General features: G+C 40.9%; 1 protein-coding gene across 2 annotated transcripts; it reads right to left on the minus strand.

The window, feature by feature from the left end:
- Nucleotides 1-28,305: 28,305 nt before the first annotated feature.
- Nucleotides 28,306-60,153, minus strand: tspan15 (tetraspanin 15). Of its 2 annotated transcripts, none has more exons than XM_079997215.1 (8): nt 60,014-60,153; nt 52,694-52,879; nt 51,937-52,011; nt 47,919-48,014; nt 37,109-37,225; nt 32,837-32,887; nt 31,835-31,951; nt 28,306-30,259 (listed from the first exon to the last, which is right to left on the minus strand). In XM_079997215.1, exons 1-8 carry the CDS (start codon nt 60,101-60,103, stop codon nt 30,092-30,094), a joined length of 900 nt encoding a protein of 299 aa, XP_079853341.1. In that variant the 5' UTR covers nt 60,104-60,153; the 3' UTR covers nt 28,306-30,091. The 2 variants fall into 2 exon arrangements, with proteins under 2 accessions (XP_079853341.1, XP_079853342.1); XM_079997216.1 differs by having other exon boundaries at nt 60,018-60,086.
- Nucleotides 60,154-62,326: the final 2,173 nt, after the last annotated feature.

Here is a 62,326-nt window from a genome sequence, read left to right on the forward strand (position 1 = left end):
AGCTTTTTCTTACTAAAAACCTCTTGCTATGTCAATAGAGAGGGGCACCCATGGCACTGCTTACTGTGGCATTTTTATCAAGGTACTTTGTCAATTGTTCCCCCTCTCTTGCCTGGATTGAAGCGTTTCTTCATATTTCCTGTGTGCAGCATTCCTGCGTGTAATAATGCACAGTGCATTGAAGCGCTTCTTCTTATTTCTTGTGTGCATCATTCCTGCGTGAAATAATGCACAGTGCATTTAGTAGTGTGCAAACAACATGAATGAAGGGCTCTGATGTTGGCAAAAAGTTCCTGTCAAAAAGGAAAACACTGTACTGTAGTTATGGGCTGCTATGTGTATATAATGCAAAGTTGCGGCTGCAACAATTGCTTACGGCCATACCACGCTGAATACGCCCGATCTCGGAAGCTAAGCAGGGTCGGGCCTGGTTAGTACTTGGATGGGAGACCGCCTGGGAATACCAGGTGCTGTAAGCTTTTTCTTACTAAAAACCTCTTGCTATGTCAATAGAGAGGGGCACCCATGGCGCTGCTTGCTGTGGCATTTTTATCAAGGTACTTTGTCAATTGTTCCCCCTCTCTTGCCTGGATTGAAGCGTTTCTTCATATTTCTTGTGTGCAGCATTCCTGTGTGTAATAATGCACAGTGCATTGAAGCGCTTCTTCTTATTTCTTGTGTGCAGCATTCCCGCGTGAAATAATGCACAGTGCATTTAGTAGTGTGCAAACAACATGAATGAAGGGCTCTGATGTTGGTAAAAAGTTCCTGTCAAAAATGAAAACACTGTACTGTAGTTATGGGCTGCTATGTGTATATAATGCAAAGTTGCGGCTGCAACAATTGCTTATGGCCATACCACGCTGAATACGCCCGATCTCGTCCGATCTCGGAAGCTAAGCAGGGTCGGGCCTGGTTAGTACTTGGATGGGAGACCGCCTGGGAATACCAGGTGCTGTAAGCTTTTTCTAACTAAAAACCTCTTGCTATGTCATTAGAGAGGGCTTTATCTTTTTAAGCGGGAGAACTTGCACAATTGGTGGCTAAATACTTTTTTGCCCCACTGTGTGTGTGTGATCTATCTATCTATCTATCTATCTACATATACTATTTCCATTGAACTGTGATGTGTCCACAGACATTATTTCTGTTTTACCTCTCTTCCTTCAGAATCACCTGAACTGTCTCAGTCATTGCTGTGGACACCTGGCACATCATCACCACTGTGGACACCTCGCAAACAGTCACCGCTGTGGACACCTGGCACATCATGCGCTCGTGCATTCCTTACGGCCTCCACCCCTTGAATGGTTGCGGAAGCTCCTTCACCTGCCCCATCAACTGCAGCAGGAAGGTGCAAGCGCAGTCAGGTGCAAAGGGAGTGAAACGCAAGGGAAGATCCTCTTAATTTGATATCAAGCTACAGAAGCTTGCTGTTCTAACAAAAATGGCAACGAAAGTTGAAGCTGACGAAGCTGACCCAACCCCTGATGCATTCACTACATTTGGAAAACAGGTAGCATCTGAACCAAGGCAAACACAGTCAGTCCAGCTAGATTGAAAAGGAACATCAGGAATATGATGTATGATTCTCAAGACGCTTGACACATGCACCACCAACACCATCCTCATTCCAAACAATCATTACACCTCTGCCACCAATACAGTCCTATCCTCAGTACATGCCACGACATGGTTATCAACCTGAAAGCTTTTGCACTGCAAAGAAAGAAAAAAGAGAAAAGCTGTTATTTTTCCATTGTAGTGAAATTGCTACGCTTACTTTTTGGATTTTTACCTTTTCAATAAATGTGTGAAATAAAACTTACAAAAACAGTTTGTGTGAACATGCAATTGAAACAATTACAAAGTATATGCAACCTGTATTTCCATTTGATGCTACTTCCCTACTTCCACTACATTTCAGAGGGAACTATTGTAGTTGCTAGTACTACTCCACTACATTAATTTGACAGCTTTAGTTACTTTTCAGATGAAGATTTGACACAATGGCTAATATAACAAGCGTTTATGTCATATATAAAAATATATCAGTCGGAGGGACCAAACCAGTACTTTTACGGAGTAAAAATGCAGTAAAAACATGAAAAAATCTTTAAAATAAGCAAAAAAAAAATTCCTACAATACTTAATGTGTTCCTCCTGCCAAGGAACATAACCTACAAGTGAGACAAAATAATCCCACACAAGGTTTAGTCGCATTTTTGCAGTAACTGTTGGGTTGTGCTCTCTTCTATTATCTACCGGCTGTAAAGCCCCCATCTCTTGATGCCTCCAGGCTCCCTTGTGGCACTCGTGAAGGAAGTTATGGATGCATAGGGAGGCCTTAGTTATCTTAGCCACCTTGGCTAGCTCCAAGCATATGGACTTGAAAACCCTCAACCTGTCTGCAAGAATGCCAAATGCATGTTCTACAACTCTCAGTGCCTGAGATAGAGGGTAGTTCACTACCCTTTGCATCCACAACAGCCATCACTATCACAGAGAACCTTCCCTTGAAATTATGGTAAAGGCTGCCATTTCTTTCCTGGAGGTTGTATGTGAATGTGTTTTCCATCAAGCGCAATGTGGAAATAGCCATTTCAATTCAAAGTCCCAAGCTTTTTTCCACCATTCTGCCCCTGTTGATGGTGTCTAGCAACAGAAGAAAATAACAGTTCAGGCTAAGTTAACTAAGGCGTTAAAATTCATTTGGTACACTGATTCTTATATTTGCCACAGATGGTAAAAGTAATAAATGTCTGCAATACTGTGAATATCGATTCATGACTTAAGACTGTGACTGAAAGATTTTGGCCATATTGCTGAACAGAATATCTTTGTGTCTACATAATGTGTGGTGGAAATCAGAGCCTTCCTTCAGGAAGTCATTTTTCATGACCTTGTACAGAGCAGCAGAGGTCTCCATAACTATCTGTGGAAAAGGTGCTGGTCCCAATCCCGTACTGGAACCTGAGGGGCTTGAATGTTTCACATACATGAAATAAAATAGTTACAAAATATACGGAAACAGACATTTCAAATGAACAATAGCTAAATCAATGTTATATTATTTTAATATGGCCCTGGCAGACTCAGTCGGCAAAAGTCAAAGAGACGCTCTCAGGATATTGCCAGTCTCATTTGTGTTTTCCTGCTTGGTTATGAGGTGTTCGACCACCCCCAGCAGGAAATCAAACTCCTCTGCTGTCATCCGCAGTAACACTCTGAACCCAGTCTTATCATGCATCTATCTGTATGGGGGGGGGGCACAATAATATAGTTTGTCAGAATACATTGGCATACACACACAAGCCTTTCAGTATTTGTAATCTTGTCGTTCTTCCTTAACCACAATAGTGTGATGCCGGTATGAGTCCTAAAAGCCACAAATTAATTTGCATTTCTGCACTTCCGTCTCCCTCGTCCCGAAGTCAACAAGGTTTTTGAATGGGTTTTTGGTTAGATGCCTGAAATAAGGTCTGGTTTACACAAGCTTGTGTGGGGATGGGGGTTTTACCTGTTGCTCGTTGATAGTGGAACGAGTAACAGGTATATAGCCACACTGATCCTGGGCCCAATTACTTAGACCCAAGACCGGTGTGGCCGATCAAACCACCCCACCCCCACACCACAGTCATGTACTCACTAGCCTGCCTTTACAGCCTCTATTTGTGTTTATACCCGCGCTCTAACTATTCTAACTCAAACTTTCCAGACTTTTGTAGATGAGGTAAGCGCGCAAAATCAAGTTGGAAACATAGAAGTGGTGATGTGGATGTGACCGTGGTGTAGTTAGTTTATGGCACGCATGGTATCACGTAATTTCCTGGGTCACTTCTCGCGTTTGTTTCCGTGACAAAACGTTGCTTGGAGTCAAATTCGTCCGGGATTCCTCCTGGTGAAAGATCAGGCTTTTTCTTTTTTATTATACAAAGTATACATGTTATATCAGTTATACATCAGAACATTTCACATTTTTATATCTAAAAAATATCAGAGAATAATAGACCAAAGAAAAGTAAAACCAAAATGCCAATAGGCTACTGCCCAGAGGCTTTTAAACGAAATACTCAAATTCGCTCCAGATCAAAAATTAAACATAAGTTTCCCTGCCTTAGAAATAGAAATCATACATTTCCCTACAAATGCTTCAAAATTTGTTTCACTGTACTTCCATATTAAATAAACATTAAATGCGGCAAGTTCCTCCGTAACCATACTGCATACTTATCGACACTTAACACATAATTCAAAAGATTAATATTGATATTCTTTTTAACCTCCCGTATTCCAAATAAAAATGTTTTCCATTGTAGGCTTTGAACAAACTCTTTCCCCCAGTTTTTATACAGCAAGCCCTTTAATCTTTCGAAAAGTGTTCCCAACTCCATACAGTCAACATATAAATGCATTAAGGTTTCTGATGCTTGCCCACATACATCACAACAGTATTGGTTAGTTTAGAATCATATCTACTGTTTCACACTTAAATTTTATATTCTTCAATAATTCTGACCATACTTAAAACACCTCTTGGTATAAAACAAGTATGTTTGCCATCATTGTCATTTTCAAAGATACTAATAAATTGTATTCTCTACAACCTCCACACTTATGTAAATATTCTCTAAAGACATTTTTCCATACAAAAATTTCTGCACTGTTTTGACTCTTATTGCTTTCCATTTACTTCTCAAATCTACCAGTTCCAACCCACCTTCTTTGCTATCCCCTATCAAGGTTTGACCCCTTTTCCATCCCATATAAAATGTGAGATTACCATTCCTATTTCCTTAAATACCCAATCAGGCATATCTAAAACATTTAGAACGTACACGTTTTTTGACATTGGCACATTCACCACAATTACCTTACCCCTCAACTTAAGCCTTCTCTTTTTCCAGAAGTTTAGAACCTGCTTCATTTTATTAACTACTCCTGTCCATGTAAGACCTCTCGCTTCTTTTTCTTTCATTCCTATATAAATACCCAATATCTTTATGAAATCGTTGTCTATTTTAAACGATGTTTCACTATCTTCAGGGCCTCCATCTCCTATATACATTACTTCAGATTGAACAATATTTATTTTTGCGCCAGATGCTTTCCCATAATTTTCAAAATGTTCTATAACTAGGTTTAAGCTTTTATTATTTTTAACAGTTATAGCTATATCGTCAGCGTATTGGTTTATAACTCTAGTCTTACCTCCTGGAAACTATGCCTTGAATTTTTTTGTCACTCTTAATAAGTGTTGCTAAGGGTTCTATTGAAAATGTGTACAATATAGATGAGAATGGGATACGGAAGGTATCCGTTAATGCTCCATTACATTTAACACAACTTTTTGAATTATTATAAAGTAATTTTATCCAATTTATTAAAACTTTACCAAACCCGAATTCTTCCATTGTATTAAATAGAAACCCATGGTCTACTCTATCAAAAGCTTTATTAAGATCAACGCTCACTAAGATCCCACCATCCTCTTTCATATGATTTACGATATCTCTTACTGTGTGTAAAGTCTCAGAGATGTCTCTCCCAGGTACACTGTATGCCTCTGAGGGCCCTATGACTGTATTTAATGCTTGTTTTATTCTATTCGCTAGTATTTTAGCCAAAATCTTATTGTCTACATTTTGAACGGTTATCGGTCTATAGTTACTCAAATCCAGATTACTCCCTTTATTTTTATAAGCTAACGTGATTGCTCCTGTTGACATAGAGTCAGGCACATTATCCGTTTCTTGCATATTTTTGAAAACTATTAACAGCAACAGTTCAAGCATGTCTGCAAACGTGATATATAAATTAGCTTGTAATGCCATCTGAGCCGGTACTTTTTTTCCCTCTGCATACTGTTTATCGCATCCTTTATTTCTTGTGTTGTTACTTTATCGTCGCAAAGCTTTTTGTCCTCTTCAGATATCTTGGCCTGTAGTGTGTTTAAAACCATTCTTTCACTTTCTTCACTCGCCTTTTCTTTTGTATATAGATTCTTATAGAAATCATGTACTGCCTCCAATACTTCATCATAATCTGTAACTATTTCTCCTTTACTATTTTTTATTTCGTTAATGTTTTTCTGTTTTTTCTCCTCTAGTCCCAGGAAAAAAGATGTACATTTTTCTCCCTCCATGGCATATAACGCCCTACTCCGAATGATTGCCCCCCTACATTTCTCTTTCATGTTTTCTCTAATTCATTCTAAACCTTAACATACTCGTCCACATTATAATGTGGGTCATCTTCAATTTTCTTTAATTCCTTTATTCGTTTTTGATTTAATTCATTCAGCTCCCTATTCATCCCCCATTTTCTTTGTTTAGAATATCTGATACTTACTGCTTTTATTTTTGCTTTCAACAATTCCCACCCATTGTTACATGCATTCTTTTAATCATTTGTTGTTACGCCAACTTTGTAATAAGGCTATAATTTTCCGCACATAAACTCTCTCCTTTAGTAAGCTGGAATTGAGGCACCAAAACCCTCCACCCCTTCCTTCCATCCCTAGGTTTAAGTCAAACCTCATTATAGCGTGATCGCTCAGATTAGTAAACGGATACCTCGTGTTTTTATGTATCGCACACATTCCTGCCTCGCTACACACAAATCAATCCGACTTTGTTTCATTTCGGATAATACCACCTGTCTTCTGGAGTATTCTCTTTTTTTCTGTGTTTTCGCTCCTCCATACATCAATCATGTTTTTATCTTCAATAATTTGAAGTATAATAGTCCTAGATGTATCTGATCTGAAATGACTGGTTTTTGGAGCATCTAATCTACAATACCAAACGTTAAAATCTCCAACAATTATTGTGTTTGTAATTATGTGAGATTCAATGTTCTTAAAGAAAATCTCCTCTCTCGTTTTCCACATTGGGAGCATAAATGTTCACGAGTCTAAACCATATATTTTCTACTTCAAAGTCTTTGATTACAATCCTACCCTTGTTATTTACAGTTCATTTCTGTACATTAAACGCCCTTCTTTTACTAATGTTACATCACACGATTTTTGCGTCCCATTGTTTATGTATATGTCCCCATTCCATTTCTTTTTCATACCATCCACAAGTTCATCCGTCCGTCTTGTCTCTTGTATGCACACAATGCTTGTTTTACAAATACTCACCAATTCCTCGAATTTAATGTTGTTCCTTAGGCCATTTGCTTTAATCGAGGAAAAGTCAATCGCGGCACACATAAGAGAAGCAAAGATATAAAAGGCAACCGTTTTAATCATACCTTCTTCTTCTCAGTTTTCTTTGCTTCTCTCTATTTTCTCCCTTTCGCCTGGATCATTTCAGGGGACAAATCCATCCCCTCTCCATTTGAAGCCGCCACCATTTCGAGTTGAGAGTCAGTCCTGTGAAAAGTCTCCAGTCCTCCGTCGCTGGACTCATCGCTACCTCCGTTCAGCTCCCCGCTTGATGCAGCAGACAGTCCGACGCGGATGGGGAGCAAAGCAGTCGCCTTGGCGCTGCCTCGGTCCACCCCCTGCCCACGCCTTCTCCTCCCGGACCGCACCAGCCCAGGCAAGACGTCGTCGCCCTCGCATCCCTGGCCCTCCGACCCCTCCCGTCCAGAGTTTGACAAACCTTTTCCATCGCCCTCGCTCTGCTCCTCCACACGCCCCTGCTCTCCATCCTCACAAGAAAACAGGTTGTCTCCGTCCGCGTCTTCCATCGACTCTGGTATGTCACACTTGCAGAACATCCATTTTAAGTGGCACACCGCACACCCCGTGTCACCTGCCTTGCACTCTCTCCTATCGTGCCCCCGTTCGCCGCACCTGTGGCATTTGAAATCCGGGCATTCAACGCGGCGCATGTCCTGGCTGAATACACAAACGACAGCCCTTCACCTGGCGATCGTGTATAACTCTGAAATGTTCAGTTCCTTCAAGCGTTTTAAATTTAGTACAATATGGTAGCGATGTGACAGTCTCATTGAAATGTACTTTTAGAAACCGTGTTCCCTCTGCAATGTCTGTACCAGTCCACGTTTTTCCTTTGACAGGAGAGATCGGTTTCACTCCCCATTCCTCCGGTTTCTTGATTATGTCAATGTCTTCCGGGTAAATTGGCAGAGACCAACGATACAACGAGTTCACCCTTGGTTATTTCACTCACCATTAAACCCGGTGTTCTCGCTCTCCAGCCCGTCCGTCAGCTCATCTTTTCCTTCATCGTTCGTCATTGTCACTTCAGAGCTGGTAGGTGTTTTAAACCTACAACCAACCATTTTCGTTTGCCGTGTTGTCCGTCAAGCACGCGGCCCAAACGGACCCTGCACTGCGCACTCACTGCCTGGATCGTAGCAACGCGGGCGTAGTTAAAATTTGACGCAAAGTCGCAGCTGCGGTAATTGCTTCTCAAGCGTCTCTCAAATAGTGGGGCGCGCCCCCCTGGGAGGGCTCGGAGCGACGCCGTTGGGGTCGCGCTGTGACCCCGGGTTTTTTTTTTTGCACCGAACAAGAGCACAGCCGGAGAGCAGGAGATACGAAGTGCCGATAACAAACCCTGAAGAGACACCATGGAAAAATATTCAACGGCGATGAAAAGCAAGGCGGAGTAACTGCGACTAACGTAAGCCTCCCGAAAGCTAAGACGAGTGAATATGACGAAGCGTATGTAGCGCCTTGGCTTCACTGTGACTGCGGTGGGAGACGAGGAAAGAGCGGCATGTTTGCTGTGTCTAAAAACAAGTTGGCAGCGGACAGCATGAAGCCAAATAAATGAAGGCGTCACTTAAAGACGTTACACCCCAATCACGCTGATAAGCCGCTTGAGGTTTTTTCCGCGGAAACGTGCCGAATATTGCCAACAATCGTCCCGCTTTGTGGATGCTACTGTTGGCATCATATAAGGTGGCGTATCAAACTGCTCAGTGCAAAAAAAAAAGCTGGTACCGCCTGCAGCATTAGACATGGTCTCTGTCATGCTCATTGTAGCCATTAATCCTGACTTCCTCATTTTGATAAAAAAAAAAATCAGCACAAATTGTTTTATTAATTTGTTGTTTTATAGGTCAAGGTGTTTTATATATGGTGCTCCTGAGTTAATGTTGCGGATCAATTTGAATTAATTATTATTTATTGATTATATTTAGTTGTATTTTTCAGTCTCAGATGGTTCAAAGTCTTTCATATATTGTGCTCCTGAGTTAATGTTGCTGATCAATTTGAATTTATTATTATTTATTGATTATATTTAATCGTATTTTTCAGTATCAAATGGTCCAAAAATGTTTACAGTTAAAATAAGGATTGACTTTTTTTTTTTTTTTTTTTTTTTTATTTTAGGGAAATTGATGCACTTTAAGTCTTTTCTGTTACAGACTAAAAAACAATGTTAATAAAGTAATTCTTTGTTGTAAGTTGATCCATATTTATTTTTTTATTTTTTTGTTTTCTTTAATGTTAATAAGGATACAATGTTATGCAGAGGTGACGTAACAATTTTATAGACAAATGATACTAGAGAGTGGCAGAGAGTCTGGGGGGGGGGCGAAATGTTTACTTCTTCCGAGGGGGGGACGTAACAGAAAATAATTGAGAAGCTCTGCATTAAATACACATACGACCCCATAGCTATAACACAGTATTGTCATTTTTGACAGGAACTTTTTGCCAACACCAGAGCCCTTCATTCATGTTGTTTGCACGGTACTAAATGCAGTGTGCATTATTACACGCAGGTTTGCTGCACACAAGAAATAAGAAGCGCTTCAATCCAGGCAAGAGAGGGGGAACAATTGACAAAGTACCTTGATAAAAATGCCACAGCAAGCAGCGCCATGGGTGCCCCTCTCTATTGACATTGCAAGAGGTTTTTATTAAGAAAAAGCTTACAGCACCTGGTATTCCCAGGCGGTCTCCCATCCAAGTACTAACCAGGCCCGACCCTGCTTAGCTTCCGAGATCGGACGAGATCGGGCGTATTCAGCGTGGTATGGCCGTAAGCAATTATTGCAGCTGCAACTTTGCATTATATACACATAGCAGCCCATAACTACAGTACAAGTCTTTTCACTTTTGACAGGAACATTTTGCCAACATCAGAGCCCTTCATTCATGTTGTTTGCACACTACTAAATGCACTGTGCATTATTTCACGCAGGAATGCTGCACACAAGAAATAAGAAGAAGCACCTAAATCCAGGCAAGAAAGGGGGAACAATTGACAATGCCAAAGTAATTTGATAAAAATCACATAGCCAGCAGCGCGATGGGTGCCCCTCTCTATTGACATTGCAAGAAGTTTTTAGTAAGAAAAAGCTTACAGCACCTGGTATTCCCAGGCGGTCTCCCATCCAAGTACTAACCAGGCCCGACCCTGCTTAGCTTCCGAGATCGGACGAGATCGGGCGTATTCAGCGTGGTATGGCCGTAAGCAATTATTGTAGCCGCAACTTTGCATTATATACATGATACAGTCTGACAACTAGGTTGTTTTTTTTCCCTTTTGTAACAACGTTTTACCAACACTTGAATCTCATCATATGGAATCCCATAGGGGACTAACGTAAAATGAAAATTTAAACTTGAATCTGAAAATGTTATTCCACAATAGCATTATAACTTTTCACATACAGGTATGTATGTGTTATTAAGGACAAATTAAAAAGGAAATGCAGCAATCCAATTGCCATTATTATTTTCACATACTCGTATGGGCGTTCTTTGACTATATTCAAATAAAAATGGAAAAGCTGTTTGACATTACATTTTCAATATTCCCTGCTGTACAGTAAACAATATTCAACAGTTAATTGAAATTTGAAAAGGAAAATGCGATATGATCAACGTAACCTAATTTTCCATTTATGCAAGTAATATTTGAGTCACAATAAAAATTAAAATGCAATTTTCTAGCAATTTGAAAATGAAAATGATAACGGCATTTGACATTTCATTTTCAAAGGCTTCCACCGCTGTGCAGGGGACAATATTCAAATGCAATAAGTGAAACAGGGCCCCCGCATGTCATGCTCATTCTTTTACAGACAAAATGGAAACGAAAGCGCGATCGGTCCGTTCTCTCATCAAGGCGGGACTTCAGTTAGGACGTCACTTCCTTTTTCCTTGGCTTGGACTTGGACCCCTTAACCTCTTATCAAGCTCCAATATCGAAGGTGGAGAAGCTGGAGAGACTGATCAGCTCGTAGGCAAGGAAGGGGCTCGGTCTTCCCAGATGCCTCGACAGCACAGGGCTCTACAGCAAAGGAGTCCTAGGGCTTCCCATTTCCGCTCTCTCAGAGAAATGCAAGTGCGCAAAAGTAAGGCTAGAGACGATGCTAACACAGTCGGGTGATCCATTTGTAGATCATGCCGCCCCCATCCTGGGGGGTAAATAGCAGCGCGATGGGTGCCTCTCTCTAATGACGCCGTAGCAGTCGACAGCAGCGGTTCCCAACCTTTTCGGACTCACGGCCCACTTGAAAATCTCGAAAGTGTTCGCGGCCCACAGCCGACCAGAAGTAAAACGGGAGCCAAACAGTGCGTTCTCAGAGGGTGTTTATTTTAATAATCATACGCATTCTCATACATACAGTGCAGTAGTGGTAAAACAAAAAAAGAGCTGGGTTAAAAATAACCTTATATCCATGGAACTTTTGCGTAACGTTTGTAACGGCATCTAGTAAGCGCTGTCTGAAGGCTGCAGAGTTCTGAATGTAACGCCTCACGCCGGCACTGATAAAACTAACAATAACAGGAGCACGTTTATATGAACTCACCTCATGAGAAGGCTGATGTTGCATGGCAGACACCAAATGCTTGATGTCTGGCTTAAGGGACGACAGTCTCAGGCGAAGATCTGGCTCAACATTCAGTTTATTCCTGTATTTCGTCTTCAATGCCACAAGCGCCGAGAAGCCAGTCTCACCGAAATACGTCATCGGGAAAGGCATCAGAAATCCCACTGCTCTGTCGGACAGATAGGGATACTCAGAAGCAACATGAAGCCAAAAGTCTGTCAGGTACATCTGTGAGAAAGCCAGTTTCAATGCGCTGTCGCAGTAGAGATCCACAAGACTGTCCTTCTCTTTTGCGCTCAGGCCTGCGAGGGTTTCGTCACTGTGGCTGACGAAGGGGTTTTTGATCCAGCTGCGCTGCACATCTGGGATGGGGAAGTATTCGCGCAGCTTGGTCCTCAAACCGTGCAGGTCCTTTTTGACATGATTGATCACAGTGACGGGAAGCCGCATTTTTTCCTTTGTCAAAAAATCCGACAGATTCTCAAACGAGTCAAGGTTTGACTGGTCAACTCGCCTGGCCCACATCTCCATTTTTGTTATGGTTGCTTCTATTTTATTCTGGACATTGAACATGGTCACTGCTTTTCCTTGGGGACTGAGGTTGAGTCCATTTTTAGTGGCTTAAAATGTCAGCCAGGTATCCCAATTTAGCCAGCCACTCAAAATCACTGAAGCGATGTACGAGTTCAAACTTTGTTTCGAGAAAAAACACCCTCACCTCATCACGCAATTCAAAAAGTCGCATCAGTACCTTCCCCCTGGAAAGCCACCAGACTTTGATGTGTAACAGAAGCTGCTTATGGTCACTGCCCTTAAAACGGAAAATAAAGGTGATTGCAGTGGGCAGCTTTTGATGAAGTTGACTCTGCCGGCCTCATCCAGAACAGTCTTTAGATCTGCAGCATTTTCTTTACAGCCGGTGCTGCTCTGTGTATACTGCAGTGGACAGATGCAACGAGTGGAGCCACAGCTTTCACCTGGGTGATGCCTGCACTGTGCTGGCGCGTTCAGAATTTCAAAAATAGCCTCAGCAGTTGAACGCGTCGGCAAAGATTTGCAAAACAAGAACTCTTCTTTTATCTCTCCATTATTTTTATACCTTACATCGGCAAACAGGTTTGACAGATTTGTGATTTGTGATGTCTGTCCATTCATCCAATTGGAGAACATAAAAACAACCCTCTCATAAATCGTTGTTAGCTGTTCTGACATATTTTCTGCCATCTCGTCAATCCTGCGTCTGACTTAGTTATCAGACAATCAGATGAGGTGGATTGGCTTGCACGCCTTCTCTCCCAACATCACCCCCACTATACATATACATGTGGTCATACATTCAGTATACGCAGTGAAATGTCATGACACCCATGATAATAGTATGTATACTGGGGGGTGGGCCTTAAGATGGGTGTCCGAGTGGCCCAATCACAGCCTGTCAAGGCCAAGTTGAAACTTGGCTGGTTTAAAGGGCCTTTCAGCTTTATTCAGTGGAGCTGTCTGGAGACAGCTTAAGCCATAGTAATAATTCTCGTTCTTCACACCTAAAACCAGGGTTGTAGCACAACCCAAACATTTTCTGGCATGTTTTTCGGGACGGTAATGAGCCCTTCCTTCTGCGAGTAAATTCAAAGCTTGTGCAGACAAAAGAAGCCTCTTTTGGACATTCACCCTGAATCCCATTCAGCGTTCACAATCACATTAACGATGATCAAGATTATTTTTGTATTATTATTTTTATTCTTATTTGAATTATTATTCCCTGAATTCCATTTGTATTTCTTATGAGTTGTTTGTGAACCCCCCCTGGCATCAAGAATGTACCTTGTTCTTTTTTTATACTCAATAAAGTTTAAAAGAATGTTGCTTGTTAATAGTTTGCGGCAGAGGCTACGGCCATTTTGGTCATCATTAATGTGATTGTAAATGCTGTGAATTTCGAGGGCCGCTGTAACCTCGGTGTACATTATATCTGCGTTTCGAACATTAACTGTTATTGAAACGTGACTGGTAAGGTTCAAATTTATCTGGTAAAATAAATGACACTGGACCGAGCTCTACGACAGCGGCGTAAAAGTGCAGTTGCACTCAGAAACTGTAGGGCGCAAATACCAAAAGTGACATAGTGATTTAACATTAATTTACATTTGATTTCATTTTTAAAGATTTAATGTAATATATATATATATATATATAATTTTTTTTTAATACTTTCTTATCTGTAGTTTCTTGAATATCTGAAATGAAATAATTATCAATCAATCAAGCTTATTCCAAATGATTATTATTTATTTTTTATTTTTTTCATGATTAAAAAAGATTAAAAAGGCCAAAAATGCAGTTACTTTAGTTGTTCACTAGAGGGAGCAAGCTCTGCCACAGTCCACCAGGTAAAACCCTCAGCTTTTAGAGAATGCTCTGCATGTTGTGATCATTATAGCCAGAAGATGGGGAAAGAAACACTGGGAACTGCTCAACATAAGTTTACAGGCGCCAACAGAATTTTTACCTTAAATCCTTAAATCATCCAGAATGACAAAGGGGTTTAATAAAGGGGTTGGGTTTTTGTTGTGATTGGCCTGGTCTGAAGTAATGGAACAATACTGACATTACAAAAGTGTTCACAGCAGCACTTAACTATTCAAATGGACAAATAAAAAAAACCCGAACAGTTTGTTTTAGGCCTGGACAACGGACCTTGGCGGGATAAAAGTAATCGGTAAATTTCGAAGAGTGAGTGTAAAGAGGTTTAAATAGTGGTGATGTGGTCATGTTACCTGGCGCACGCAATATTTGAAAGGCTTTGCCCACTACCTTTGTTTACAAAGACTGCAAATGTCTCTTAATATTCCATTTCTAGGTTTGTTTGACGGAAAGCATCACCTTGTACCATTCAGATATGGCTCTATACTACCGCTTTCTCATTGTTGGTTCTTGGTCTTGGTGATACTGGGTCACCGAATTTAACTTGAACATGAAACTGCGATGAACATTTTCAATATACACCGTTTTCTGCAGCTCCACAGGAAGCCATAAACAGCTGTGGCCGAATTCTAGTCACACGTATACGTCTGCGGGCAGGGTTGAAATATCCGTATCGAAATGTGTGTGAATTCCCACAGCATTTTTAACAATAGCAAGCTGTGAATAGAAGTTGAAACTTGGGTCTCCCTCCATTTAAACAAGACCATCAATCTCTTTCTGTCTCTTACCTCCCTTTTTAACTTTTGCCCTCAAGTGTTCATGTTATCGCCAGTGAAAATATCTCCCATTCTGTTTGTCTCCGTTTCAGGGTGTGAGTGGGTGTGAGTGTGTGCGCATGTGTCTGTGTGTGTGTGTGTGTGTGTGTGTGTGTGTGTGTGTGTGTGTGTGTGTGTGTGTGTTCGTGCGTGGGTGTGAGAGTGATGATTGCCTCAGAGGACCGAAAAAAACGTCTGGGTCCTGCCGAAGCTAAACCTACTTTGTTTGAGGTGACAAACCTATTAGCCCCCTGTGTTTTATGCACCTTCACCGTTTTATTTACCAGTGGCGCTCATGGGCCACTCTCTGAGGCCTTATATGGAATTGTTGGTACAGAAACCGGGCTTCTGACAGCTGTGTTAATTGTTTCTTTAGGGACATCAAGTGGCATGCCATTGAGGGCCCCCCCCCCCCCCCCACACACACACACACACACACACACACACACATACACGCACTCACACGCACACACACGCACACAGAATGGAGCAGAGAACAGATCACTGCCGTCATGTTAACCTAAACCTCGCTCACCATCATGACACTGTAACAGCGTCGTCACACACACTTCTGTGCCAATAAATTGGGTTTCACATACGCAATAAAAATCTCAGCACCGTGCTCAAAATGGATTTGAGCGCGGTGCTGGATTTTTTTTTTTTAAAGCGAGAGTGAGTGTAAGTGGAGCATTCAGTTTTTTGTTTTTTACAACATTACAGATTGCCTGAGGAAACAGCATTCATTCATGAGTCCATAAATGATTGTTTACTGATTATTATTAATTTAAAATCCTATGGGTGTTCCCACGACACCCTCTGTTATCTTAGAGAATCTCTCTCAAGGCATCTTATGATCAGTGTCGAGCTGCGGTAACAGCAATCATCCCGGTTGCAGAACGGGAATCGTTTGCGAAGAAACACAATGCACGGGACTGAAAAACATTGATGTATTCTCATCGTCTCTCCCTCAAGAAGGGGCTGATTGATTGGTCGTTCGCCCAAACAGACGTGCGTACGCTGACCTGTCGCCTGTAAGTGTTGCACACCAAACCAACGTTCATTTTCTATGCAACCACAGCAAACACGTCATAGAAGTCTCGGCATCTTCGCGTTTCTGAAGAGTTTTGAGCGGCTATTTTATTTCTGCCCCAATAGAACCAACAAGGACTTTCTGTGAACGTGCCTTTTATGTATAATGGCCAATATACTATTCTAATTTGTAGGTACTACACTACAAAGAGAACTGTCATTAAGGAGACTCCACGGCCGCCGACAGTAACGACGGTACTTCCAGCAGCGGGGATTCTGCAAATATCTTATTATGCAATAGCCCCGTTGCAAGATGCTTCAGGTATCAAGGAGCCAGTCCCATTCTCTTTGTAGTGTAGTCTGGACTGGGTGGCATTGAGTTTGTGCATTATTCTGACACTTAATTTACAACCTGAGTCCTCTCTGTCTTGTTTTTGTTTCTTTTACCTTTATTCTTCCCCTCTTTGTCTTTTGTTTTCAGTTTTGGGACATTTCGCAGGACACAACACCTGTATTGTTGAATTCTTAAAAAGAAAAGAAAAGAAAAAAAAAAAACAAGAAACAGATATTCCTTAAGAAAATGACATAGACAGTTGGCAAATTAACCGGCTTCATCAAGTTCTAAAGCAAATCATTCATCATGAAAGAATATTCTATAGCAGTTGTCCAAAGTCTAGGACCAACGTTATTTTTGCGTGTCAATAGTGAATCCATTTACGGTAGTAGGTGTTTTGGATCCCTGAAGAAGGAAACCAGTGCCTATGTAAAGCATGTAGTAACTCTGGAGTTCTACGAGTTGTGAGCTACTTCTGCAGAGGCAGCAGGGATGGATTTCAGCACCTTGGTGAACTCAACTACTTAAACTATGAATTCAGACATTCTCCTTCAGTACACAACTACATGACTCTGGTGGAGTCAGTTAATTTGAAAATTTAGCCATTTGTATGTATTAAGATGGACCTGTATTACCCGACTTTACATGACGTCATTTAGCAGACGCTTCTTTCCAAAGCGACTAACAATAAGGACATTTGTCACGGTATCGTGACAATTTTTTTGCTGTTAACCTACCGATATAACCTACCTATATAACATACTTATATAACATACCTATTCAGATTGCCTGAAGCCAAATGAGAGGCTCCTCTCTAGTAATCGTTATTCATCTAGACCAAACAAGCAGCTTGTTTTGTTTTGAAGCCTCTGCTCCGCTCGCTCTCCGAGGTTATCGCGTGGTCACAGGGAGAAAAAAATTGAAATGGAACACAGAGCGGCTTTTGACACAGCAGAGAGCATTGTTTTGTAGGCAACTGCCAGTCAACTGGTCAACCTTCGCCCGTGAACTATGAGTCATATGACACCGGGGGCACCAGGGTGCACCGCAGATATGCACTGTAAATGTTATACCAGCATACGATCTATCTAGTGTGCCAAATTACCGTTACCATAGCATTACCATAGTACATTCAAAGAGTATACGAAAAGTACAAGGATGGCATACTATATTCGGTGAAATATCGTAGTATGCAAACAATGCAAATTGCCAATGTCTTCATCAACCCTCCACGTGCTTAAAACAAGTGTTTAGTAAAAGTGTTTCAAAGTGTTTCTAAGAAGTGGTGCGACGATACAACAATGTATTTTGTTCGAGAATTCATTGATGTTTTTACTAACATACGCTGGACAATACACCAACATGTAGTGCGTAGTTTGCCATTCTGGATGCAGCAATTCACATTTCTCCATTTGAGACACGTAACGCACTTCTTTGTGTAAAAATGGGGAAAATGTGAGTTTTCCCCAAAAAATATTTGACCTGTTTTATGTAGCTCTGGATATCAGATTTATCAGATTCTCAAACACCTCTTGCATCATATAGGACCAAAAGAAACAGTGGTGTACCGGTATCAGTCCATCTTCGGGTTTCTACTTTGTTTACCCCGGCTGTGTACGCTGAGCACCTGAGGTCAGAGCTTTGCTCAAGGACGTTTCAAAGGCATTTGATTAGGGAGAGGAATGTGTTGCAAGATTCCTTAAAACAATCCAGAAGATAATCTAGTGTTATTAACTGGTGCCTCCATGTCACATTATTCTCTTTACTAGGATGGCCACTGTAATTAAAGTTAGTCACATATTCGCATCTAATGCCATGTTTTTTCATTATTACCACGAGGATTATTTTGACAAATGGAACTCTCCTGCAACTGTAAAATACAGTAAACAAAGAGTTGAACGCCTTCAGTGTGGGAGAAGTAAATGTTGTCAAAAACACAATTTTTAGTATCCACAAGGAAAAAAATAAATCATGGTTTTGTATCCTTTAAACAGTTATATGTACTGTATATTGGCTTGCCAAGCTGAGACATGTTTTATAACACCTTGGCACAGACCAAGCTTTTCATATTATATTTTTTCTGGATGTCAGATATGTGCATTTTTTCTGAATTTCTGTGAAGTCCACTTAACATTGTCATCCAAAGATTCAGCAGAAAATCAATGATAAGACCTGTGCCTGGATCCATTTTAGGAATACATCGATGATCAAAATGAGGTGTGCTATTTCTACACAGGAGGATTGATGGTTGCCACGGTTACCAAGCAACATGTAATGTGTCCATCTTTTCAATCAAAACTGAAAGTAAATTGCACGCAGGCACATGCGCGTGCGCACCCACCTCAGGTAGAATTTGTGAGGGCAAGATACAGTATAGGGAGTGATAACAAAAGCTCATTGGGAACTAACGACGGGCAGCTCTGGCCACGGGACCACACCGGCCTGGATCTAGGATCAGGTTGGGACTCAGGGCCGAATCCCTCGCAGTTCCCAATCCCAATTTCCCGCTCCGGCTTCAGAGTCCCACCATTTCCTGTATGAAGAGGAAGATCACCGCCTGGTCACCTCGCTGGCAGAGAACGTGCCTTTCCCTACATTGTGGTTCCACTTCAGCAGAGTGTCCATTGGCTGCTCTCTATTCTGAAGGTCTACCAGGGCCTGGGGGAGGTTTCCTCCAAGACAAGAGCCACCAGCCTCCCTCCTCATCACCCCTGGGACTGTGCCATCGACCTGCTCGCTGACCTTGCACCTCCACGTAATCATGCCTACAGACAGGGATCTGTTGTGGAGACCGAGGCCATGGAGGCGTATATCAGGGAAGTTAGGTTATTTTTCTGACCTTCCACCTCTCCTTCATCAGCTGGGTTCTTCTTCGTGGACAAAAAGGATGGCAGTCTGTGTCCTTGCATTGATTTCGCCGTCACATCAAGTATTGGTATCCACTCTCCCTGGATCTTTAGCAGTGCATACAACCTTATTGTCATCCGGGAGGGGGATGAGTGCAAGACAGCCTTCAGCACCACGTCTGGCCATTATGAATACCTGGTGATGCTGCACGGGTTAGCAAACACACCTTCTACCTTCCAGGCATTTGTTTAATGAGGTCTTCAGGGATATTCTGGGAAATCAGGTGGTCTACATCGATAACATCCTAGCTCGACCACCTTGGAGGAGCACAGCCAACACGGCAGAGAAGTCCTCAGATGTCTCCTTGGCAACCGGCTGAAAGTCCAGGCTGAGAAGTGCCACTTCAACCGGTCCACCATTTCCTTGACTGATCAGAAGGTTGAGGCAGCTTTCTGGAATGACATTCTCCGTAGGCGGGATACAAGTGCGAGCAGGGACACTTTATTGGAAATCCAAGCAAAGGTACGAAAGGCGTCAAGGCCAAAACGGGTAAAACATAAAAAATAGGGTTCAACAACGTTTAAGTCAAAAGGTAAAATAACGTAACACGGACAGGACTGTGAGGGATGGCTGAGGAGAAAAAACACAGTGTTGGCAATGCTGCCAGAAGGGGAGTGAAACTGAGGGAAGGAGATAAGAAGTCAGAACAAAGGCTGATTGGGAACTACCGAAGGTGAGAGTGATGGGTAACTGGGGGATGTGGAGCGCTGGAGAGAGGGTGTGGGGGTGGTCGTGACACTAATGAGGAAACATTATATATGAGCATAAAAGAATGGATAAAAAATGATCAGAAATTGACGTAAAATTTAAACAGCGCATTTCATTTACATATAAAATGGTGTCATTTCTTTGTCTCATCTCATACATTACATTACATACATCTGTCCTCGGAGATGCTCTGCCTATATCTGTAGACCTTGAAATATTAAGACCAGCAGCAAACATTTTGTGTCTGAAGACCGTGATCCAGGGACACCATCGCTTCATCTGTTTTCCTATCGTTTCCCAGCTCCGAGTGGCCTCCCCGCAGATGTGCAGTCCGAAATACCAATATATCAGCCATGCACTGCCAGGTGAAGGATGGTGGAGTGTGTGTGTGTGTGTGTGTGTGTGTGTGTGTGTGTGTGTGTGTGTGTGTGTGTGTGTGTGTGTGTGTGTGTGTGTGTGTGTGTGTGTGTGTGTGTGTGTGTGTGTGTGTGTGTGTGTGTGTGCCTTGGCAGGGGGCTCCATTTTAAAACAATGAAAAAATAATGAAACTAAATTAGAAGGACTTAAATGGATGAACATACTAGCTCGCAACTATTTAATGAGGTAAAAAAAAAAAGCAGGTGTACAGGTACCGCACCAAATCCATAATTACTAAAAGGGGGACATGTAATAGTTTTTGACAAGGCAAAATGAACATATTCTCTGGAGTTCTCTCGTCATCCTTACAAAGTGGTCGGTAAAGTTTATAATCACAGTTGGGAACAGAAATAGCCTCACAGGCCTACATTTACCAGAAAAAAAAGGAGACAATAGGAAACAAAAGAACCAAACCTGAAAGCAAATGCATAATTCATAAGTCTGCTGAGGAATCAATCACTGGAACAAAGCAATCACGGTCAACACAAATCCATCAATAATTTTCAGTTTGTCATCATAACAAGGCCATAGTGCAGAGCCTCTCCCACCTCCAAAACATAATTCACAAAATACATAAAAATCATTTGAAAGTAACAGCTAGGTTGTGTTCAGGTTTCATTTCACCTCACGGAAAGAAAAGTCGCACTTAGTGACTGAAGGGTGTGGATAGGGGTTTCCGGTCTACCAAAATAAATGTGAAAATAAGTTAATTTTGTATCTGGATTTGGAAGTGTGGCTTTTAGTTTCCATCAAGACTCCGAAGGGTTTCACTGCCTTTTGCCGGGCAGAACAAGGCAGTGAAACAATATGGTCTCGATAAAGCCAACATTCTGCTACAATGCCAAAATTTGGAAGAAAAAAAAATCGGATATGATTTTGAATATAACACCAAATACAACATCAGGTTTCTTTAAAGGAAGGACTTTAAGAAAAAGAGCTTGCAAAAGGATGAGAGTCTCTCTGTGTCTGACTGGCCAATGACTGATGTCTCAGTTATGTCGACCTTTGAATTAATCTTATTTCCTATTCGTCTATTCGAACATTCTGAATTTGAAACTTTTTAACGTTTTAACGTTTAATAATCCTGCAAGAAGATTAACTTCCTGGAGCCACTGCACTCAGAGCGCAGAGGGCGGTGTATATGTATATTTGTCATCTACGTTTTTTTGTCTTGGCCCCGAAAATGGGCCCCGAAAAATGGTAAACATTAAAAATGGTATTTTGGTGTGCTGCAAAGTTGTGTGCAATTGTGTGTGTGTTTGGTTCAAATTTGGCAAATCTATGAAAAATTCTAGCGCATGAACCTGGGCTGAAAATCTATTCGTCATGCATAATTCTCACCAGACACACGCACGCACACGCACACGCACACACACACACACACACACACACACACACACACACACACACACACACACACACAGACACACCCTTTCTTTCTCTCTCTATATGTGGTGTTTTGCTTCCCTTTCTGATAATCATTTAGCCTTTAGTCAGCAGTATTGCTGTTCTTTCTGCTCTTACCCAACTTGGTTATATATAAATTTGGTCAAAAACGTTTTAGCGTTTATTCCGGGAGTGGTGACTGACCTTGTTCCCTCAGTAAGTGGCTGCACGGTGTGCTGTGCTTTCTGGCGGGACGGCTGGTCCTGAAAGTGTGTCCACTTAGACTGGAAGGGGCAGAAAAGCCTCTAATGGAGGTTGTGGAGTCGTCATCTCCCAGCGAGGGAAATCAAACTTATCACATCAATTAATGAAAACTAACAATCCCATTTAGGGAAATAACAATACAGTTTGTTGAAAATTGTTTATAATTTCTGGTAATATTTCCATTTACAGATCTTAGAAAATAGTTCACTGCGTGTGCCTTGCTCCCACCAACATCGACCTAAGTAGAACTCTACCTTGAGCATTTACAGATACACCGATCAGCCACAACATTAAAACCAGCACCAATAACCAGTGATATTGCATAGCTCCCCCTCATTCCACCAAAACAGCTCTGACCCGTGGAGGCACGGACTCCACAAGACCTCTGAAGGTGTCCTGTGGTATCTGGCACCAAGACGTTAGCAGCAGATCCTTTAAGTCCTGGAAGTTGTGAGGTGGGGCCCCCATGGATCAGGCTTGTTGTTCCAGCACATCCCACAGTGAGCTCATGGGCGCCCATGATCCTGTCGCCGGTTCACCAGTTGTCCTTCCTTGGACCACTTTTGGTAGGTACTAACCACTGTATACCGGGAACACCCCACAAGACCTGCCGTTTTGAAATGGTCTGACCCAGTCATCTAGCCATCACAATTTGGTCCTTGTCAAAGTCGTCCAGCACATTTTTCCTGCTTCCAACACATCAACTGTCAGTGGTTTTAATGTTGTGGCTGATATGTGTAATTCTATATACAATTTAGGACGTACAGTATGAAACCCTCTGATTAACACGGGGGGGGGGAGTCTGTATTCTGCAGTCACATTACTGACATGCTGTCTTCAGATCTCACTTCTAACCTGTTATCTGTCTTTCAGTTTGTCAATGTACATCATTCAGTTTGTCTTCCATGTAGACGCTATACCGTGAAATATAATCATCAATTCAAGTAAAATATTAGTTTACCTTATTAAAGGCAAAAAAAATGGCATAATTTTATGTAAACATGAATGCTGTCTGTTTGTTCCAGCTGTGGCCACACAAAACAGTTTTTTGAAATGTGATCTGATGTGCAGGTGATCACTGAATGTGTGTCTCCTGCATAAAGAGTGTTTCTTTTTTTAATGTGTCTTGACCTGCTGTGGATCCGTCCTGGGTAAACTTTGTCAAAAATATTCCTCAGTCTCGTATGTTAAGAGTAGGATTATTAGAACCATGTGCATAATTGTGTAATTACGGGAAACACACACCACTTAGTGGAACCTTTTATCCCGGTGAGGCTGATTTGGTCATTCGCATCCCAACAGAATGATCGAGCGCTTTATCCTAGATTGCAGTCAAAACTTCGCTTTCACTGGTTCTAGATCTGATCTGACAGGGGAGCTTTTGGGCCAAACAAACTTAAAGGTTTTTTTGGAGAGGCCCCAAGAGGTTGAAAAATTAAAAGTTGAGTGCACCCATGATTAATCCCCGTTTTGCAGCGGTTTGGGACGAGATTAAAAGGACACCTCGGAATTTTTTACCTTCATCTTGACTTTCTGTTTAACCCTGATATTTTGGAATTGATAAATATGCTTTTCATGTTTATGCAACCTTCACAATCTGTGAGATAGCTTCTATGGGAACAGTCCTCAAGCTGTAAGGGAAGCGAACTAGCGCAAACATCATTCAGCTCTAAAAGCACTTCAACATCATCTGCCTTGCACCTTAATCACACACAATGCAGCGGCAGACCATCATAGCAAATGCAAGCCATTATTTTAGAAATTCAATGTGGAAAAATAAAGTCGTTGGCCATAATATGGAACAGACAATGCTCTTATGGCCGCGGAGATACTTGTCTTGTTAGACTGGAGCCACAGTAGAACGTGCTGTAATAACGCCGGAGGAGCAGAAAATAACATGTAACTTAATATTATCATGTCAAAAAGGCCTGGCACGGTAATAACTCGTCTAAGTATTAAAAATTGAAGACCAACAGAATATTAATATAATACATAGGAATAGATAACTCTCCATTGTCTGCAAACTGAAGATGCAAAATGTGAAAAAAATAATAATAATAATAAGTGAAATGTGAATTGTGATTGGTAATGCAGATATGTGATGTCTGCAACGGTGCCATCATCAGCAGATATGTCCAGATTTTGAACATCTGACCAGCAAAGCTCTAGGACAACAACCAAATCTCATTCCTTGCAAAAAAAAAAAAAGGAAAACCTGTGTGTTGTGTGAAGTAATGTGATGTCCTCTGCCGGTTCTGTGCAGCTGCACCAGGATCATCATTCTATATTGCAGGGACGATGATTCCTCCTTGTTCGTATATGCAACCTTTGTTTGATAAACAGAATTCCCTCAGTTCCAAACTGTGTTTCTGGACGTGCCGCAGCAGATACCTCCACATGTCCCTGGCAGCAGGTGTGCGGGCGAAGCTGAAGAGCTGATGATCAGCTGCCGTAGTACTGACCGATGTCACCAGTTCCCAATTCAGCTTCAAAGCAGCTGGCACGGCAAATTGGACAATGATGACAAGCACCCAACGCTCTGGAGGACCCCTGACAGGTTAAAGCAGCGATACTCAAAATAGATGATCACTCTCTCTTTCTCCGTAGCTTGGCTTGATCTCCGTCAGCACGTCACCGAAGTGTGAGCGACAGGAGGGCTCAGCATCCGCGTGTGTCGCCGTCACTTTCGGGCAGGAACGGTAATCCCCGCCGAGGACACTTCGTTGAAGCGCGTCCAATTTGTCAGAAAATTCTCTTGCCTACCTGCAGCTTGGCCGGTGCCCCATCTATGACATTGCTGTGACTTTTTTTCTTCGGGTCCAACACCCAATTTTGACAAAGTTTCAAGAGCAGCGTTTTTAATCCCCACCTGGGTTGTTCCATCCTCCGGGGGAACTGTGTCCAGCACTTCTTCCGTTCACCTCAAATTCACGACTGATCGCTCTGACAAAGATGAGTAATATTGTGGAGTGTCGTTTATGTCCAGGCCTGAGAAGTCTGACCAGCTCAGCGGATGAAAGTTTCTCTTTGAGGGCATTTCCAATGTACTTTAAAATGTCGGATGGCCTCCCAGCCACAGTGCAATCAGATTGACGGAGTTTTTCTTGCCCCTCTCTCAAGCTCTTTTGTCTCAGAAAACAGTGTGGAGCGGGCCAGCACTCTGCACTCCTTCGCCCTCAGCGTACGGTTTCACATTCTTCGTTCGGCTCGTGCGATTCTGACGCTTCGCTCGCCTGTTCGTACTGACGTGGAAGTCGTTTTTCTGGGCTGTTTGCTGTTTGAGCGTTAGCCGTTTTGTCTCGTGATGCCGTCGCAATTTGGACAATTATTTTCAACTGTATCAATTATTTTAAATTTGATTATTATAAAAAATAAATAAAACTTTAAGAGCCGCAAAAAAGCGATCAAAGAGCAACAGTTTGAGGATCGCTGGGTTACGGCGGTTACTAACCCCAGGGTTAGGGTTAGGGTTAGGGGTTAGGGTTACAGCGGAGCATATACGCATCCATGAGCACGTACAGCATATACCAAAATAGGGAATATTGAATTCTTTTTTTTTTTAGCGAAAGAAACCAACCACAAAAATGCATCACCTCATCAATTATTACATATTATTCCATCGCTCAACATTGTCAATTGAGAATTGAGATGGGGGGGGGGGGTTCTAGGCCATCGAGTGCTGACATCATGACTGATTCTTCCGGAAACATTTGGCACAGCATCGTCTTCAGTACTGGTGCTGTGGGAAATAATTTATTCTTCCTTTATGGTGGTTATACTAAAATATTTACCGGATGATCTCAACAAGACGCCCTCCAAACAGCGGGACAGAGGAAACAAAGAGATTCACCCCAACAAAACCTTTCATCCCAGAATCCTCTCTGCACAACACATCCCCCCTCGTAGTCTACTCGTCAGTGTTGACTTGAATGCTCTAAGCAAGATTTGACAGATGCTAAAATAATGATTTAATGAGTGTGAACGACACCTGACATAGGCCTATACAATATATAGAAAATGACTCTTCACGTTCGGCTGCATCCTGTTGCTTATCCAGTTTTGTTCCAATTTTCTCAGATTAACGTTCGTCCAGAAGTCTGATCAGAAAAAAAACCATCAAGCGCAAAAAAACACCTTCACCCCTTTGTAAAATCGCTCAGTGTTTAACTAGTCTTTCCATTACCGACACATTCGTCAAAGTGTGAAAATATGTCTAACACTCTCATCGACACAGGGTGTATCCATGGAGTAATTTCTCAGAACGCAGACTTCGGCAACTTCCCTCGTCTTTGTTTGGTCAATTTATTTATTTATTTATTTATTTTATATACCCTTATCAGTCCCACAACGGCGAAATTCACAATGGTTCAGTAAAAAGCTAAGAACTCAGCCCGTGGTTCCCTCTGGCATCCTGGTCAGTATTCCATTTTCGTGCTCCATTGTTACATTCGATTCTGTTTTATGATAATGATGGATGGATGATGGATGGACAACGGGCATAAAAGGCCATATCCATGTGGGACAGAAAGGGTGGAAGAAACAGCAGACGTAAAAGGTCAGGTTTTGGTATTTCTGGGACGACCTACATTCATAGCTAAAGCCGTGGTGTAGTGGTGCGAATACTGTACGCAGGTATACGTCATAGACCCACCTCTGGACAGCGGGATTTAGGGTAGATCAACCTAAAAATAGGCAGAGATGCATAAAATGGCACGAATGCCGGAGAAAAGCAGTCAAAAGTTCAGACACGGAGCTTTCACATGGTACCAACCTCATGTTGAGCCGTGAATGATTCTTGTTCAAATCTCGGAATTTAAGTATTAATTCATGACGACACTGAAGTTAGAAGCTGATTCAGACTGTCCGACGCCATGGTGCGTTCAGAAACCTCAGATTTTTACGTACTATATCTCTGTCAGACCTGGCATTTCAAACCCTCTTTCCTATTTGTGAAAACATTTAAAAGGTGGATTTCACTGGGTTGTATTTTAAATTTTTCTACACACTATCAACATATACCACAGAGCATTTAAGACCAGGTTTAAATCAAAAACTACTGTACTAAAAGTAGTTAAACCTGGACTAGATTTTAATAAAAAGCCTAAACAGCATCTTAAACCCCATCCCAGATTTGTAAAACATTTATTCTTAATTGCAATGTTCAGGGATGTTCAGGCCAGTACTGGTTTATTTCACTGCTGGGTGTGTTCATTAATCAAACCTGGCATTCTCGGGAGCTTTGTGTAATTCATAATTAATTGCTTGCGCTGTTTAACATGTTAAGAACTGTATCTTCCTACAGTGTTTCAGAATTTGCACACATTATAACTTTAAACCAAACGTGGAAGTGTTGCCTAACTGCTCTGTAGATGAAAAAAAAAAATTACTCTAAAATAAATTGAAATGCACTTAAGAAATAATTAAAGTTTATTTTCATTAGTCTTGTATTGGCTACCTTTTAATCACTTGTGCATGGAGTAGCAGTGTGAAAGTGCAAGCATGGGTTTTGTGTGCACGTAAGGGTGGAAGCCACAGTATACTGACCTACCAAGACACCACTGGGTGAAGTAAGTAAGTAATCCCTTGTTCATTTAGATTTAAGAAGTGTTTCAAAACTGTAAAGAGGTCATGAGAGTAACATTGCAGGGAGAGTCATAGGACAGTTTGTTAGTCGCAGCACCAGAAAACCTTTCCCAAGCAAAGGGACATTTTTGTTCTTCATTGGTATACTGTAGGTTGTCTGAGTGTTATTAAACTAATAAGAATCAAACACCTAAATATGCATATCCGTACACCTGCGACTATCGGTACATTTGATTTTAAAGAATATACGAACGGCATTCAACGTGAGGGGCGGTGGGGATAGCATGCCACTAGAAGTACCATACCACCATAATGGCTCTTTTCTGAATTCAGCATCATTCAGTAAACCATCAACCCAGTATGGAAAATAAGTGCTAATTTATTCAAAACCAAATTCTATCCACCCACCTGAAAACAAACACTCAATCACACAAAAAAACACCTCACTCATGCCTGGGTGGAAACGTGCGCACGCACGTCTCAAGTCATTGTGTGTGATGAATGCTTACAACAAAAGGTGGATTCAAACTATGGATAAAGAACAGTGTTAAATACCCTGATAATCTTTAAAAATCCAATCAACACAGAGAATAAACCGTCCCCCAACTTCTTTGGAGTCTCCAAATGCTGGAGAAAAAAAACAGACAAACACTTGGTACATCTCCGTCACATCAATAATAAAATCTTTATTAAGGCAGATTTCAGTGAAGGCAACTCATTAACGTTTACCTAAAAATCGCTGTGATTCATTTTTGTACCATATAGGAAGCCTGAAAAAGCCTGGTAAATTTAAAACGACATGTGTAAATAGGGTAAAACGCAGATTGTTTTAATTAATCATTCGCCCCTGTTATTTACAAATATCCATTTCACTATGACAATAAAGTAGATGTGATTCAATAAACAAGCAAAACAAAAACACCCTGAGTAGCAAGTACAGCATCAACTGTCTCTATATCATAATAAAGTAAATCTAAAAATTCAAGCCCCTGTCACCACTACATAAAATACAGAAATTACTTCAGTGCAGATGGAAAGCTGTAGGAGCATCACACCAGCTCAGCAACAGCTTGAAAAGTAAATTAACCAATCCAATTATCAATGCAAACATACATTCTAAGCACATGGTCAAACTTCATAGAAAGAAGATTCAAATTCAACAAAGAAAACCTTCCTGTTTCAAAAAAAACAAAAAAAAACACCTGGAAAGCTCTGTATGGTGTTTTATTAGTAACATACATGCTACGTGATATCTGAAAATGGTAAATCTTCCCACCTCAAACCATGCACAACAAATCCTCAGTTGTACATTTTATATATACACAAAAAACAACAACAACAAAAAAACAACAACTGTTGAATCTCCCAACCCAAAGAATATCAATAAACTTCATAAGTCAGTATCTGCTCTGCAGCTGCTAATTTAGAACTTTATTGGGTATCGATCCATGTATCTACTGTTACACATTCAACCCATGACTGACCAGTGGGATTCCCTCCTGGACCCACCAGGGTGACAACAGTGCTTCATACATGGTATTGTGTGGGCACGCTGCTGGATGAATCTTAGTGGTTTAAGTGGGATTCTGCAAGTATTCTTTAGATGATTGTTGATAGCCACAAAGTGGTTTACGTAGTGGTGGTTTATATATTTCTATTTTGACAGTTCATAATCGTAGTGAACTGGACGGTATAACAGGTTAGTCTCATCTTCACATGTGGAAACAGAATACAGAGAGTTAAATACCCTTGAAGGACAGCTTTGGCGTTTTATCAACATCCTTCTGCAGGAGGAATGGCTGGGGTCCCTGTGTTGTGAACGGCCTGCACGTCACATCAACACAAGTGACATCTTCCGAAGAAGGATGTTGATCACAATCTGAAACTGTATGCAAGGTATTCAATACTCTGTACTCTATAAACACAAACTGCATAGTTTGACTGTTTTCTTTGGTCCAATAGAAACTACACAAACTGTCATGTACAGTAGTGTTCAGTCTCCCCCGCATCAATACTGCATTGAAGCTATAACTACTGCTAGAAAAAAAAAGAAAAAGTTTTTCTTTGTTACCCATTTTTGGCAGTTTTTTTCTTTGTGGAGAGAGACTAGAAATGGGAGGTAGAAAGACATGCAGCAAGTGACCACAGGCTGGATTCAAATCCATGTCTCTACAAGAGTTTTGCAAACAGTATATGGTACATGCGCTTATCCGATTAAGCTTGAACATCTGCAGATGTTTTATCCTGATCCATTAAAAAAAATAAAAATTGTGGAACATTGGTATCACTAGAATCTCATGGACGTCAGGCAAATACTCCCAATTTCTGACAGATGAAAAAGAACAAATCAAAACAAATCAACATTTCCTTTAAAATATTGCGAAGGCAATAAAATCATGAGATGTAGGAGTATTTTTTAAAGCACTAATATGGAATAGAGTCCATCCCCAGGTCAGTCTATCTCAGGCATACACTTGCACCACTTGGAGACGCGGCCTCGCTGCTTGGACTCTCTTTGCAGTGTGCCCGAATTCAGCAGTCCATCCATGTAGTGTCCATACTCACTGATGGCGTCCTCCACACGGGTGATGTACAGCCAACTCACTATCACGCCAAAGAACTACAGAGACGCATAAAGAAGGAGAAGGGAGAGGAGTCAGTCGCGGGAAGACAAAGGAAAATAAAAACAGTTCTTGTTTTTTAAGTGTTCAGGTTTCTCAAGATTCCACTGATGTGGCTGAAAGGATTGACAGCCTGCGCATCAAAAATACAACATATTCATTCCATGTCTGAAGAAGAGGTTGTATCATGGATACCAGCTTATACAAATGTATGGAAATACATGGAATAAATGTTTTATCTCTTTGTCTCATTTTGAAATAAACCTCAGCACACAGAAACCCCCACAACCACAAACACATCCACACAGTGGTAGTTATTTTAGAATGCATATATAGGGATATAATATATAGGGAAAGTGGTGTATGTGGTAGTAGTATGACTTCCAGCAGTTCAGCCAATTCAGTGTGTGTGTGGATACCAGATGTTTAAAATAACAATTTGGCTGATAGCCGATCCTTTGTTTGTTTGTTTATTTTGTTTTTGTTGTTATCAATTCCCCCTTTTGTGCCAGGGGAAAAAAAATAAATTGTAAAAAAATAACTGATCTGTTTTAAAGTCTTTCAGCCCTCCATCACACTATCTTTGAATTAGCATAAATTCAATCATACAAATTCATCAAAAAACCTTTAATATAACCTTATTTCAGATGAAAATGATTATTTTTGTGAAAAATAACTGTTCCAAAAGCCTTTTTAGCCTGCTATACAACTACCTAGTCAATGAGAAGAATTTTCAGTGATTACATAGCACAACAAAAAATAGTTTTTAGAAACATTATTTAAATGGAATTAAATGTAAAACGATTGGAGAAGCAATAAAGTTAAAATAACCACATCAATAATTAAAGTTAAAATATTTTGACATTAACATTTTGACGTCCTCCGCAACGGAATTACAGCGGGATGTTACGCGGCAGAAATGGAGAAAGCGAGGAGCCGACTCTACTGCACATGTCTGCTGCTGGAGTTTTGCGCCGCAGTGACGGCAGTTTTCTTTCGGAATGTCGCACTTGATGGCTTAAATAAAAACCTTGGATTGATATAAAAGTTGTTTTTTCTATTTATTAATTGCATAGAGTTTGGTGCCACAGCCTGGAAGTAGATGGAGGATTTGGATGGTGGTCTCGTGTGCCGCAATTCCAGCGATTAAGTTGCAGCTCCAGGTTATTACTTGTATAAATTCTTATAACAGACACAAAATAACTTAGTTAAATATATTTTATTGCAGTCTTTGTACATCACCATAGCAACATATCATCACGTTTGTTTCGTTTTTGCTGTTGTACCTCCCCCTCGGCCCCTGTGCCGTTCTGAAAGTGCCATTATCCCGTTCCCTCCATGTAAACGTGGCACCAGACCACAAATAACCAACACAACATTTAGCCAGCGCAAAATTGATGTGAAACAACAGATAAACATCGACCACTGCCATCAGTCAGTCAACAAGGCGACTATCGACCGATAACGATGTATGGCTGATAAATCGGTGCATCCCTAGTGTGTGTGTCCCAGCCTTAGTCACTGTTACTGAGTGCTGTATATGTACTGAACTCCTCTGTAGCGTGTTGAAGTACCTGAGGCAGTAGTATTCCTAACAGTAATCCAGCCATAGTCTTGTAGTTGTCCATAAGCCAGAGGAAGATGGCGTCAGTACAGCCTCTGATGTGGATGGTCTCAACCAATTCCAAAGGCTGGAAGAGACATTTTAGAGCATATTTTATCATCCATTTCCTACATAAAATACAGTTAATTAGCATAGATAATTTGATTATTTTACTAGTGAGTGTACCCAATATGAGTTATTACAACACCAATGGCATGTATAATCTTCACCCATTTCCAAGATAAACACAAAGTGTGTCATCGTGTAACCCTATAAAGTCAATCAATCAATTTTTATCAGAAATTCCACTTTTGTAAATATGTTCTTATCTGCATAATATAACAAATAGTTTATTCGACTTGAGGCCACCTGCAACAAAAGGCTCCTGATATTTGATAACTTGGTGCTGTTTTCCATATTATCGCCACAGTCTGAGATTATCACAGGTTTTTCAAATATCTCTCATTATTGTTAAATGTTGCTCGCTGTCATTTTCCAGCTTGCTTTCGATTCTGGTGAATCAACATTATCACACGCCTCAGAAGTGGTAGACGCTGCGGCCAAGTCCTGAGCCAAGTGTTAGAACGATGACTGCTTCGACCGGAAAGCCGTCACAGAAATCGATGACATAAAGAGTCGAAGCAGTCTGAGGCATTTCTGTAGGTGCTAATTAGTTTACTTCTCAGAAAACACACTCATACCAGGTACTCCAACAACATTGTGCAGAGCTCCGTCTACACAATTAACAGACCCCACAAATACAAGATTCCACAGATGTTGTGGGGACAGTGGGACAATAGATTTTTTTACGTTTTCTGCAGATATTAATCAGGCATTAAATAATAATAAAACATTGTATTTGAATGATTCCACTACCCACAAGCAATGCAATCATCCCGTGGTTTATTCGAGTTGATCTTTGAAAGACATCTTGCAACAAACACATTTTCTTTTTCAACGGTGGAAGTCTTACCTCTTTCTTCAACACCTCGGACCCACACAGAGTGTTGACCACCTCATTAGGCTGGAGGGCAGGCGAGAGAGAGAGAGAGAGAGAGAGAGAGAGAGAGAGAGAGAGAGAGAGAGAGAGAGAGAGAGAGAGAGAGAGAGAGAGAGAGAGAGAGAGAGAGAGAGAGAGAGAGAGAGAGAGAGAGAGAGAGAGAGAGAGAGAGAGAGAGAGAGAGAGAGAGAGAGAGAGAGAGAGAGAGATATCTGTTAAAAGTCTTTCTATTTTTTTTTTTTTTTTTAACAGTGGTGAAAAATGTGCGGCCGCAGGATCCCTGTCGAACAGCCAGACCACCAGTGACGCACACACATTAACACCAACGTCTCCCTACACACACACACACACACACCTCAAGGGAAATCAGCCCACTGTCAATGTGCACAAAAGCACCATAGCACTGACCACAATGCTGCAGAGAAATCTTTTGTTGGGGAAAACCTTGATGTGTCTGAGTGTGGCCAGAACTTTAAAACCTGACCCACCGCACAGCTGAGACGCTTTCGAGTAGAGAACCTCCTTGAGGACGGAGCCTGCAAGTCGGCATCACTGTGACCAGGCCACAGCACAGACAACGTGAGGTTTCCATTACAACATAAAACACTAGCATTTTCCAAAGGGGAGTGAGGGAGAAAGAGAGAAAGAGGAGAAGCGGTAAAGAGGTGGTTCACTATTTTTTTTTTTTTTTTTTAAGATTCGATTGCAAAAATCATAGGTTTCAATTTTAATGTCAAGAGAATATTTAAAGCAATTTTAGAAATGTCACAATAAGAATGAGCATTTCCATTGGTTTAGTTGAAGCAAATTAACCGTCTAGCCAAATTCTTATTTTCCAATGTTCAGCGTCAATAAATGGTGCCTCTACAACAAAGACATGTATCATTACACTATTATAGGCTTATACCAAGATAGTGGAAGAAAATGAACAAAAAAAGACAATCAAATTGGTAAGTGCATTACAATCATCAACTAAAATTTCAAAGATGTGACCTATGGCAACATCAACACTAATGACACCCCATCAGACAGGGCGTTTTGATGACGTGACAGACTAAACCAAGCCACCAGAGATACACAGAAGACATGTGAATAGAGGAAAAAAAAAAAAAAGCCTCAGCACGCAAACACCCACACCCACACACACCCCCCCCCCCAAGCATGTATATTCGTCAAAAAAAGATGAAACAAGAAGTGCCGCCCCCAACTACATCCCCAAATCCCAACAGGTTTGCCAGCAATAAGCTACATAATAAATCATACAGACAAGATTAAAAAAAATAAAAAAAAAATTACATGGGACCGAGATTAACTGCTGATTTGTACTTATTGGCCATTCACAAAATACATGTTGGACATCTTTGGAATCACAACTCAAACAAATGGAACGGAAAATGGAATACTTGGTGCGCAAGACCCATCTCTGGTGTAGAGGATGACAGAACCCCACGCAAGCTGCGCTGTGCACTTTAACGACGACCACTTTAAAATGAGTTAGTGTTGACAGATGGCGTGAACAGCGGCTCTGGGCTTGTGAGAGACAAAAGGACAAAGGATTGCATACACAAGCGTGATACAGTATATGCAAGACATTTTTTGAGCATTGCATTCCTTTTCCTTTATTGTGTAGGCCGAGCTTCCATTAATTTTCATCCTATTGGCTTAATTGTCTGGTATTAAATAAGCACTTAGTACATAATAAATGACTTTCCCCATTATTGGTAATAAACAGAAGATCTCAGAAACATTTTGGGAGACGGTTTGACTTGAGACAGTGTTCCCTGCACTGTCTGAAGAGCAGGAAGGATGTGCACCATCTTCCAGCGGCAAAAACAAGAATGCTGATGTGCAAACATTTCATATTTGAAAGTCTGTAATTTCAGAATACGTATGAGACAGGAGGTGCAAAAGAGTTAGATAGAGATACATTATTTATGAAAATATAAGATACTTAGTAGTAAGTAAACCTGATTCTGGTTATATTTTATACGTGTTCATTTACCATCAAGGTAGAGCCAATTAAGAGGTTGTTTAAATGTTGGTATTTAATGTATTCTATTTCTATTCAATTATATTGAAAGAAAGAGAAAAGTGAGAAGGAGATGGAAAGAGAGCACAACAGAAACAGTGACTCTGGTTTTATCTGGTCACAGAGCATGTTGCAAGGCAGGAAGGGCGAGATGGAAGCAGGTTCTCTGCCAGCCCCCGACCAAAATGTGTTTAATTATTCACCCCACACTTTAAAACTGAAGAAATGTCTGTAGGTCTTTGTTATTATTGTTTTGGTGCCACCTATTGTGGGATATTTCAACCAACAAATGACAAGATGCCCAACTTACAAAAGCTTTTGACGGCTATATTCCAAGTAGGTAGGGATGAGATCCCTATTGTTTGCAGTAATTAACACATGCTGTAGGGTCTAGGGTGAATAATGAGATTCAGTTAATAATTGAACAGTTTTTGTTAATGACTGTCTCTCACACACAGATGTGCTCACACAAATTTTGCCTCTTAGGGTACTTGCCTGTCACAGAATAATGTACATTTAGTGTGACAAATCTCAAGATTCAGGAGTCAAAAGATGTATTTGTCACATACATATTTCACTGAACATACAACATGTAGTGAAATGCTTTTTTTCTTTGCTTGTACAATACAATGGGAGCCTGTTCTCAACGCAACACAACCAGCATCGCTTTAGAAAACGTAAGGTAAGAAAAGAAAATGAAGACTGAAGAAAAAACCAAGAAAAATAAAACAAAAGCGTAGTTTAATTACAACTGATTCAAATAGATACGCAAGGACAAGGCCAATGTTTGAATGGGATAATGATTACAAGAAATACCTGTATAGGATGTAATATAGTGTTAAAATAAACTGCCTCACACAACGGACAGAAATACAATAACAATCTTAGTATTTTAGTCAATTAGTAGACATTCATTTCAGGAGTAATTTGCAGTTAGTGAAAACAGTAGCTTTCGCTATTAGTTATCTGTGAAAAGTGACACTCACTGTTCACAAATAACTAATAGCGTTTTCACACCAAAATTAGCGGGTTCACCCTGTTTTTTTTGTTTTTTTTTTTTTAAACCACTTGGGGAGGTGCTGGAGTGGCTCGGAACCCGGTGGCGAGCTGGGGCATTCTCCGCTGTGCTCCCCTGCGATCCCCACACTCAAAACATTCCATGGTCCCCCATGCGGGAAAAAAAAGTCAATAACTTCTGATTTTGGATTCTAAACGGGAAATGAAATGATTGAATGATACACAGATATTACTGTCTATTTAAACGCCAACGTCTGGAACTTCAACGTGTGTTGCAGCGCGCAAGTTAAGGGGCCAAAATTAGGATGTCGACCCAGTTGATCGGAGGTGGAGCCGAATTAAAACCTGTGTCTATTGCAGGGTCATTTGAAGACCTGGGTTTTTCCTTTGCTACTGATGACAAATGCCGGATGTTAGCGGGTTTCACAGAGTAATTGGTGCAGTGGGAAAGTGGTATAATAGTGAAATCATTGTTCCAGTCATTACTGGAACAACTGAAAAAATACGTTAATTTTCACACATGGATGGCAGGATGGTAATTTTCTTCCGGATTATTCTATTGCATTGGTAACTTCACCTGTGGAAACCACACGTATTATGTATTTGTACGGGAGGAAACTGTATCTGGCATCTTTACAGGGACTGACCACCCAAAGGGATTTTTTGTTTGAGTGGTCAGCCCCTGGTAAGCGGGCTACCTGAAGGGTTGCAACGTTGCCGATTCAAAAAGTTACAGCCTCCCCAATCAAAAATGAAAAACAGAAGCTAACATTGAATTACATCTCGTTGTGTGTTGAATCTGAAAACTGACTCTTTCTGAAATCTTCAAGCTTGTTTTCCATTTAGTAAAAAGGTGTAAAAAGTAAAGTAATTTAGAAATGGCGTGAGCGGCAGCAATTGTGTGTTTACATCAGCGTGAGTACAGAAATGGAAAAGCAACTGGTAAGGAAAGCATCAGTAGCAGCAAGGATAGTACATTGAAAGACCTTAAAAAATATATCATGTACGACAAAAGCATGAAAATGTAATAGTGGCTTGAGAGTATTACTGTGTCATGAGCTCATTACTGCAGCTTCAGTAGAGTATTGGTATACTTAGACACATGTATGCACAAGGACCAATCAATTATATACAACAGACAACTTAACGAAAACAGAGCATCGGGCCAGAATGTCCAGTCCAGTGTCTCCGCCACTTACATTTGTAGTAATGCAGCAGGTGTAAGGAACACCACAGGCTAACGGTCCAGGTGCAGAACAGTTGTGGTACATGTTGACTTCCCAGTCCTTGAATTCCTGTCCTCCACAGCACTTAAACTACAAAAACAGGAAAGGGAAGAAAGGAGGGGGAGAGAGAAAGATGGAGGACGGGAGGAAGAGACAAAAATGAGCAAAAGGTACATGCAGAAGTGAGAAAAGCAACAGGTATGAGGAAAAAAAAGTGATAGGAAGAAAAATCGTAGAAGGCAGGAGGAGGAACAGGGAAAGGGGAGTACGGAAGAAAGTCACATTTTTAGTCACAATGGTCACACAGTATTACATGATTATGTGTTTATTTCCTTTTATATTTGTGCAGAATACTATTTGCCTATCAGAGAGGACAGGGTAGTTTCTGTAGTTCACCTCGAAATCAGGTTCTCTTTTGTTTTTTAGTTTTTTTCTCACACACGCATACACACGCACGCGCGCACGGCTTTCGGGTGAAATTTCAGGATGAACCTAAACTGCACTATAACCTTTACAGGTGAACTTAATTTGACCTTCTCTAAACTTTTGAATACATGTCCAACTGTTCAATGTTTCAGTACTTTTTGCACAACTTGCTGTTTTCTAACAAGGAGCTGAACGGCAAAATTCACAACAGGTGTTTGATCCATGAATGGACCAATACATTTCCTGGTTCAATTAGAATTGGTATTTAAACAGTCCTCTTCATCATGCTGTTCACATTTTGACATCATGAGACCAAGACGACACCTAACAACTGATCAACAGTACCTCGCCATTGTGAGGCTTCAAACAGGATGTTTGGGATGGGAGCATTTACACTGGACGAGGGACCAGTGGGCCTCAGTGCTGTACTCTGATGAAAGTCGATTCACGTTGATCAGAAATGATGGCCGCCAGCGATGTTGGAGACGTCAAGGAGGGCGCTATGCATCAGCCACTGTTGTCACCAGACGAGCCTTTGGTGGTGGTGGTGTTACAGTGTGGGCAGATGTGTCTAGTATATATTGACAACGACGTCTCATGCTGTTCACAAGTCGACTTATTGTCTGCTGAGGCATGGCACCCCACTCTTCTATGTATGGATGGATATATTCCCACAGGAGTGAAAGCCATGACCCGTGGAGGGAGGTTTCCAGGGATCAACACGTTTACCCAGGAGATCAGAGAAGATGAGCGTAGTTTATGCCAGGACATACATTAACATATACAGTACATACAAGTCCACACGTTTTCTCTCACTAATTTCTCAACACCCAGACCAGGTTTCCACATTGGTGCTCAGAAAAAAAAAAAGGCGAACGCAGAAAATTAACAACAGAGGACTGAGCATTCCTGAGCAAATTAATAGAGAAAAAAGGTTTTTAAAACAAGTATTTCAGTCTATAATTGAATGGATTAAAACAGTTCAACACAAAAATTCAATATGGATCCAGTTCCAAAAACACCAAGATTCAAGAGGTTTGTCACAAACATACATACTTTCATACAATACAACTAATACACCAATACATAGCCCCGGCATTTAAAAGCACCTTGGGTGATCCAATCACAAGTGAAGAAATATACTTGATTATTTGCATATTGAGCGAAATCCAAGAAACAAGTGCTCAAACAAGACACTGAGATGCTTTCTGAAGCCAGGTGTGAACAGCCATCCATCACGACTGGATCTAGAATCAACCTCGATATATACAGGGCTTTCCACAAAGATATGGAGCAGCCAGCCAGCGGAGAAAAAATTTGCCAACTGGGGGGGGTCTAGTGGATGCCACCCCAGAGATAGATTTGGGCGTAAAAGCCCAGATTTTGCTACCTGATTGTAAACATGTAGTGAAGTATTGCAAAGGAGAATTATTGCGCGTTTTTGCCCACGCAGTCTATAAATAGTTATTAATATTTAAAGCCACGCCTATTCCTGACTGATCAGGACTTTTGTAATTAAGAATCATTAGACCTTATGTATTATTATTTTCATTTATTTATTGACACTGTTGGGTTTATCAAGACATGCCACAATGATGGTTAATGTATTGTTTTAAAAGAAACATAAATGCACTCATTCAACGAAAATAAACAAGGTTACTTTAAGGGGGAACATGTTTTTTAATCCCATGTCTTAACTAGCCTATGTATTGGTGTAAAATTGTTTATAAGTTTAACATATGCCAAAAATAACTCTAAAATAACAAAAAAGGCAAATCACTTGACTCAAATCATGTCAATCTACTGAATCAACTCAACTTCTAGTCATCTTCGTCTTCATTTTCATCTTCACTATCATCCGAGTCCATGGCCAGTTCAAAATGTACCTTGCTGAGCTGTTTGATGCTTGCAACACCCTCTCCCTCAACCTGGACCCGTTGGTCCATTAAGGTGTGATTGGCCAGATCCCCTGACAGAGCAGACGAGACCAGAGAAGAGATGTGATTTGGGACTCGCGCATGCAGAGTTCAGATCCGCCACTTTCCGGATGCTGTTTTAAGCATTAGCAGTTATCATTAACATTAGCAGCTGAGTGTGAATGCACGGTGTGTGTAAATGAAAGTATTTTTCTCATTCATCGCGTTTCCAGCAGTCTTTTGCGATGTGTTTATCGGGCAAGTTCATATCCCGATGACGAGGAAAATACCATTTATTAGTCTAAGGAGGATGTCCCTCAATTCTTAATGTGTTTTGTCATCAATTATTTTGACAATATTTCTCACACACACACACACACACACACACACACACACACACACACACACACACACACACACACACACACACACACACACACACACACACACACAGCGGGACTGACAGGTTTCTCTATCATCATGATGACATTGTTCCATTGTTTTGAAGAGGAGGCTAGTGGTCATAAATGTACACGCAACTTGTTGAATGAATCACAACTTGTTAATCAGAATTATTTCATAAGAATCAAAAATAAATATAATAAAGTAGCCGGCTGAAATTAAATGAGTAGTTGGCTGTTTGGCCAGCAGCTGGCGCTTATGGAAACTTCCGTTTATCTGGAAGTTACCAGGTCCGAACACAGCATGTGACCACTCCCCCGCCCCCCCAAAAAAATCGGTATATTAAAGGACAGTAGTTCTGTTCACAAACAGAAAGCGATGGTAAGACAACTGGTTGACTGAAAAGTTTCTCCCACATCAAAAAGATGCCAACACACTATCTGAGGCAGCAGATCAGCCAAAAGAAAACAGCAATTTCCATTGTGTTCATTGGTTTATTCTTATCCCCCCACCCAACGGGGCCGAGAGGTGGAAAATGTGTGTAATTTCATAGGGGCTTGCTACCCATAAATTATCGTAATTATTAGTTACAGTATACCCTCATATTGACTAATTACCTGATTGGAAGCTTTATCAAAGTTCTGTACACTACTCTAACTTTACTATAAGTATAATGTCTGAAAATGCCTCCATGTTTATAGATATAATACCATACATAACAATGAATCAACTGCATTCGATACAACACTTTTTCTGGTCCAGGGGACGCAAGGTGCAATTATGTGGACACACACACACACACACACACACACACACACACACACACACACACACACACACACACACACACACACACACACACACACACACACACACACACACACACACACACACACACACACACTTTTAAAAATAATACCTTGATCAGCAGCAGAGGGATGGATGTCAGGACAATCAGAACTATAATAATCAATAATACACGAACGCACACAAAGAGAAATTCCTTGTACATGAAAATGGGCTTGGCCTCTGCAGATAAATTAATTCTGATTCAGTGGCTTGGTTAGTGACCGCGTGCAATGAAGACACTCACAAAGTTGCGTTTACTTGTTTTCTGTACATTTACTGTCTGTGGAACCATGTGGCCAAGGTCAAGAGGTCAAAATAATCATAATTACATCAAAATAATTAAAACCTTCGTCTGAAGGGTAAATGAAGATAAATGACAGAGCAGGACACACTATACCCCTTTCCCATTGCACCAAAAACCCGGTAACACCCGCTTACATCCGGCATTTGTTACCAATGGAAAGGAACAATCTGGGTCAAATGACCCTGCAATAGACACCAGTTTTAACCGGCTCCAACTTGATTGGCGCTGATGTAAACAGGACACCTGGGTCGACCCACTAATTTAGGCCTCTTTAGCTGCGCAATGCGGCGCGAGTTGAAGTTCCGGACGCTAGCGCATAAATAGACAGGAATATCCATGTACCATTCCGTCATTTCATTTCCCATTTAGAATCCAAAATCAAAATCAGAACTTATTGACTTTTTCTGCTGGTGCTCCATGCTGCATCTTCTGAAATGTTGGGTCGTTTATGAACGATCCGATTCTTTTTAACGGCTCAAAATATTTATTTTTCAGGTTTTACAGTTTTATGTTGTTGTTTAAGTTGCTGTCTCCTCTACTGTTTTATTCCCAATCACAATGGAACCACGACACGCTCCTTTTCCAACGTGTTCATGACATCGAAAGTGATGCACCAGAAAAAAAAACTGCATTTCTCCTGACAATGTGAAAGGTGTCAATTACCTATTTGTAGCGGCCTTTTAAAAAAAAAAAAAACGGGTCAATCGGCTAATTATGGTGTGAAAACAGTAGAAAATTCTCTGGCCAGGAACAATTTAGCGGGCAAGAGCACAAGGTTTTTATACACAGGTTGCAAAATCAACTTTGCTCTCTCTCTCTCTCTCTCTCTCTCTCTCTCTCTCTCTCTCTCTCTCTCTCTCTCTCTCTCTCTCTCTCTCTCTCTCTCTCTCTCTCTCTCTCTCTCTCTCTCTCTCTCTCTCTCTCTCTCTCTCTCTCTCTCTCTCTCTCTCTCTCTCTCTCCCAATTTATCACAACGTCAAAATCGATTAATCCCTGCCTACAGTATGAGGATGTTATTCCAGAGTAAAATTTACAGAGTAAAAAGTGGCAAGAGAATAAAACTACAAATAAAGAATGATGGGCTTGAGTCTGTTTTTATTGTTCATTCAGCAAGATTCAAACTAAATCCATCGTGGTCACACAGGTCTGTTGAAACATAACTTATTAAACCTCAAAGGCAGCATCAATCCAGTGCTTTCACCATCTTTGTTTTGAATGATAGTGCCACAGACTGAAAAACTTTTAAACCAAATTTAGTCAAGTTGTGTGCAAAACAGCCAGACATAAAACACTGACATTACACAAATCTTAATTTGTGCTTTTTTCACAATTAAAAGCAGTATAAGGCTGAAACGCATTTGTTGTGTGCTGGTCATAATTGCAGCTCTTAGGCAGGTAGGTAATGACAGAATCTGGGTACGGGTTTCTAAAAACACCACAACATTTATCTCTTCCAAATGGTCAGTTGAGTAGAGAGTCGGAGGAATTCTGTCTCAATTTAAAATAACAGACATGCCTGTCAGAGAAATGCTGGCTTTAATTGTTTTCACACCTAAGTGACAACCACTAACCTTGTCACTGACCGGATACAAGCAGATGCGGGACTCGTCTGTTTTATCTGGTATTTCAAGCTTCCTTCTTTAGCCAATCTCTCTACCGTGCATCCAGAGGATTATGTTTTGTTTTTGTTTTTTTCCTTTCTTTTTTAATATATTTTTTTTGTTGTGCAATCACAGCCCTGTCATCCAAATGTTAATTTGATCAGAACCCAGCTACTGTTTCCCCCCCCACATCCAAACTGCTTTCTTTATCGCATTTTCCTCCTAGCTTTCCACTCTAATCATCAGATTGTGTACTTACTTACTCCTCTCTCTCGCTCTCTCAATGTAGACTGAAAGGACCCTAGTGGTGTTAAATTTAGTTTTTACAGGCTGTAAATTTCCCCGTTGTGTGACTTTTATATTAACCCATTTACTAGTAAGGAAACACAATTTACATTAGCCTTCATCATTTGCCTGATGACGATGATCAAAGGTCAAAGCGTCATGCTGCTTTAACTAAAATAAAATTTGGCAAATTGACCTGAGTCTCCACCATGGCAGACAACACTTGACATGACATCTTACATGGTTGTATGCAAAGGTTTCGTATTTACAACTTGACAATAGAACACTCAAAGAGAACAGGAAAGTAGCAGTAATTCAACCTTGCCGACTTTTTTGGCGAACTGCTGACATCTAGTCACCTTGCTTGGCCCTGGCATTGTTGGTATTTTCTATATCTGGGGTGCATTTGGCTGCGGGGTGGTGGACAGTGGTCACTGGTCCTTGGTGTGTTCCAATTGTGGATGTGGCAGGTGTTTTTGCCGTGGCAGATGGGCTGTGGTCTGTGAGTGGACTCAGCAGTTTTCTGTCCAATAACGGCCTCTGATAATGGATTCCTGCCGCAGCCAGTCCTGCGGATGGGCCATAGAAACCACGTCCACTTTTATTACGCTTTCAGACTCATGATTGTTTTTCTAACCTTTGTATATCTGCATATAACCCAACTATACACAAAGAGAAGACATTGATAGCTAATTCAATTTCTATTAGGTGGGCTGAAGCAGAGCTTCCTCTGTAATGCTCTTCTCGCACCATAATTTCACTGCCACGTAATTGAATTCTGTGAACGCCGTCACACACACACACACACACACACACACACACACACACACACACACACACACACACACACACACACACACACACACACACACACACACACACACACACACACACACACACACACACACACACACACTTTACATTCTAGATCTGCAATTACATTTCTACCGGGAAAGGGAACCCCTGCAACATATCAAGCAAATTGATTGGTATTGAAGGGTATTGAACGTGTGTAGTGATGTGACAGGTCAAAGGTCAAAGTCAAAGGAAATCTTGTTGGCTTCAAAAAGACACCTTGTTGCATACCGTGCAAGACGCCACACCGTAGTTGACCAAACTCTTATCTGTGCCACTAAGGAATGGTCTATGATGGCAGCCAATGGCTTCATTAGGCAACATCTAGGTTGCGAAGGCAACATATAATACCCCTTTCCCACTGCGTGAAAAACCTGGTAACACCCGCCAACATCCGGCATTTGTCATCAATGGGAAAGGTAACACCCGGGTTTCGGTCCCGGGTAAAATGACCTTGCAATAAGCGTTTTTTATAAGGTATATAAGGTTTTATTGGCTCCTCCTCCGATCGGCTCTGATGTACACAGGACACCTGGGTCGACCGGCTACTTTTGGCCCCCTTGATGTGCGTTGAGGTTCTGGACGCTGGCACATTAATAGACATGAATATCCGTGTATCATTCGATCATTTTATATCCGATTTAGAATCCAAAAATCAACCCCCATGCTCCCCGCCGGGCTCCGAGTAACTCCAGCTGGACTGACAGTGCCTGCAGCGCGCTTTGTCATCTCATCGAGGCGAGTGCCAGCAAAAAAGACATCTTTAAATAAACAGTCTTTATGTCCGCGGTGTGCAGGGGCTGAAATGGAGCCGCAGATATTTTATGTAACGGTGGTGATGTGAAACTACGCATTCTTCAGATCTAGTTTCACAAACCAGTCGTTTGGTCGAATACATCTTGCCAATTGACCAGTGGTCAACATATGAAATTTAATTTTCATTAGATGCTTGTTTAACATTCTAATATCGGGCGAAAGTTTCTGTCTTTTTTCGGCACCACAAAGTACCTGCTGTAATGTCTGTGTGCCTCTCTCTCTCGATGCTCCACACTGCCCCATTTTCCAAGCAGGCAGTTTCTCTCTCATGAGACGGATGGTCTGGGACAACAGACTCCACCTTTCCCTTGAAAGTGGGTGGGGGACAAGAAAATTGGATGACCTAGCACTTGGTCACATTCCTGAGGACCCACAGCTTCGTGGCCAAGCCGTTGCGCATTGTGGCAGCACCGGCCTAGTGCGCATCAGGTTGGGTGCGTGCCCGCACTTTGAGCCTGGGTGCCCTCTGGTCGCACCAGCGCAGCGCTCAATAGGTGGAGTGCATGGCCCCTCATGGGCAATTGTTGTCTCAGAGGCAGTATGTTCTGATAAAAATTCCCCACTGGTATGGAATGACATGAGTGTTGCACACTTTGTCGAATATGTTGTTGAACTCAAGTGGTACTTTGCCGTACTGTGGGGCCCAGTGCGCAGCCAGCCGGGTCCACTGCAGACTTACCGTGGTGGGCATGGGGGAGGGGCATGTGCTTCATAGTAAAAAACATTTACAGTATGTGAGCAAACGGTTTGTGTTTTTCCACTGTAAACGTGTGCTTCCCAGCTGTAAACACAGGTAGAAAGGAACGCTTTGAAGGAATAGGACAGCGGTCCTGCTGCCGTCCCTCCTCCACCAGCGTCTCCTCGTTCGCCGTTGCGCTAGCAGCTTGGCCTGATAGCGCTGGAGCAGGGCCTGCAGGTCCCCTGCCCTGACGCCAAGTAGGCCTTCTCAACCAGCGATGCCAGCTGCTTGGCCGACTTGGAGGGTGGGCCTCTTTCACATGCCTTCCCCTGGGGCTAGGCAGCCGGCAATGGGCCCCTCCACAGAAGGGAAGGACAGGCAGCCCATTTGCAGAGCCAGGCCCACCTGGAGATAGGCCTCGAGACCTCTAACTGGAACCCACGCTGAGAAGGGGTTAGCCCAGCCCTTCGACAACTTTGTGTGCACCTTGCTTTACAGTGGGATAGACGGAGCGCTTTGGCGGGGGGCTGCGGAGTAGGCTTCTCCGTCCAGCATGGACACCTCCATGTCCGGTACAGCCTTAGAGGGGAGGCCCATCTTACTGGCCGCTCACTGGGACACTTCAAGGAGCTTGGCCCGCATAAGCTCAGCCGAGGTCAGAGCCGAGTACAGCTGACTGGACCTCGCCTAGTAGCTTGAAATTCTCTCCCTGTCATTGGATGATTCTGTCGGATTCCAAAGGATATTCCCTGCGTTTCCTAAGGGATATATTCCTAAGGAACCCGCCAGGGGTATGGGGACAGGGCTAGCTCTAGGAGGAGTGATGGCTGAGCACCTTAGCAGAGCTGCCTCGGCATGCTGCCTTCCCAGGCGTGTTGTGCCCATGGAGCTGTGGAGGTCTCCCTTCTTCCTGCGGTCCAGGTACAACCTGCTGGACACCATGTTCATTCATTACAAAACGTAAGGACCAAAAATAAATAAAATTTGTAAAAAAGGCACTATACTATCTTACCAATCGGTACTTGAGCCGATGACTCACACCAGCTTGTGTGAGTTAGGGACCCGAAAGGTAAACAGTAGAAAGCTGTGAATTTGAGAATCTCGACATTGGATTATTTTTATGCAAAAAGAGGAAGCGAGGAAGGTGAACTACAGTTATATACCGCCGTGCAGGGTCGGTATGGGAGTGCAGCATCGTCACTTCCTCTGCCATCCGGCGTGAATGTAGAGTCTTCGATCGGATTACATGATCTGTCGATCAGTCCCATGAGTAATAGATCGCAGTCCCTGCAATAGGGAACGTTCTATCTGCCTATTTGATGTATGGACACCCACCAAACAAAACTAATTAACCAAGGCTTTTTGGTCCCATTACATTATCCCTGGTGCCAATAACAGACAAGGTGGATTGACTGATCAGGTCTTTTAAAATGGCAACACACCGCAAAGCACATGCTTCTTGTGTTGCAATGACATTTCACTGCATATATGTATGAACGTACTGTATGTATATGTATGTGACAAATAAACCTCTTGAATCTTGAAGCTCTTGAATCTTTAAGCCAGACCTCTCATTCAGAAAAGAAAACAAAAACTATTTTTACTAAATAAAAAGTAAATAAATGTATTGGCAAGCCAATGAATCCTATTTGTCTATCATATTAAATAATTTGATTTAGATTGCAAATTATAAAATACAAAAAAATAAAAAGTAATACATGTTATAGAAATTGTTATATAAAGACATATATGCTATAGCATTTCTAAACACTAAGGCTATAAAGTAATTCTATCACTCATGCCTCCTGTATTGTTTCCAAAATTTGTTTTGCTTTTATTTATACAGCAGCATAGCAGTTTGCTCATGTTGGCTATTGACTGAGTCACTTCTAGAAGAGATATAAAATATAAATACAAGCATAATATTCTAACATATCTTCATGGTTATCTCCACACAATTGTTGTTAAAGACATTGAGATGATGGGATGGATGTGTGTTTTGGTGCCTGCTTATTTACCTAATTTGCAATTTCAGGATATAAGTAGTCAATACTGCCATTAGGTTTTTTTGATCAACTACCTAATAACCCTGTATGGGCAATAATGAAAAACACTCTACTATCAGTCTATTCCAATTCCAAAGACAAAACAGAGTCATTGTTGGAAACAGAGCAGTAATATAAATGTCACATCTCCATTAGAACAAAGTGAGAGGTGGGAGATGGAAAAGGTCCGGCTGAGAGGCAATCTGCCAAATTAACAACATGCAACAGGATGTGAATAAAACAAAGAAAAGAAAACAATGGTTTCTTTAACTGTGTGACTGGAATCCCATTGGGAGACTTATTTTCTCATTTGTGAACACACTTAAAAAAAACCTCTTAGAGGCCTGACCATTATAATGAGACAAATCAAACTCTTTGACTGCCCATCAGCAACAACACAATGCTAATTACCAACACCCCTTCATCTAGAGCGAGCATGTATTGAAGTTTGTTAAACTAGCTCTTTATGTTTTAATAGAACTACACCCTCTGTTTTTTTTCAATCATTTAGATTAGGCAATTAGTAGTTAACAATGAGGTTGTTAATATAAACACACATCACAGCAGCATAATAAAAAAGAGGGATAAACAGCAGAGTGACTCACCTTCTTCTGAACAAAGTCCATGATGTTTTTGAAGTCCAGGTCATCATAGTAGTTCACCATGCCTTTTCGGATATTCTTATTCAACAAATCCACTGTCTGAAACAAAAAGATAGTGAGGACATGAGAGAGAGAGAGAGAGAGAGTGAGGACATGAGAGAGAGAGAGAGAGAGAGAGAAAACTCCACACGATAAGATAATATAAAGATAAAGATTTGGGGGTTACAGCAGCATAGCAATGATACAGCTAGTAGTGAATGAAAGAATGTGTACGCTATATGATAGTCAAAAATACAAAATAAAATAATTATTAGTCAAAATAGACAAGCTGGAAAAATATAGGAGTAAATTCCAGTCAACTGGAATTTGACAGCAATTATCTGTCAACTTTTGATCTGTACTGTGAAGGTGACTGGTGCACTGAGGTGAAATACTGAGGTACTGCAGTTTCCATGTCACTTAAAATGAAAAACTTAAAAAACAAAAAACTTAATATAAGTAGTAGTCTGATAACAGTTAATGACTGGTTAACAAAAGTTGGCTATCGGTCAGAATTTCTTTTCAAAATTACAAACCTAATGGTGACCATGCAAATCAATTGTATTATGTTCAAGGGGCAGTGTCTTTGTTCAAAACTTTATAATAATTCATTAAGAAGATCCTCATAAAATTTAATGTGAACATATAAAAGCATCTCTGGCATTGTGCCCAATTAAATACATTTGCAACCAAAACTGTGAAATTACAAAACTCTACCTCTATAGACATTAATAAATACACAAATGTAGACAACTTCTATTTCAATTAGGTCAAATGTGGCGCATTGAATACTTATATTTTCATGTTAAACACGTCTTGCAATGTTACATTGCTAAGGCTTAGCAACATCGTTCTATTAAGAAAAATACAGTTCAGAACACACACAAACTGCAATCGTACTGCATTTGAAGTATGAAGATATGAGATGAGGTGCACACTTCCCAGGAGGGAAAATTAGAAGGCGTGTGAAGTGTTTATAGATACAGATGTACTCCTCAAGTTCAAATCAGTTCATTGATTTGAGTAAAATCTGTCATGCTATTGCTGTTCTCGAATCGATGAGCACATCAGGGAAAATTAGATTGGTTCAATTATAAAGACCAAGACAGCAAATGGTCCAACACCACATTGTTTACTTGCAGTTGAAGGAAAAATGAAATGGTTGAATGACCCACACAGAATCTTCATTCTAGTCGGTCCCATAAATTGTTTTATAGCCGACTACATTGTTTTTTTATTTGCCCAGTGAGATGTTTCAGCCTTTTTTTCCTCCAAAGAGAATAAAAAACAATTAGCATTATCTGGAGGCTTTAAAATACATAGTCTATCATAATCATACAGTCATGTTAAATGTCAAAGTCACGTAATTGCGCTGTATTAATGTTTGTTAATTCTATAATGCATGCATGCTCAATGCATGCTGACATGCATTGAGCTGTGATATGAACACAGTTAAAAATACTGACAAAAGATGTCTTTAACCTGTCAGAGCAGGTGATTTATCGCTGTGATTCATTGCTGTGAAGTGAAGCCATTGCTTTAGACTTTTTTGGGGTAGTTATTTTGAAGGTAATGCCCTCCAAAATGTTTAACTAGATTTGGTTCAAATTGTGTTGTTTAATTACATTTTATTTCACTTTGATTTTTATTTAATATATTTCTTCAGTATACGTTCAGTGTTTCCTTAAAAAAAAAAACGAAAAAAAAAAAAAAACACAAGACCTGTCATGAAGCTCAAATTAAAGTTTGTCATTTTTAGCCAGTTGCTTATTCAATACTGTGGTGTGATTTAACAGCCACACCTGTCTTGGGTCTAGTTAATTGTGCCTGGGAACAGGGGTGCCTGTACGCTGGTTGGTCGTCAGCGGAATCAACAAGCACAGGTTAAATCACCCATCCCCACACAAACACACAGGCGGAGCCATTGTCATGACATGTTCCCATCTGCTCCGGGCTTGTTCCATCTTGCCCACTCTTTAATTAACTGGTACTTTTTAACACCATCACCTGTGTCTCTGTATCGGAGGACCCTGAAGAAGCCAATCGGATGGCGTGTAACAGGTGGAACTGCCACAAATACCATCCGGTCTTGCTTTTTAGATTATGAATATTTTACTTTGTCTTGATTGTTTTACTGCAATATGACTTTTGAACTTTCTTTTCTCTTGACAAGAATGATATAGAAGCACTATGTACTAGGGGTGCCTTGATTCTCCCTGTTTTTTTGCGGGTAATATCTGACATGGTCGCCATATTGGGGCGGTCAAGATCAGTGCGCGTTTGGGGATAGGGGGCCCTCTGAAATCTACCGCGGCCCTCCCGGCTCTGAACCAACTTGGGAGTTGGGCGAGGAGGTGTCTGCTCCAAGGAGGTGTCTGCTGCGCCGCATCCCTCGACGCACACTGCACTCACTCACCAGTGGATCTCGGGGGAGCACTGAGATTTTTTTTGAAATTTTATTGGAATTTACAGTCCATTTATACTATTTAAAACACATGTAAAAACTATGGATGTTAAAATGTGCCGACTAAACGACCGACTGTCTCCATGTCCACGCATCGACCACCACTTGGTTGGAATTTTGACAACAGGTGCAAGACAGAAATTTTCCTGAATGTAGCTGCATGTGTGAATAGTGGAAATCACTAGTGGTGGCGGAAAGGTAATCCCAGTAATATACCGGGAACTATGTGTGAAAGGGGCTTTACAATTGCATAGCTGTCAGTACCGGGAAAAAAATGTTCTCAAAATGTGTTCAAATCGAAAATTGAATCAAGTCGAGGATTTTGAGAATGCATGATTCCAAAATGTGCCTAGTGGGTTCATCAGGAGGAACATTTAGCACTTACCACCTAATAAGAGTCTAGGTCACTTGACATTACTTTGTGGTGAATCGTATTTTTTTCCGAGAAACATTTATAAATGGAACTAGAATTCTAATGAAAGAAATGCTTATTGATTCAAGTTATTGCATATACAAGAGGGCACACTATATTACTAATATAAGAGATTTTACTAATGAGTTTCTACAGAAAGATTACAAAAAGAAGTATAATGACTGAAAGAGAGAAATGAGCATGACATAAGTCAAAGGAAATGGGAAGCGCTTTTAGCAAGTTAATCCTCTCTCCTCTCTGCATATACACTGATCAGCTACAACATTTAAACCACTGACAGGTGAAGTGAATAACATTGCTCATCTCGTTCCAATGGCACCTGTCAAGGGGTGGGATATATTAGGCAGCAAGTGAACCGTCAGTTCTGAAAGTTAATGTGTTGGAAGCAGAAAAAATGGGTAAGTGTAAGGATCTGAGCAACTTTGACTAGGACCAAATTGTGATGGCTGAATGACTGAAGAGCTACTGTAACACAAATTTTAGAAAAAGTTCATGCTGGCTATGATAGAAAGGTATCAGAACACACAGTGCATCACAGCTTGCTGTAGCCACAAACTGGTCAGAGTGTCCATGCTGACCTCTGTCTACCGCTGAAAACACCTACAATGGGGGCACGTGAGTGTCAGAACTGGACCATGGAACAATGAAAGAAGGTGGCCTGGTCTGATGAATCATATTTTCTTCTACATCATGTGGATGGCCGGGTCCGATCTGATTGGGCATCTGAGGGATGTGATGGAACAAGAAGCCTGTCCATGGGGGCCCCACGTTGCAAATTACAGGACTTAAAGGATATTAGTGGTTATTAGAGGTGGTTTTAATGTTGTGGCTGATCAGTGTATCGTTCTATTATATTTATATGGTACTTGCCATTCCAAAATAAATTGCAATTATTGCAAAGAAGTAATCCAAATGGCCTACTCTTCTCACTCGCGTTCACTGAAGTCTTCCTTCGCTCAACGTGCATTAAACCAACTGAGTCTCCGTTCAGGGTCTCATGAATGTTCAGACACAAATGCTGTGACAGCCTCCATGGTTGCGGTGGGAAGTTACTGAGTGTTTGATCAGCATTAAAAACATCTTACCTGGTTACGAAACAACAGTGCAACAATTCCTCCCAGGAGCTGCAGGATCAAACACACGGCCAGTGTGTACATAAACTACAGGAAACACATCACATAATTATGTAAATACATTTGCAAGTTAGATTTCAGACATGCCAGCATACACCCAAATACTTTTACTTATTACAAAAGCCATGCATAAAGCTAGATGTTATCCAATTAATTCTGAGTGTCAGGGAATAAGAAATACTTGGTAATCTAGGGGATGTGTTTGTATGTAAGTGACTTTAAAAGGTAATTCTGGTGCATGCATAAAAACAAAGATTGCACTATTTATCACAGCGTGACAAACTAAGCGTAAACTTCCACTTCGCAGAAGTGTAAGTCGATTTATTCAACACAGTCTAACAACAACTACATGAAATGTTTTTGACGTTACCTCTGAAAACGTGAGAAATGCATTTTTTATTTTTTATTGTGACCAGTGGCCTGACAGATGCGATACGTTTTCTAATGCCTTCAAATGGTTACTCCTGGCATGGTATCCTTCAACAATGCACCTAAACCCTAAATGCTGCACACAAGCTGGACGTCCCCTTGCACAGCTGTCTTTGCCATTAGTGTGAGAGTGTGAATGATTGGGAGAATAACATTAATTAAAAAGTCTAGAAAAGGGCTATATAAATGCACTCAATTTAACATTTAAGTGCATAAGGATAAAAGGAAGAAAATAATACATCAATCCCCAATGCCCCCAGCCTCAAGAATAGCATCTCACCACTTTTAGAAGAGTAATATTGTCTCTTAATGAGGCCAGGACTCCTATGAATGAGACAATGAACATGATGATTCCCAGCAGAATCAGGATAATAGCGGGGGCCAGAAACATTCCCTCTAACGTCTTGTAGCGTTGTCTCTCCACCTCAGCATAGATTCCGATGGCCAGGATAAAGCCGCCTATCAGCTGGAATGGAATAAGGTACAGTAAATACAACTCAGTCAGCAAAGTAAGCATTTAGCAAAACATTCCCACAGGATGGTTCTTTTGTCTAATTAACGGAACACAGAACTACGCCCCCAATCACGGATCTGCCTGGGCTCTGTCATGTTCCAGCTGTCCTCTCCAAGTTGCTCCTACTGTATGCAGTGTTGCTGAAAACAATGAAATATTGATTTAAAAATAATGTATCCGTCCGGTGCAAAGATAAAGTAGTGATCACTATGCGAGAGAATGTCTGTGCAATATTTATATTTTTTGTGAGAATTTCAAATGTTACAGACAAAGACATGCTTTTCTATGGTGATGGGAACTACTTGTGCGGCTAATCCTAAACAGTGTAACATGCAGCTATACACACATCTATGCCATAAATAATCACATTGAATTGAACTATCCCCCAGTTAGAAACTGCACAGATATCATTAATTACTTAATATTTTTTAAATAGAGTGAATAGGGAGATTCAGGACTGTATTATTCAAGAATGCAGATCTAGCTCTGGTTTCATAACTGTGCAGATTTATTTGAAAAAGTGAGAGCCCTGTTTATGTATTGATTATATTATGTATTGGAAGCACAAAGGCAGCCAGCAGGAGGATGAAGCTGGACACTGTCATCGACATCCCGAAAAGCGGGGGAGAGGGAGACTGATGACTTCGTTCGTCACTGTTTTGAAGTGCGACTCAGGAGTAGAGGAGACCAGCAAGCTGGCGACGTCTGTGAGTGATCAATTGGACAGACATAGAAGTCAGTCAGTCAGTCATGGCACATTTATCTAAATAGTGAGACTGAAGCTCCTCTCCCACAATAAACTTAAGAAATATTGGTACGAAACAAATTTTCGTAAAAACCCACTATTTGTGCTTTATTTGGATTCCACTCCAACCCTACTTTACGGAAATCTGATGCTTCCATTCTCATACACTTCCATTCACAGCCATACTGGAATTTTCCTATAAATTATACAACTTCGAGAGAGGGGAAATTTACAGAACGACTTTTACATCACGACCAGCTCCTTTATGACATTTCACTGCATATATGTATGACCGTATGTATATGTATGTGACAAATAATCTCTTGAACTTGAATTTTTCCCACATGACTCCAATACAGAACATTGCTAGTAGATTTTCAGAGCAAGTGGGAAAGGGGCTTATGTTACACAAGTCACAGACAAGGACCTAATACAAGGGATATACTGTATTTCTAATATAGAGGCCACTGACCACCAGTGCAACGGCAGACTTATTTGCAAATACGTATAAGTCTGGAATCTCTCTTTCGATATCTTTCTCTTCGATTTCCAAGAAGCGTTACCAACTGCCACAGACCAAAATGTCTCTGGACATGATTGGCTAGACCTACAACCAATCAGAGCAACAAAACGTGTAACGTAGCGCTGAGTGACTGAGTTTGTAAATGAGACTTTTTACCAAATCCTGTCGGAAGTACGGCAAACACATCTTTCTTATCAACAAAAGCCTTTTAGAGAAAATATATAGTAAAGTTTGTTCAATACTGTCGCGATGGCAGATTCAACAGACTGTTCCACATCAGTGGCAGCCATCTTGGTTGTTTACAAAAATGCGTCAATGGCTCTCCTCTGGATCGTCATCATATTAAACCCGCACCATATTAGATAGACAGTTGAGTTGGCCTGACCCTTGCCAGATTGGGTGTAAATCTGTTTGAATGGGAGGGTGGCGAGACGTATCTGCCAGTGCAAATTAAACTTGAGCTGCGATTCATCTGGTTCCCAGGCTACACCAATGAGTGTCGGAAGCTAAAACTAAAATTTTACCTGTTTGGGCCCGAAAAAACTAGGAACCTGAGGTCATAGGTGAATACAGTTACTCTGAGTTCCGACCCTAGAACCAGGTCGTTAAGGGAATTGGTCGATAAGCGAGGACCCGTGTTATTTCCCGCTAAGGGGGTGTAGCGATTGTGAATGCTAGTGTAGTGAATACTGACAGACTGCGGGAACAAGACAGACTGAGAACGGTGATGAGATGTATATATAGTGTATATAGTGTATATGTGATCCACCGCAGACTTCAGGTACTTATGGTGCCATTTGACCCCCCCCCCTCACGTGATTTAAAAGTGGAGAATCAGAGCTTCAAAACAAGGTGGCACTTGTGGGAATCAAGCAAATATTTTCTAAAGCGATGGCTTGCTAATGACGAGGGTGCGGCAAACTGTGTTTCTGAGATAATCACCCTTAAAGTTTTCCCAACACTTGGTGACATCAGCTTGTCTTCTTCGTTGGTATACGCCTCCTACACACTAATGTCGCCGCGTGTGTGTAAAAGTAGTTAGATTTAAAGGTTGAACTCTATCAAAACGGTTTCACATTGTGACTTCAGTGTCTCAGTTAGTGAACTGTGTTTCCCCATGTAATCTAATGGGAATATTTAACTCGCCGATTTAACATTTATCTACTATAAATAAATCAAACTCGGTTTTGAAAATACATTGATATAAAATAAAAAGAAAGAAAAAAAAAAAAAAAAAAAAACACACAAAGGAACAAGAATCTGGAAGAGGTTTTTCAACTTATTTAGCGACTCATGGCGATTTTAGAAAATGCGCGACAAGTCAGGTTTTGCTGTGGTGGGTCACATATACGTAGTAAAGGGTGATGCGTGATGAGATGCTTAACTCTGAGAAGCCGCGCACGCAGCGCACACGCCGCGGTATTGTACGCGGTGCACACTACAGACTGGTCGGAGAGCTGGTGGTAAGTCTGAAGGGTCGTTAAACAGGTAGGTCGTTAAGTGAGGAGTACCTGTATACGTATACGCAATATAATTTTATAAATAAGTATTTACTGATGAGGTATACATTTAACTGATGTAATATACTTGAAATGTACTCTTAAAAGGTACATCTCTCCAACACCTGATAAATAATAAAAATTGAAACACACACACACACACACACACACACACACACACACACACACACACACACACACACACACACACACACACACACACACACACACACACACACACACACACACACACACACACACACACACACTAGATGAAGTGGTTTACACAACTGTCACTCTTTTTTTTTGGTAAGAACCTCTACTGACATGCATTTGACAGATTAATTGAGATTCTGACCGGCAGAAATACGAAGGTCGTGTAATTGTCAGAAGCAGAGATAGTTCCTTCAAGCACCACAAATACAGACAACATTCCCTCTATCCAAAGCATTTTATGAAGGAAATAAGGAAGGGGAGAAAAAGAAGGGAAATAAGGGTGGAAGAAAAGAAGAGAGGAAGGACGCAAGGGAGGGCCACACAGTAATAGTCGGTGATTTCTGAGTGTCCTTCTATTGTTTATATTCCACCATGATGTCTTTTCCTTACATGTCCTGGCCTGCCTTCTGTAATGCTATCTAGCAACTGGCTGCCTGCCAGTCAACCCCAAAGGCACTTTCTTATAGCCAAGAGAAAAGTATGGCACTTCACAAACCATTTACTTTACATTTTAAACAGAGTGGCTAACAAATTCTGCCAACAATGGAAGAGGTCAGCATTCATGACGTATCATCATAGCAGACAGGCTTGTTGATTCATAAGTGACCACTCTTCATATACACAAATACACAAATCTTCAGTTAAATCTTAAAGATAATACAGATGTAGAATAAGAAAATAGGAAGCCTTTCAGACTCCTAACCTTACCTGACAAGACATTACAATCCAAAACACCATAACGTTTTTCATTACTCTGCTTGTTCTTCATCCTGTCGGTTTCCATGAGGCTCAGGTAAAATTTCAGAAACTAAAAGGAAGCTGCAAAACGAGATTATCTGGAGCCAAGATATCTCCCTGGGATCTAGCAGCTTCATTACTTTCTGAGTACAGTGCTTAGAAGAGACCAACAGTGACATCACACTAATATTAACAGGTGTTAAGGTTAATTATTCATGTTTATGACTGTAGCTCCTCACCCTAATCCGAAGGTATTATCTCACTGTACAACCAGCCAGGATTAAAAAAAAAATAATCACATAATAATAATCTATAATAATAAAAAATAAATCCTCCTAGAACAGACTTCAAGGAACGCCGTGCTATTTTCTACCATACAGTATTTCCATTTCTTAGTTGTGAGGGTGGCACATTTATAATATGACATCAAGAACAACAGCTGGCTGGGCAGAAATAGTAGGGCTAAAATATATATAATATATATATATATATATATATATATATATATATATATATATATATATACACATATATACATACATACACACACACACACACACACACACACAATAACATTTTTCATCCACACATATCAAGATGTCATTTGCATTTTGAGCGGCGCCATTTAAATGTCTCATTCAAATAGCTGAAGCGGTTTTTGCTCCATTGTGCCCTGTCTGCCAGAGGCTAGAACTGGCCTCATACATGATTAACTTTTGTCAAAAATAAAGTGGTTGTTGACCATGCGATCTCGTGATTCGCTTTCCGGCCAACGAAAAATATGGTTATTACAAGGAAAAAAAAAAAAACAGGAACTATCAGAACATTAACTGGTTTTACATAGATATATAAACCCTCTGCAAGGAAACTCAAAGCTTGACAAAACACTGAGCCAAAATCAGAATCTCAGAGCTACTTTGTTTCAGACAATTATTGGTTATGTTGGGTTTTTTGTTTTTTTTGTTTGCATCAAAGGGCTTCAAATTTCATTTTCCAAAAAATCTGACAGGCAACGACAGACAGAAAGGCAGACAAATAGACAGTTGTCTCAGGTGGATTCATTATATTGATCTCATCTGATCACCTTTTTCATTCTACAACATAAGTGCATTCATCTTCTCTCTCTTCAGGGTTGGGATTAAATGAACCACATTCTTCAGAGATATGTGTGTTTTAAAGGAATCCACTTAACATGACTGATCCAATACGTACAAGTACTGCTGAAACAGACGACATGTTTCCGTATCAAGGCTTAATTTATTCACTCTCCATAATGAAACAAATTGCTGACTCCAATCTCTCTCACCCTGTCTTTTCAGCTCTCATTTTCCCCTTTTCCTTCACCCATAAATAAATATTCCATTCATACTGTACATCTTAGATGACAAAAAGAAACAGCACAGTTGGAGTGGTGCCAGTCGTTCTTCTGTCTGCCTAAAAATACATTCTGCTCTATGGTGTCTATGGGTTAGCGCAGCTGGGTTCAGTCAATTAGTCACAATTACATTTAATTTCTTTCAAAGTGTTCCTTAAGAATATATTTCGTTGAAAATACTTAATATTCACTCTCTATAATGCAATTAATAATATGTTTGCCTTGGTTCAATATTATTTCAGAGTAGAGAAAAGGGGAAGTGGAATAGATGTGCGGTTAGATTTGACGAGGATGCACGAGGATTCCAAAAGTATATCTCAGTGATGCATCATAACCTTCATGATACTGCATTGAACTCAAATGAACGGCACTCCATTTGGTACTGATTCAGTGTTGTCAGCTTGAAATCATTCCCTTTATCATACACTACCACTCCCACCAGCCATACATGTGACGAGACTTAGTCATTTAGATCATTGCCATATTTGTATTTTAAAAAATTTATTAAATAATGTTTAATCTACATTTAGATTTACACAGTAGGGTGAGAAACTGAGAATCATTTTAATACTGACTAAGTAGAGTGATTCAAACCATTTTCATATAATGAACCCTCAGTAGAGCAGCCCATAGGGGACTAAATTAAAATTAAAATGTAAACTTGAAAATGAAAATCTATTTCCACAATAGCATTATAATTTTGTGTGTTGTTTGAGTAAAAATTCAAATGAAAATGCAATAATCCAATTTTCATTTGCATTCTTTCACACTCCAATAATGCTTGCATCAATGGAAAATGTGATTACATTGTTTGTATTGCATTTTAATTTTCAAATTTGAAATAACATTTGAATATCGTCCTACCTCTTTGAAAATAACGTCAAACAGCATTTCCATTTTAAATTGAATATGGTCATACTACGCCTATACTAATGTTGACTCAAATAACACGTGGAAAATTATAACGCTATTGTGGAACTACATTTTCTAGTTTATATTTTCATTTTCATTTAGTCCCCTATGGGCTTCCACACCTCAACTTGATACCCATTAGGCCACAGATCACATTTGATTAGGTTGTCTCTGGAATTCCAATCTGAGATTATTGTTGTTACATTAGATTAGTCCAAACCTCCATACCTGTCTATATCAGTGTTTTTCAAACCAAGTAGTAGGCCTATTAGTAATAGTAGACCAATAGTATAATAGTATGTATGTGTATAATAGTATGTATATAATAACAATAATAATAATAATAATAATAATAATAATAATAATAATAATAATAAGCACAGTTATGGAGTACATATTATCAGTGTCCTATTATTTATACTACTATACACGTTTTGTGCGGATTATTTATTCTATTATTATTATTATTATTATTATATGGCAGAAAATGGCTTGGGAAACGTAAGGGATAATAAGGGAGAAAACAAATAACTATGATCAAAAGTCATTATTGTACATTCTCTGACGGCGCTAATGTTTCGGAAACAGAATAATGGAAAAGTTGATCCAATAATCATTTTGCTGTGGACCCCCCTCGGGGTGGAACCACCGTCGCAGCGTATACAGCTGTATATGCACCGGTACAGGCCCGAACCATAAAGGCAGGAGCGCGACCAGCCCGAACCAAGCTGCGGTTCGTCCGGCAGCCAGATGCTTCACACACACACACACACACACACACACACACACACACACACACACACACACACACACACACACACACACACACACACACACACACACGTCCCTCGACTAATAAAACGTATTAACCCCCCCCAAAAACAACAACAACAACAACAACAACAACAACAACAACAACAACAACCACCACCACCACCACCACCACCACCATCATCATCATCATCATCATTATTATTATTATCATCCGTTGTTGTGAGGCGCGAGTGACCCAAGCGCCTCCCCACGTTAGCTGTATAAACACAGCCCCCGATGGAATTAAAGCTCGAGTCACACTCACCCACCAGACGACGCCATACGCGAAGAGGATGAATTTGAGGAAGACGTAGGAGCATCTGTTGCAGTAGCGGACACCGTCTTCACCGGCCATCGTGCTGACGGTTCGCTGCCCGTTCGGCGCGCGCTCCGCGTTGCTGTCCGATCCACTTCCGCATTGTCTCGTCACCACACCTGTGCGCCCTTTGGCTCCCTGCCCTGTGTGTGTGTGTGTGTGTGCGTGCGTGTGTGTGTGTGTGTGTGTGTGCGTGCGTGTGTGTGTGTGTGCGTGTGTGTGTGTGCGTGCGTGCGTGCGTGTGTGTGTGTGTGTGTGTGTGCGTGCGCGTGTGCGTGCGTGTGTGTGCCAAACAGCGAACGTACACGCCATCAATTTAGAATGATAAAAACAACGAAATATTCCCAGGTCAACCTGAATGGCTGCCATGGTTGTTGTTACAAATAATGAAAGAATTAAAGTGGTGGTCCGTAAGATAATTTTGTAAAAATTAAAAAATAAAAAAGATAATTTAACCTTACCATATTCAATACTTTTTTTTTTTAATTTGGACTTTTGAAGATACGGCCGTTCATTGTATTTGCCTTGTGTACAGTACAGTATGCGCTCCTCTATCCTGTGTGTGTGTGTTGCATTGTTAGTGGCGGTATGCCACTCGGGCACACAATCAGGCACACGATCGGGCACGTGCAATAAGTCAGCCGGGCGACGGAATTTGTGGGAAGTAAACAGTCGATTTGGATGAGCCTTCTCAAAAAACAACAACACAACACCCTAAGATAAAGAAATATCCTCACCGCCTTGAGTGACCGAGGAAGAAAAACCAAGAATTGAATCGGTCAGAAGGAGGCATGCTTTCCAGGCGTGGAAAAAAACAAATGGAAATCTGGGACTTCTAGTTTAATCCACCCACCACCCAAGACAATTTTATAGATATAGATTGCCACTTTGAAGACAATGAGGAGCGAGAGAAAGGTAAAGTTATAAGGGCTGGATGGGTGGCTGAATGGATATAGAAAGATTAGCGTGTCCTGTCCACTCAGGAAACGCCCTGAATTCCCACCCCACGGCTCCCCCAGGGCGGCCCAGGCCCCTGCTTTTGAAGTTTAAAATGAAACTGTTTTTCAGACCAGTGACAATTCCATTTTCTAAACTGATTAGAGTGGCCGCTTCAAAAAGCACCGCCCGGGCAACTATTCCTCAAGTGCTCATGATTCTTTTAGAACTGGCTTATCTGCTGCTCTGAAAACAATTTGTATAAGGCTTCCCCTTCGCTGGCGCCCACTGTGCCCTTCACAAGATCCTTTTTCAAACAGCGTTTGTTGGAGTGCCACATACCTGATATATGTACAGCACGCGCACGCACGCACGCACGCACACACACACACACACACACACACACACACACACACACAGTTACTTACGTACGCACAACAAACTGAACACACAAACAGTTAATGTCAGCACATTGCCGCTGGACTTTTGTGTGCAAATACAACAGCTTATCAACTCACTCTCTGGGGGAAGGGGGGAGGGTTTGACACTGCCAAACACTGTATTTAGTGCTAAGAACACATTGAATTCACGAGGCGATTTAGCCCACCACAAGCACACGATGAGACGTCTCGCTACTCTCCTTTCGCTCTGTAATGTGATCGTTATGCCCGAGAGGTGCTTTCGTCTCTGTCGAGGGACACACTCTGTGACCGACAGCAGATTCATTTTGGCAATGGAGTGACTGCGATTCAAATAACTGTCTCTTGTCGGAATCAATGTGCTTCTCAGTTAAGAGTTTAACTGTAGAAGAAAGCAAACAATAATAATATCTTTCATTTCCTCTTTCATTTCCACTTCCTCGGGTCGTCTCATTGATGTCAAGATGTGTTTTTCAAGAGAGACCTTTTACCCTTTACATAAAAAAAATATATATATATACAACAAACATAATAATTCAATCATATGTTATAGAATAAGAGTTTGTGAGCAAACCAGCTAGAAGAGCCTCCACAAAATCCTACAGCAAAACATCTTAAAACTATAGAATGCTATGATACACAGTATATCAAAAGCCTTGACGGATCAAATAAGAACACAGTACAAGGATATTGTTGTTTTTTAGGAGTGTCATTCAAAAGAGGGGTTTTAGTAGTTAATGTACTACGACCAGGTTTCAGTAGTTATTGTACTACGACCAGGTTTCAGTAGTTATTGTATTATGACCAGGTTTAAGTAGTCATTGTACTATGAACAGATTTCAGTAGGTATTGTACTATGACCAGATATCAGCAGTTATTGTACTACGACCAGGTTTCAGTAGTTATT

Source organism: Zeus faber (genome assembly GCF_960531495.2).
Source record: "Zeus faber genome assembly, chromosome: 3".
Lineage (NCBI taxonomy): Eukaryota > Metazoa > Chordata > Actinopteri > Zeiformes > Zeidae > Zeus > Zeus faber.

What these genes read in the sequence shown, in the direction of transcription:
- tspan15 (XM_079997215.1), bottom strand. Translation starts at nt 60,103, where the DNA reads ATGGCCGGTGAAGACGGTGTCCGCTACTGCAACAGATGCTCCTACGTC. An exon ending in CGTATGGCGTCGTCTGGTGG is followed by an intron (nt 52,880 to 60,013) that starts GTGAGTGTGACT and finishes ATTCCATTCCAG; the next exon opens with CTGATAGGCGGCTTTATCCT. An exon ending in CACTGTTGTTTCGTAACCAG is followed by an intron (nt 48,015 to 51,936) that starts GTAAGATGTTTT and finishes TTTTTGTTTCAG; the next exon opens with ACAGTGGATTTGTTGAATAA.